The 70,031-nt window shown below is 43.6% G+C and overlaps 7 protein-coding genes across 17 annotated transcripts; 2 read left to right on the top strand and 5 right to left on the bottom strand.

The window, feature by feature from the left end:
* Nucleotides 1–11,110: 11,110 nt before the first annotated feature.
* On the bottom strand, nt 11,111–17,455 carry LOC103629610 (adagio-like protein 1). Of its 2 annotated transcripts, XM_008650694.4 has the most exons (3): nt 16,869–17,391; nt 14,463–14,586; nt 11,111–13,377 (listed from the first exon to the last, which is right to left on the bottom strand). In XM_008650694.4, the coding sequence occupies exons 2-3, from the start codon at nt 14,498–14,500 to the stop codon at nt 11,769–11,771; spliced, it is 1,647 nt and encodes a 548-aa protein (XP_008648916.1). In that variant the 5' UTR covers nt 14,501–14,586; nt 16,869–17,391; the 3' UTR covers nt 11,111–11,768. The 2 variants fall into 2 exon arrangements, with proteins under 2 accessions (XP_008648916.1, XP_008648915.1); XM_008650693.3 differs by lacking the exon at nt 14,463–14,586 and having other exon boundaries at nt 16,869–17,455.
* Nucleotides 17,456–19,637: 2,182 nt separating this feature from the next.
* Nucleotides 19,638–21,634, bottom strand: LOC100273988 (uncharacterized). Its single transcript, NM_001148374.2, has 3 exons — nt 21,197–21,634; nt 20,816–21,063; nt 19,638–20,580 (listed from the first exon to the last, which is right to left on the bottom strand). The coding sequence occupies exons 1-3, from the start codon at nt 21,213–21,215 to the stop codon at nt 20,128–20,130; spliced, it is 720 nt and encodes a 239-aa protein (NP_001141846.1). The 5' UTR covers nt 21,216–21,634; the 3' UTR covers nt 19,638–20,127.
* A 4,517-nt stretch (nt 21,635–26,151) lies between these two features.
* On the top strand, nt 26,152–28,606 carry LOC103647298 (uncharacterized). 2 transcript variants are annotated; one of them, XM_023300405.2, is made up of 9 exons: nt 26,154–26,232; nt 26,338–26,361; nt 26,452–26,565; nt 26,651–26,731; nt 27,121–27,245; nt 27,330–27,510; nt 27,599–27,724; nt 27,836–28,213; nt 28,304–28,606. In XM_023300405.2, exons 1-9 carry the CDS (start codon nt 26,185–26,187, stop codon nt 28,406–28,408), a joined length of 1,182 nt encoding a protein of 393 aa, XP_023156173.1. In that variant the 5' UTR covers nt 26,154–26,184; the 3' UTR covers nt 28,409–28,606. The 2 variants fall into 2 exon arrangements, with proteins under 2 accessions (XP_023156174.1, XP_023156173.1); XM_023300406.2 differs by lacking the exon at nt 26,338–26,361 and having other exon boundaries at nt 26,152–26,232.
* Nucleotides 28,607–28,946: 340 nt separating this feature from the next.
* On the bottom strand, nt 28,947–31,337 carry LOC103631218 (protein FAR1-RELATED SEQUENCE 5-like). Its single transcript, XM_020540008.1, has 7 exons — nt 31,299–31,337; nt 30,741–31,204; nt 30,392–30,659; nt 29,960–30,300; nt 29,819–29,884; nt 29,602–29,736; nt 28,947–29,530 (listed from the first exon to the last, which is right to left on the bottom strand). Exons 1-7 carry the CDS (start codon nt 31,330–31,332, stop codon nt 29,177–29,179), a joined length of 1,662 nt encoding a protein of 553 aa, XP_020395597.1. The 5' UTR covers nt 31,333–31,337; the 3' UTR covers nt 28,947–29,176.
* Nucleotides 31,338–39,498: 8,161 nt separating this feature from the next.
* Nucleotides 39,499–40,558, top strand: LOC100284426 (uncharacterized). Its single transcript, NM_001157321.1, is given in 4 exon segments — nt 39,499–39,604; nt 39,704–39,797; nt 39,909–40,198; nt 40,284–40,558. Coding segments are annotated over 4 exon segments (642 nt in total). The 5' UTR covers nt 39,499–39,538; the 3' UTR covers nt 40,476–40,558.
* Nucleotides 40,559–41,096: 538 nt separating this feature from the next.
* LOC100501802 (DTW domain-containing protein) lies at nt 41,097–45,863 on the bottom strand. The gene is made up of 8 exons (NM_001196458.1): nt 45,476–45,863; nt 45,207–45,347; nt 45,040–45,132; nt 44,835–44,961; nt 43,199–43,302; nt 42,884–42,964; nt 41,725–41,810; nt 41,097–41,606 (listed from the first exon to the last, which is right to left on the bottom strand). The coding sequence occupies exons 1-8, from the start codon at nt 45,821–45,823 to the stop codon at nt 41,387–41,389; spliced, it is 1,200 nt and encodes a 399-aa protein (NP_001183387.1). The 5' UTR covers nt 45,824–45,863; the 3' UTR covers nt 41,097–41,386.
* A 367-nt stretch (nt 45,864–46,230) lies between these two features.
* On the bottom strand, nt 46,231–54,440 carry LOC103629607 (uncharacterized). 9 transcript variants are annotated; one of them, XR_002262730.3, is made up of 8 exons: nt 53,611–54,440; nt 53,433–53,508; nt 49,398–49,523; nt 48,947–49,006; nt 48,645–48,723; nt 47,431–47,570; nt 46,997–47,315; nt 46,231–46,417 (listed from the first exon to the last, which is right to left on the bottom strand). XR_002262730.3 is itself a non-coding variant. In XM_020539314.3 (5 exons), exons 1-5 carry the CDS (start codon nt 53,695–53,697, stop codon nt 47,202–47,204), a joined length of 543 nt encoding a protein of 180 aa, XP_020394903.1. In that variant the 5' UTR covers nt 53,698–54,440; the 3' UTR covers nt 46,476–47,201. The 9 variants fall into 9 exon arrangements, 1 of the variants encoding a protein (XP_020394903.1); XR_002262728.3 differs by having other exon boundaries at nt 46,262–46,417; nt 48,645–48,693; XR_002262731.3 differs by lacking the exon at nt 48,947–49,006 and having other exon boundaries at nt 46,234–46,417; nt 48,645–48,693.
* Between the last annotated feature and the right edge of the window lie 15,591 nt (nt 54,441–70,031).

The following is a 70,031-nucleotide window of genomic DNA, read 5'->3' as shown; positions in this document are numbered from 1 at the left end:
AAGCAGTCATAGCATATGAAACAACTTTATTGCAATGAACATTCCTAGAATATTTCCTATCATTGTATAAGAAAGCATGGTTCTTTTGCACACTATTTGCCATAGGGGCCTTCCCTTTCTCCTTGATGGAGATGGGAGCGTTATGGCTTGTTAAGTCCTTGGCTTCCCTCTTGAAGCCAAGTCCATCCTTAATTGAGGAGTGTCTACCAATCGTGTAGGCATCCCTTGCAAATTTTAGCTTATCAAATTCATTCTTGCTAGTCTTAAGTTGGTCATTAAGACTAGCCAATTCATCATTCAATTTGGAAATTGAAACTAGGTGTTCACTACAGGCATCAATGTCAAAATCTTTACACCTATTGCAAATCATAACATGTTCTTCACAAGAGTTAGATTTACTAGCTATTTCTAGCTTAGCATTCAAATCATCATTTATGCTCCTTAAGCTAGAAATTGTCTCATGGCAAGAAGATAGTTCACAAGAAAGCATTTCATTTCTTTTAACTTCTAAAGCATGAGATTTTTGTGCCTCTACAAATTTGTCATGCTCTTCATATAAAAGGTCCTCTTGTTTCTCTAAAAGTCTATCCTTTTCATTCAAGGCATCAATCAATTCATTAATCTTATCTATTTTAGTTCTATCCAATCACTTGAACAAACTAGAGTAATCTATTTCTTCATCACTGGACTCATCATCACTAGAAGAATCATAAGTGGCATTGTTTCGAGTACATACCTTCTTCTCCTTCGCCATGAGGCATGTGTGGCGCTCGTTGGGGAAGAGGGATGACTTGTTGAAGGCGGTGGCGGCGAGTCCTTCATTGTCGGAGTCGGATGACGAACAATCTGAGTCCCACTCCTTGCCAAGGTGTGCCTCGCCCTTAGCCTTTTTGTATGCCTTCTTCTTCCCCCTCTTGTTCCCCTGTTCCTGGTCACTATCATTATTGGGGCAGTTAGCGATAAAATGACCAATCTTACCACACTTGAAGCATGAGCGCTTCCCCTTTGTCTTGGTCTTGCTTGGCTGCCCCTTGTGACCCTTTAGCGCCGTCTTGAAGCGCTTGATGATGAGAGCCATCTCTTCATCATTTAGCCCTGCCGCCTCAACTTGTGCCACCTTGCTAGGTAGCGCCTCCTTGCTTCTTGTTGCCTTAAGAGCAAAGGGTCGAGGCTCATTGATTGGACCATTCAATGCGTCGTCCACGTATCTCGCCTCCTTAATCATCATTCGCCCACTCACGAACTTCCCAAGAACTTCTTCGGGCGACATCTTGGTGTACCTAGGATTTTCACGAATATTGTTCACCAGATGTGGATCAAGTACAGTAAAGGACCTTACCATTAGGCGAACGACGTCGTGGTCCGTCCATCGCGTGCTTCTGTAGCTCCTTATTTTGTTGATGAGGGTCTTGAGCCGATTGTATGTTTGGGTTGGCTCCTCGCCCCTTATCATTGCAAATCTCCCGAGCTCGCCCTCTACCAACTCCATCTTGGTGAGCAAGGTGACGTCGTTCCCCTCATGAGAGATCTTGAGGGTGTCCTAGATCTGCTTGGCATTGTCCAAGCCGCTCACCTTATGATACTCGTCCCTGCACAAAGAGGCTAACAACACAGTAGTAGCTTGTGCATTTTTATGAATCTGTTCATTAATAAATACAGGACTATCCGAGCTATCAAATTTCATTCCATTCTCAACAATCTCCCATATACTTGGATGGAGAGAGAACAGGTGACTACGCATTTTGTGACTCCAAAATCCGTAGTCCTCTCCATCAAAGTGTGGAGGTTTGCCAAGAGGGATGGAAAGCAAATGTGCATTTGAGCTATGCGGAATACGAGAGTAATCGAAAGAAAAGTTCGAATTAACCGTCTTTCTTTTGTCGTAGTCGTTGTCGTCGTTGTCCTTTTGGGAAGAAGAGGACTCATCACTATCGTCGTAGTAGACGATCTCCTTGATGCGCCTTGTCTTCTTCTTCTTCCCATCTCTTCGTTTGTGGCCCGAGCCTGAGTCGGTAGGCTTGTCATCTTTTGGCTCGTTGACGAAGGACTCCTTCTCCTTATCATTGATCACGATCCCCTTGCCCTTAGGATCCATCTCTTCGGGCGATTAGTCCCTTACTTGAAGAGAACGGCTCTGATACCAATTGAGAGCACCTAGAGGGGGTGAATAGGTGATCCTGTGAAACTTGAAACTTAATCCACAAAAACTTGATTAGGCGTTAGCACAATAATGCCAAGTGGCTAGAGAGGAGTCTCAACAAAACACAATAACCAAAAGAGATCAATCACAGAGATGGCATAGTGGTTTATCTCGTGGTTCGGCCAAGACCAACGCTTGCCTACTCCACGTTGTGGCGTCCCAACGGACGAGGGTTGCACTCAACCCCTCTCAAGCGGTCCAAAGACCCACTTGAATACCACGGTGTTTTGCTTGCTTTACTATATCCCGTTTGCGAGGAATCTCCACACCTTGGAGCCTCTCGGCCTTACACTTGAAATTCACAAAGAAGCACGGAGTAAGGGAGGGATGAGCAACACACTCAAAACAAGAAATCACAGCAACACCACGCACACAAGTCGCAACAAGAGCTCACAACACGACTCAATGAGTTCACAACTCAACTAGAGCTCTAATTGCTATCGCAAGGAATCAAAAGCGCGGAATCGATGTCTTAGTGCTTAGGAATGCTTTTAAAATGCTTGGGATTCTCCTCCATGCGCCTAGGGGTCCCTTTTATAGCCCCAAGGCAGCTAGGAGCCGTTGAGAGCAATCCAGGAAGGCAATTCTTGCCTTCTGTCGCCTGGCGCACCGGACAGTCCGGTGCACCACCGGACACTGTCCGGTGCGGATTTCCTTCCTTATTTGGCGAAGTCGACCGTTGGCAGCCTTGGAGCCGTTGGCGCACCGGACACAGTCCGGTGCACACCGCACAGTCCGGTGCCCCCTACTAGCCGTTAGCTCGACCACGTGTCCCGCGCGGATCGCGCGGCCGACCGTTGGCTCACCGGACAGTCCGGTGCACACCGGACAGTCCGGTGAATTTTAGCCGTACGCCGTTAATTACTTCCCGAGAGCAGCAAGTTCGCCTGAGTCTGCCTGGCGCACCGGACACTGTCCGGTGCACCCAGACAGAGCTGGCTTTGGCTGAACAAGGTCATCTCTTCTCCAATTCGATTTCTCCTGTTTCCAGCACTTAGACACAATACATTAGTCTCTAAAACAATGTACTAAGTCTGAGAAACATACCTTTATACTTGATTTGTACTGTGTCCACCATTTGACACTTAGGCACTTGTGTTGGACACTAAATCACCAAAACACTTAGAAATGGCCCAAAGGCACATTTCCCTTTCAGTACATCGTTAGTCATCGGACACGTACCACCATACGCTTTTGCTTAAAAAAAAGGTAAGTGTGTGTGTTTGCAAGACTAATGGTCAAACATCATATAACCATAAAGTTAGAATACTATATTAATATATTAAATAAATTAATCCAATAGACATAGATTAACCCAATTAACATAGGATAAATAAATATCTAATTATAAAAGTATGAAACATAGTATAATCAATGTTGTTATTGCGTAGTAAATATTCATACGAGACTAACACAACTGGAACGGTTCAATTTGGAATTAAAATGGGGAAGTTACAAATTTCCAAAGTTTCTATGTATTTGATATAAGATTAATTAGGAAATCAATTTTATTGTTGTTTTCATGACAAAACAGAGGTATTATGTGATAAAAATAATATTATAGAATTATAGAAATTGGAATAAACCCATTTGGATTTAATATGAAATTTCCATGAATTAAACGGGTTTTTGCAATTATTTTTAAACTAAAAATCAATTTCTAAACTCCTTTTCCCTATTTTCTTTATTTTCTGGATTGCGTCCCAAATTCCAGAAAGATCAGGAGTCAAGCTATAAATGTTTTTCTAGACTCAGTGAGCATATAGAGTGGACGGCGGGTTAAACACAAAAGACGTCTTAGTTGAAGTTGTACACAATTCAATATGAGTCATGTTGGGTAGAGGGTGGAAGGCTAGACATTCTGCTCAATAGATCCAAGGTTCGATCCCTCAGCAGCCACGGTGAGGGCAGAACGGCAGAACGCGGGAGGGCAGAACGACAGACTACTCTTACCTTCTTAATAATTAGTGTATATATATATATATATATATATAAAGCATACATACTACCTCATATATGATAGGTAAGACATATATAATATATATTATTACTAATCTCCTTGTTCGTTTTGTACAATGAAACTTTATATTCGTTTTTGGGTACCTTAACAACAACTTATTAAAATATCATGTTTCTCTATGTGCAGGTATAATAACTTTCAACAATGTTGTTCACGCCTATTGCAGAATTGGATCCTAAAAGTACAAATGCTGCAATAAGAGTGTGTATCATTAGAAAGTGGGAATTCCGAGGCGCAACAAATGATGGGCCTTTGCGCCATGTCAACCTCATCTTAGCTGATGAACAGGTACTACATTAAGCAATGTACACTGCACCACAACTTATTCTATACAATACAATTCTTTACATGTTTAACAACATTATTGTCACCATAGAAATTATTTTCCACATGTAACAATAACACAAGCACGCAAATAACATTCATAGTTCTAAGATGGTATGTGTATCACACCATGCTCATTTGTGAACTAAAATTCATATAACAACGCTTACAAAAAAAATTAACCATCAGTCATACAATGTAATTATAAACATTGACTTCATATCGTTTCCAGGTACAAAGTTGATTACACAAACTACAGATTTATAAATAAATATATTCAATTCACATTTAGCACACTATAGACTTCATGCATTATAGTTTTTTTTGTTAGTGTAGCTGCATTACTTACTATACTGGAACATCTTACAGACTCATCCTAGCCTATTTTAATACCAGGGCACATCCATCCACGCTGAGATTCAAGCCGCCCTAGTAGATGACAAAGGCTCACTAATCCAAATTGACAAAGTCTATGAGCTCAAACGCTTTCGTGTTGCTCCATCCAGAAACTATTACAAACCTGTTGACAACAGTATGATGATACAATTCACTCTTTACACTCAAGCAAAGGTAGTCGAAGATCCACCACCCACCTTTCCAAGATACGCCTACAAACTCACATCTTTCGAAAATATAGGCAACAATGTTGACAATAAAACGTACTTGATTGGTAAGACACGATTCATAAATTTTTATGTCATTGTTCCCTATGCAAAGTTGTTTACTCTGTTAAATTCATATATTGCTTCTTTGGCAACTGAACAGATGTTCTAGGAATCTTGACAGAAATTGGCTCTCTATATCATGTTGGTTACAACAACTCAAACATCATCAGAGACATATTTCTCAAGGACATAAAGTAAGAATAGCTTCACTGTATTCTTGCATTATTATCAAATCATGCAAAAAATAATTCTTTCATAGTAACGTTTTCATCAACGTGCTTTTTTTGTTGCACAAACACTTTTTAATTTTATTGCACCAGCAATACCTCTACAAAAGTGACGCTTTGGGGACACCAAGCATCTAGCTTCTCTGTCGACAACATCTGCGATGAGAATGACAACAAACCTATTGTCGTACTATTTGTTGGATGCCTTGCTAAGCGATTCAAAGGTAGTGTACTAAACACTTCTAAATTGCAGTTACACTATCTACATTTACAGACACAATACAAGTGTGTTACTCCCAATGTAGGAGAAGCATATCTAAGTGCCACGACAGCATGTACATGGTACTTCAACCCAGACATTCCTGAAGCCCAGGTGTATTACAACAAGTAAGAGGAAAAAAATCAAACATTACCTATCTTTGTAGCTATGTTTTATTCATAAATAGTTTCCACACCGTTGCTCCTCGTAATAAAAATTATTGGTACGCCAAGACCTTGTAAGCTTTGCCCTTTTTATATTTTTTAATACACAACTGGTTGCATGCTCATTAAATACCTTTTAAATAGCATATAGTACATGCAATTATTTATTAGTGGCTTCAAAACTGAACTATAACAACTTTTTAGTCTGAAGTTGTTCAAATATTTTTGTTGCTAAAAACACATACTTCAAATTAAATTATTCAAAATATACTTATAATTTAAACAACTAAATGGATACTCATTAAATGAATATTTATCTTTACATTTAGTTTCACAAACCTTTTATAGGAAAAAATGTCAGGTGACATAGTATAAAACAAGTAATGTGTACTACAACCTAGTTAATTTTGCCAAAGCCATTCTCTTTTGTTATAAAACTCCATTATTTACTACCACAATTTTCTAGACAATTCTTCGAACTCTGTCTCTTCTCAGTACATATTTTAAAATTGGTGTACATTTCAGAATTATCTTAATTTTTCTTTGATCTTTTATAGACAATACACACTTTGCTGCTACATTATTCCAAGAAAAATAACAATGCTTCTCTAATCCATTCAATACCATTACAACAACAAATTTCTACACACTTCATAAATAAAAACATAAATGTTTACTTTCCTTCCTAATTACACAATTCTTTGATAATATCTCATCATTCTTACTATATCCTTTAAAGGTTGCTAAACACTAAGCTACAAATGATACGCCCTCAAGCAACTAAGAAAGAATTGCAGGCTTCTCAAACACTCAACATCGAAGACAAGACCATTGAAGAACTACTTCAGCTAGATCCGGATATGTTCCCTGTAATAACCACATATTTCTCTATTATTTTATTTCATCAGTATATAAAGTGCAATATAATTATTGACAGCAGACTTCTTTTCCAAAATGCAGGAACAAGGTTTCAAATGCACCGTCATTATATCACGCCTCGTACAAGATGGTAGATGGTGGTTCCCATCCTGTATCAAGTGCAACAAGTCTTCATCCCAGACATCTACTGGGTACCAATGCACATTGTGCAATGGGACAGAAACTGAGTTCAGGTAACCGTATGCACAAACACCAAACCAGTTATGATTTTGCGTGTAGACATAGTTATCTAATAACTGCTATACAACACTAACAATTCCTAGCTCACAGATATAAACTTAGCTTCATTGCCACTGATGGAACATCCGAAGCAGAATTCTTTTGCTTTGATACTATAGCTAAACGAATAGTAGGAAAATCTTGTCAAACCCTTTTTAGCACATCAGGTGTTTCTCGGGGTCCTCCTCCAGACCTAGCTGCCATTGTCTCCCTCAAATTCACATTTGCAGTTACCATCAACATGTCTGCATTCTCTGTCACAAATCGAGTCTTTTCTATCCTTTCTGTCCTAACAAATCATGGAAGACAAGCATCGATACCATGTGCCACACAAAACCTTTCCCAACAACAGATGTTAACACAAGACATCATAATTGATGTCATAACCACACAAGAATCTCCAGCAACATCGATTGCCAAACTATCCACTTCTACCAAACAAGAAAGTGTGGTAAGATATTTCTTAATATTAACTACAATTATTTTGTATCAACTTATATATACCTATATGAACTCATCAACTGTATTTTGGCAGCCACGACGCAGACTTACGTATTCTGAGACGCTACAGGACACAAATGTAAGTATGTTATTTTCATACATTTGAATTACACATGTTCCTACAAACTCTCAAATGAAACATGTTTAAGCATCAGGATTACATATGTTCTTACACTAAAACAATTGTCTATTCTTATTGCAATAAAAACACATATTACAATCCACTCTTGCTTAATACATATCTTTGAGGCTGCATATGATTCTTAATTTGAAATGAATGAATCTGTTCATAAGATTTGGATCGAAGAAATTGCCTTACCTTCTTCTCAACCTCGTCTTCAAAAGAAAGCGAGTTGTACTTTCTCTATCCATACTCTATCCATATCTGCCACTAACATAACTTTATAACATAGCTGGATCCTTGGTAAGAAAAAAAACAAACTAGAAAACAGGACTGGATCCTAATGGTCAATCACCCTGGCAGCACTTCTATTTCAGTTACCAATGCTGAATAAAGGAATATCTCCTCGGGATGGGAGGATATCCTCTTCTAAAAGTAGTTTAGTTCCATCTGCTATTTATATGCACATGCTTCCTGCTATAAATTTAGTTTCCAAGAAATACTAATTACTTTAAAAATATGCTTGTGTAATTATACATGAATTAGGACCAATTTATCTAAGTCTGCAAAACAAATCCAGTGCTTTATATCCACCGCCATTTAGTTTCAAAAGGTATAACACAACAAGAAGTATTTTAAACACAGCTTTTCTTATCTTGCTACCTGAACTTTCAAGATAGCTTTTCTTATCTTATCTTGCTACCTGGACTCAACACAATCATTCATGAATGTGGGACTACATTCTAAAAAATTATTACAAATATTTTTGATGTGACCTTCATCTCTATTTTACATTTATTAGTCTCCCCGTGTTCTATCATACTCTCCAGAATTGTTGCCAAATATTTTTGATGTGAACTTCATCTCTATTTTACATTTATTAGTCTCCTCATGTTCTATCATGCTCTCCATAATTGTTGCAGTTCAACAAATACCTTGATCTTGGCCATGTAACAAACAGGCAGACGACTGGGCCGCTGAAAGCCCCAGCCCGTCAGCCCCCTCAGCGAATGCCACGAAACGAGCTTGCAAGCGCGATAGCATGTTTTCGATCACACAAAGAACTATGCTTCCGATCACACAAAGCCAAGAATCTAGACCAACACTGTCTGACCAGAACCACAACAGCCAATGCAAAAAAAGGAACCGCCACCAGCCAATGCCAAAAAATAAAGAAATAGAGGAACAACAATCAAAGAACACGGGTAACAAAATTCCAACCGGAACGGTGTTTCGAATTAAAGCAAATTAACTCTAGTACTAGTACATTCAACTCGAATATAATCCAAAAATACTCACGGCAATATCACTGGCCACACAAAGCAGACATATAGCTATGGTGTTTTTTGTTTGATGTCATCATACGAGTGGTCACAATCAATAGGAGTCCAGTACGTTGTTTATTGGTAATTCATCTAAACTTTGTATAATACTTTGTATGATAACTCAGAGTTGCGATGCATCAGCCTTAAAGAATATTACCAAACATATGGGTGACTTTGATAGATAATCATCAAATAGACCAAAATGGACTCAGTGATCAGTTCGCTAAGTCTGTTTAGTACACTATATGATTCCAAAGCAACTGTGTGACCCACCAATATATACAAATTAATATCCTGTGTTTCTTAACCTATGGCAAACTTTTCCCTTTTTAACTATCAAATATATGTATGTTATTCCATGTCAGTTTAGTGATGTACGACTGAGATAGGTTATGACTAAATATGCCATACAATAGGAAAGACAGTTTCATGCTGACACTTATTTTTTGAAAGGTTACTTGACAGTTCTTATACACTTCTTAGCCCCGAAAATAGAAAAGGTTATTTTCCGTAATCACCTACACATGTTGTATGGCCTTTTTGGCAATGTTGTATGGCAATGCCATAAAATAAGAAAGGCAAAGTATGCCATACAATAATAGTTTGAAGAACATTGCCAAAAAGGCCCCAAAATGATTTCTTCACTTTTATTTTATACAAGCAATATTACTTGACAATTCTTATCCACTTATTTACAGGTTGATGAACAGGTTTCAGCTGAGCTCAATAAAGACAGCCTCACATCACCTCCTAAGAAGTATGTATCTATAAAAAAAATTTGAAGCCAAATCATAAACACTATTTAAATTCTGCAGGTATCAATCCTGATTCATACTAACACTAACAAACACATAGGATCAAGAGTACACAGCTAGGTTCTACATACCCTCACAACCTTAATCATTAGATCATCAACGATCTGACGATGTTCTCATGAAGGTATTACACCATCTACTCTCCTGTTGTATACATAATTTCTAATCAATATAATCAAAGTATTCTTCTCATAGCCATACAAAAAAGACACAACAGCTTAAAGACTCTTTAACAACTGACGCTGACCTTTTTTTTGCACAGGTACTATGACGAGAATCATCACTTTTGGGACGAATCATCACTTTTGGAGCATGAATGCTTTTGTGTATATATAACCAACCTGCTGAAACTTTAGCGGTGCTGTATATATTTAACAGATCTCCCGTCGTTGAACCGCTAATGATGTAATATATAAGTTTGTACAAACCTACGAACAAGTCGGTTGACTATGCAACTACCGTACCTGTTATAATTATCACCTCTGCACAATGTGCAACTCTTTTATACATTGATCCTGGTTTCCTTTGTCTTTACCCTTATATCCTAATTTACTCACTGTCAATCATATAATCATCATACATTATACAATAACGCTAAACAGTTCGCCATGCGCGCATGTGCGCGCTTCATACACTAGTGATACACAAGCCAAGGTCAGGCAACTAATCCATGAAGAAGGGCAAGGACCAGCACTCACCCAGAATGGCCGGACATCAAGACTTCACCCAACCTGACGGGTTTGAGATTTTGTTCAAACCCGTACCCATCGGGTTAACGAGTACCCATGGTTACCCGCGGGTTTCATCTCCAATATACTTGTTCTTCTCATAATCAATAAGTATCGTAATGATTAATGATATCATGATCCAAAATCTATGTAATGAACAACGAGTTCATGATTTGGTATAAAAGTTATTAGTAGAGAGAATGAAATACAAATAATTTGTATAATTAAGTGACCTTGTACTAAGTTATTCATCCACCACATATATAACGCTAGTAAAAACTATAATATCAAGCAAGCAACACTCTCACCGACTACTAATACATTCACCAATTGATAAAAATTATGAAGTAAATAAGGAATAACAAGTTTGTTATTTGTTTATAAAATAAAATGATAATATGCACTAGGTTTGGTCGGTTTTAAAAAACCCACAGGTTCACGGGTTTGGATACTATAGGAACAAACCCGTACCCATAAACCCGCTACGTATAGATTTATGCTCATTAACAAACCCATGGGTATGAAAATTGATCTAAACCCGTACCCTAATGGGGTAAAAACCTATCGGATTTCGGGTACCCATTGCATCTCTAAGAAGACAAGTAAACCGATACCGAGCCAAGCTCAGCGGGATGAAATTTCTGCATAATACAAGTTCTGCACAAAAACATGGTCGATCGGTGATCACCTTACATCACGCCATCTCAGCAGTTGTGCGCCTGTGCCGCAAGACAGCAGCATCAAGGTCTCCATGTACCGTACAACAAAAGCTTAAACTATGTACAAGGTAGTCCTTTGTTTTCCTAACATATTGCAAGTCGGAAACATCTGAGAATACATATAAAATCTGGTACTCATTCCACAATAGTAGCTTATGAACTGTAATTATCTGGTAAAAAGAAGGCCAAGCAAACGGCAATAAAAATGAACATATCGCTACCCTCTGCCTACATAAAGCGAGCAAACCAGTGAAAACCATTTCATCTCCCAAGTAAAGCCATGTAGCTGCCAGATGATACTCTGAAGGTGAAGGCAATCAAGCTTCAGGTCGCATAAGAAGCCGCAATTAGTTTGCAAGGAGCATGACTAAGAACCATTCCTGAACTCAGACTGAGTTGCTTGCCAAAGAGAGCTCATGTATTTCTGTAAGCATCCACTCTTCCCCGGTTTGGCCACCCTGAACTCAGACTGAGTTGCTTGCCAAAGAGAGCTCATGTATTTCTGTAAGCATCCACTCTTCCCCGGTTTGTCCACCATGAACTCAGACTGAGTTGTTTGCCAAAGAGAGCTCATGTATTTCTGTAAGCATCCACTCTTCCCCAGTTTGTCCACCAAGCACTATCGCTTTTGTTCCTCCAACAACACAGGTGCTGTGGCCCCAGGCGAATCGGGGAGGGTGCCCAGGAACACTCAAAATTCTCCAGGTCGGCTTTTCTTCAGTTGGATCCAACAGATAAAGCTGTGATGCTGAGTGAAGACCTGCCACTGAGCCACCAAATATCAAAATTCTTCCACCTGGCAGGCTCACACCAACATGATCGAGGCGAGGAGGTGGACCTGCGCCAGCTGGATTTCCAGCCCCAGGCATTCCACTACCAGTGAGGCATCGCCAGCAAGGTTCTTCTTCACTTAAGTCCATTGTGTACACATCACTAGACCTGAGCCGCAGAGGGCCGCTCTTAGCAAGACCACCAAACATCAGGATCTTCCTACCATCATAGACAGACATTGAGTGCCCCAGCCTAGAAGGCGGTTTCCAGGATGCAGGAACCTCTCTCCAAACTGGCCTATCCATGGTTACATCAAGAAGATATGTGTCACTGAGAAGTACACCTGAATCGGCACAGCCACCAGAAACTACTAACTTCGTCCCATCCAAAGTGCAGGAGCTGTGCCATGAACGTGGAACTGGGGGTGCAACTCCAGGTATCTCACGCCAGGTTGGTTGTTTTGCATCCAAATCCAACATGAATACATCATTAAGCAGACCCTGCCTTCCACATCCACCAAAAACAACCAACCAAGAGCCATTTAAGCATGACAGAGTATGGCCCCAGCGACCTGGAGGAGCTGCACTCACATTTATATGCCTCCACTCTGGATTGCTAGCGTTTAAATCCAATACAAACGTGTCATTCATCGGCTGCATGTTAACACCTTCCCCACCAAATAGAACAACACGGTTCCCTACGGCACAGGCACTGAAATTGCATCGAGATGGCTCCACTGCACCCCCAACTGTCAATTTCCTCCAGGCAACAGCTTCCAGGGTGGTCAGTTCTCTTGCCAGACGTCCCCAGCCCAACCTTCTTGCAGCGGGCACCGTCTCAAGAGCTCGAGTAGTTTCACTACCCCAAGCATTCTGGCAAACCATTCTCCAGAGATCTTCATTTCTTGTCAAATGATACAAGCACCTGCACACGGAGCTCACAGATGCTATATCTCTTGGTGTCAACCTTGACAGTATACTTTGGCAAAGCACTTCATCCGTTAACTGGAAGAGGCTAGAATATTCCCGGCAGAAATTGCTGTGCTCTGGCCCCGCAGAAATGGGTCGAAATGAGTTATCTGGAGCAAACCGTGTTGACCTCACTGGTTCCTTTGTCATTGGACAGGGCAATGGTCCCAAATCAACATTAGCATCAGTGAAGAACTGGATGCCCATATAATGGGTTATAGTTTCATCATCTCCATATATAGGGGTCAGATGCAACCTGTTCATCAGTGGCGATCCATCTTTTCTGAAATTTAATAAATCGCCACGGAACTCAATGCTGTTGTTTATGCATCTTTGAATCTCTGAAACCACTGCAGCATTAACTAGGGGATGTCTCCTTCGAGCAAATGGCCCTCTACACTGCAGGAATCGACTGAAAGAGATAATAAACAGCACAGTAAATTGAGTAATAAATAAATTACATAGCTTATATTGTATTATTGTGGCATAATTTAAGAAAGGGAACATATTCTATGCACATGACCCATCCGTGTATATATGCACATATTAAATCTAGACCCTTCGTCCAACAATCAATGGCTGGTATATTTACAGAAAAACCCTTTGGCACTCCACTCCCCCACACTCAGGTGCAAGTTCAGCCGCTGATTATTAGATGAAGGGTCCAGATTTAATATGTGCATATGTGCACGGATGAGTTGTGTGCATAGGATACGTTCCCTTCAGAAAAATTATGAAACAAACATAGATGATAGATGCATGCAGACAGGATCTGCCAACCACAAAAACCAAAGTACCATGCAACATACGCCATAAGCACTGTCAATAGAACTAAGGTTGTCTGGCACCCTATGTTGGCTTGCATTGCTTGTAAGGTTGGACCCAGCCATTCTGAGCCCTTTGTGCTTAGTGGCATTGGTAGGGGTTTGTATTTGGTGGTACTTCTAAAACTAAGAACTCTATTAACTTTAACTGTGGTGGAAAAAGAACTTTAGCCCATGACAATACCTACAGCAAATATCAACTGTTCCATCATTAATTACTAAATTGTTCCAGCAAACTACACAGATAAAGACTGACTAAACATATAAAAAAACTCGGCCAGGGAGGGAAAGACAACCCTCCTTGTGTTATATTAAGAAGAAACCGATACATGGTCCCGGGCTCTCGGCCGAGAAAACCCCTGAACCCTAGCCCCCCATCACTAACGGGCTGAGTCAACTGCCCACTCTGCAACGGCCCAGCCGGAGGGTGACGCGCAGAATATCGATCCCCAAGAGCGAGCGGGGCATAACGAGTGGATTTTTTTAATCAAGCCCGAAATTCGCCCCCGAGGGGGATCGAATCCGGGACCTGGAGGTGCTACTCGGAAGCATTAACTATTACGCTAGAGGCCCTTTCACCGACTGACTAAACATAAACCCTCGACTAATCAGATCCGTCATTTTCTTTTCCTAGAAATAAATCTATTGATTCACATCTGAAGTGCTAACTTACCTTAGATATTTCTCTCTCGAAACAATATTGAAGAACATGACCTCAAAACAGCAATATCATGCCAGCTAAAGCCAAGCATATGGTTTTCTTTGTAATCAGTAGTATGGTATCATGCCAAGCAATCCTAAAATAGTAGAATGAAATCGTTGTAATGGAGAAGTATCAAAGATAACTCACATGCTTGAAAAATATATGGTTATGTAATTCTACTCTAGAATAAATAGACTTGATTTTAATCTAGAGTAAAAAGAATCAGAACATGATTCTAATAATAGATCAATTAAGCAAACTCTGCAGTCTGCACAATCAGATGCCTGATTCTAAGCAAAGCCAATCCTTGCAACTAAAAAAAGGATGCCACTCCATTTTTCTGAAGGAAGAGTATTCCAACAGCTAAACTGAGAACCTCCCAGTCTAAGCTCACTTGTAATACTCAAAATCAGAACAACATGAACAGATACTTAAAACCTAGGAGTATTAGCTAACAAAGAACTATCGACTCTACGTGGCAGAGACGAGTCCTTGAAACCAATTGGTATTAGTGTGTAACAAATTGAATGGAAAGCATATGGGATAAAATAGCAGGCAACCAGTTCATGCCAAACACCTCCTGGACGCGGTAACCTGTGGCTTCCTCGAAGCTGCAGTTGACTTAGATGATGGGCCAGTCAGGCTCGAGTGCATCAACGACGACCACCTCGCACCACCTCGCACGGCCTAGGCATGCACATGCCTTCAATGCAGAAGTGGTGGGTTCAGGCTTGGGTGGAAGGATGCCTTGCTGTCTCAGGGAGTGAGACGATGCTGACAAGTGGGCAGTATTCGTCAACCTACTCCCTGTTTGCTGGAAGAATCTGATGCGGGGATCTACACCGTTGGGTACATGGACTGGCTGAGATGCGATTAAGTCTGTCTAGTTGCTTGTTGCCTGTAGTATTTACTCGTGCTCGTGCAGCATACATACCAGCTGAGCTACTTGGAGAGCTGTGATTTCATCACAAACAGGTTTTATACCATCTAAATGAACAACAGTAGAGAGGATGCCCAAAGTAGCAAAAGGATGTCACTACTTTCCATTTTGCTGAAAGTGCATGTCTTGTTACAGAAAAAACAAAACCGTATCATTCTAACAGCAATTCTAATACTCAAATGGAAAGAACAAAATTGCAAAAACAGGAACCCATGGCAAAAAAAAGGAATAGTCCGCTTTCACTGAAATGGATGCCACCTGCACCTAACAATAGAAAAATGGATCTCACTTCATATTTCAGTCTGCTCACTTCTAACACAAACAGTGCTAGCGGGGAAGGCTTTTCTACTAGCTAAAGTAACAGTAAATCCAAACAACTACCATTCTAACCACATTTCTAATAGTCAAAATCGCCAAAACAGGAACCCATGACAAAACAGGAAAAAAAAAGCAATACTATATTTTTGCTGAAATGGATGCCACTGCACCTAATAGTAACAAATGGAATCAACTAACTATTTCGCTGGAAGGAAGAGACTTATAAAAACTAAATCAAAAACCTTCCAGTATAAACTCCCTTCTAATACACAAAAAGAATTATAACATCTAAATTAAGAACATTCCAGTTACTACTTTCCAGTTCAGTAGTTCACTCAAAGTGGAGTGTTCCAATAGCAAACCAAACACCTTCCCATACTTAAAATTACGAAAACAGAAACCCATGACAAAACAAACAGAAAAGCAATACTATGTTTTGCTCGATTCTATGTGGCAGCAATCGTTGCACGTAAAAGTAGCAAAAGGATGCCACTTGCTATTTTGCTGAAAGGAAGAATACCTCAACACCTCAGCTGAGCACCTCCCATTCTAAGCTCACCTCTAACACTCAAAATCACGACAAAGGATGCTTGCAGTGTAGCTAACAAAAGAAATAACTGTAAGCTCTGCTCTAAGTGGCACATACCCACCTTGCAGCCAAATCCAATTGCTGTGTAACAAATTGAGAGCAAAGGGCACGAGATGAGGTAGCAATGCCAATTCTCCTGCTAAATACCTATTATTCTAACCACATTTCCAGTACCCGATCACCAAAACGGGAACCATGACAAAACAAACAAAAAAAAAAGTAACACTGCGTTTTGTACTATTCTGTGTGGTAGCAACCCTTGCACCTAACAATAGCAAGAGGATGCCACTTGCTATTTCACAGAAAGGAAGTGTACTCTAACAGCTAAAATTAGCACCTACCAGTCTAAGCTCGTTACTGTAAGAAACAAAATCATGACCGCGGATGCTTACAACATATAGCTAACAAAAAGAAGTAACGGTAATATTTGTACGATTCTAAGTGGCACAGAGCAGTCCTTGCAACCAGATGAAACTGGCTGCGTGACGAATGTGAAATGGAAGCATATATGGAATAAGGTGGTACAGACCAGTTCCTGCCAAGAAACTCCTCGGCGCGGTAGCCCGTAGCCTCCTCGAAGCCGCGGTTGGCGTAGATGATGGGACAGTCGGGCTCGAGCGCGTCGGTGACGACGAGCCCGCACGGACCTGACGCGCGCAGCATGCCTTCAATCGCGAGCGTGAACATCCCACCGGCGTCGCCACCTCCTCCCTCGCCTCCCCGCTCCTCCTCCTCCTCCTCCTGCTCCTGCTCCTCTTCCTGCTCGTCGACGCCGACGCTGCCGGCGCCGTCGGACTCGCTGTCCCACTCCATGGCGTTGCCGCCGAGGACGGAACCCTAGCTCTGGATCCGGGCTCCCCACCGGGACGCGGTCAGCCCATGGATACCACGAGCGCGAGGGCCTAGGGTTTGGTTGCCCTGCCCTGGCTCTGGATTGGGTTAGGCGCGGAGGCGGAGGCGGAGGCGGAGGCAACCGCGAGCGGAATGGGCGGAGGTCGTTAGTTGGGGCTTGGATTGGAATTGGGAGGAAGCCTCGCTGTTTCGGCAAAGACAAGGGAACAGTGCCCATCAACCGCCTCAGCGGTGTATCCGAAGGGTACGTGGACGGCTGGGATGGGATCAAGCTCGTCTGGTTGCTCGCTGTTGCGGATGCTGGCATGCTGCCCGTAGCATTCGGACGTCACTCGTCAGTCGTCACTCTACTGTACAAATCAACAGATCTGATTCACAATCTATATCCGAGACCGAGTAATTAAATATCAGACGACTCATATATTTAAACTTAGATACTTAACATGCCACACAACTCAATAATATTTATATATAATATAAATTTGAAAAGAAACTATAGAAACAAATATAAAACGAGTAATATACATTCGTATCTACATTCCTAAACATAGGTGAAGGTGAACTCCTGTAGATAGGGGCCAGCAGGCCCAAGCCCCAAGCTCAATTTGCGCGCGATTGACACCGGGGGCGTGCAATCGTGCATGCATGCAAACGATGGGCCTGGCCCACGTTTGCCCCGCTGTCGCCCGCCCGAAACGGCCGATGGCCTGGCCCCGACGTGCACAGCCCAGAAGTGGATTTTGCATCCCTAGCCCGCCCGCCCCGGCCCCGGCCCCGGCGCCGGCTCCCGCGACCACGACAAACCGCTCGTTTCCAAACCAACCCGCGACGCCCGTCCGCGGTCCGTCTCCATGGCGCGGGGCGGCCCTGACTCCGCGCCGCCGTCGCGTCCTCGTCCTCCCTCCCGCACATCGGCCACCTCCACGGCCTCCTCGTCCGCCTCCACCTCCCGTCGCCGTCAGCCCCGTTCCTCCTCTCCAGCCTGCTCCACCGACTCGCCGCGCTCCCGCTCCCGCCCGCCCGCGCGCACGCCGCTACGCCGTCGCCGTATTCTTCTCTCCTCGCCGCCGCGCTGCTCCGCTTCGCGCACCTCACTCAGCCGCGCCTGGAGACCGTCCGCCTCTTCACCTGCGTCCGCCACGGCCGGTGTCGCTCCTCCGATAAGCATCGGTTTGTTGAGAACTCGTTGATCGGTGCGTACGTCGCGTGCGGCGATGTTGGTGCCGCGGGTAAGGTGTTTCACGAAATGACGGTGAAGGATGTCATTTCGTGTACAAGCATTGTGGCAGCGTATTCTAGGAGCCGTGATATGGGTTCAGCTGAGGAGGTGTGTGCGCTCTGGTGAAGGATATGGTGGCGTGGACGGCAATGGTGACGGCGTATGCACAGAATGCCATGCCAGTGAAGGCACTGGAGCCATTTGAGCAGATGGAGGTGGCCGGCATGCCCATTGATGAAGCTTCACTCACCGGTGCAATCTGCTCAGCTCGGTGCGGTGAGGCGAGACGCCTGGGTTCAGGGAATTGTAGAATGGAATGGTCTTGGGAGGAATGCAGTTGTCGGGTCGGGTTCTTTGCTGGTGATAATACACACCCATGGATGCATGAAATATAGAATAAGATTATTGGAGCTACGGGCAAAATTGAATCTTGCAAGTTATGTGCCAGTCCTTAGTTCAGTTGTTTATAACGTAAGTGAGGAAGAGAAAGAAAGGTTGTCAATGGGTCATAGTGAGAAGCTTGCTCTGTCATTTGGATTTGCTCAAACTCGAGTCTAGATCCTCAATTAGGATAGTAAAGAATCTAAGGATATGTGAGGACTGCCATTTGTTTATAAGATTGGTGTCAAAAGTTGGGCCCATCGAGATTATAGACAGGGACAACTTGAGATCCCATCATTTCGAAGATGGAGAATGCTCATGCAGTGGATTCTGGTGAATGCATGATATGGATTTTGTTAAAAAAATAAACATGGGTGAATAAACCATTAAGGGCCCGTTCGTTTACTCCAGAACCGTTCCACGACAACCATTCCGGTTGGAATGATAAGTTTATTTGTACTAGTATTGATTAGTTGGAATAGTTCCTAGCCACAATCCGAGCTAACCGAACAAGGCCTAAACCTTCACCGACAACAGTTCCTTGTCCGGCTTATTTATCTGACTTGGTTTCCAATATAGGAAGGTCAACTCTGAACAGCAGAGCAAAGCTTAGAACACTGCTTATGAATTCAAAGCAATTGAGTGATGGCAATCTTTGTTTGCAATGAAGAGCTAAACATCTGGTGACAGATCTATTCGGTAATGCATGGGTAATGAGGAAGTCAGTGTTTGATTGCAAAAGTGGACACACTGATTTGAAAAAATATATATATACTTAAAAGCATGGACCATGGAGTGCCCACAGTACAAATGCAAATTGCAAAACATCAATCATGATGGGTAATTGAAAAACACTAAGTATACTGCTGAATGTGACTATATAATTATTGGTGTATGAGAACTGAAAGGGATTGTTTGGTTCTTTCAAATTCAATACTTACCTAATGTTTTTTCTTATCACTTTTGCTCTGAAACTCAAAATTATGCACAAGGCAAGCAAGACCTGAATTGTTACCAATCCTTTACTTGCCATAACATTAGTGCAGTCCTATCCTACCCATAGCAAGCATTGGGACCTTTGAGGTTCTACATTTTTGGCATACTAAAGAATTCTGATTGAAATCTGGTGGAAGCCTTTCTGGGCTTTGTTTCTGTTTTTGGCCAAGGCGCCCGCCATAGGAGCTAGAAGTGTATTTTTCTTGAGACCTGTATTTCCACAAATCCACATGCCATTTTTAATGGAGGCTTCAGCTTTCTCAGCATATGAAACTCTAGTGTGCTGTGTTTTGCTTCTCCTGCCCCCAAACTGAATGATCAGATATTTACTAGCTTGCTCTCATCGATGCTGGCCAGAAGGGTTTCTTTCCCTGCTTCCTGAGAATAGCCAGCGCGGTGTTTCTGGTGAATGTGAGCTGGGGCCGATGCTCAGTTTGAGGTCAAGATCACTCTCTACAGCGGCGCTCCAGCTTTCATCTTCAACTGATTTATGGTTCTCCCCGTGAAACCTTTCTTTGGCTGCTGAGTTTTCTTCACCGAAGAGGCTGAGGCAGTTCACCGGCTTGCATTCATGGAGACTCAAATCTTCTTGTACTTGCTGCGGAGCTGGGTATTGTGCATTACCAAGGAGAGCAGATTGGTTTGTCCCTGAGGTAGAAGGACTGCACTTGAGGTTCGACCTTGATCCCTGCACCACTTCATGAGTTCCTTCTGCTCTCGGTTGATACCTATGGCTATCGCATTCAGCCATCAATGTTTTTTGTACATGGTACAAACGATGCAGCTCATGCACCTGATGCAAAGAAGCAGTATCAGTATCAGATGCAAAAGTTCTTGTTGCATGGATGACAAGACAACTTAGGTCTGACTAACAACTGGTCGTCAACTTATCACTAGAAAGATGGAGGTATTACGCAGCTAAGTAGTAGTGTGCTACAATATATTACAGAACTGGAGCAGTCTGTTAGCTTCTCGTCGTCTATGTGTGCAAATATACCTCACAAATTATGGTGCTGCTTGCTACGTACCTGCTGCCTGAAGACCTTATCATGCTCCACGATTGTTCTCCGAATCGAGTCCTTGCTGTCCTGTTTGCACTGCTCGTCCATTGGGTCTTCCCAGGTGCGTAAAAGCTCTTGCTCACCAGCTTCCAGCAACAATTCGGTTGTTTTCTGGGTATTACCTCTACCTTCTATATATCTCGTGACGGTTATCCCCTTTGTCTCCAACAGGGTGGAGAGGATTCTGTGAACACGAAGCAAATCAACAGCCATACCTGAAACATCCAGTCTGAAAGGTCAGTAACTTGTTTACGGCTGTAGCTTGAGTCGATCACAAGCGAATGATGGGTACTGATGAGCTAACAGTGAACCAAGAACCAAACAAAGAGAAACCAGAGATCTACTCACCTGCATCCCTGGTTATCATGGTCCAGCCGCTGCTTATCTCGCATTTTCCCTCTTCTTTGGTTACAGGTCATAGCCCCCGGGCAGTGCCCATACGTCGCAGGGACGCAGAACGGGAGGAAGCTCGCGCGGCTCTATCCTCAGAACCCATTACTCATCTCAGAGCCCAGCTGTGGGAGAGTTCCGAGCAAGATACTTCGTCGCTCTATCTCTCGTCCTTCCTTGCGCTTATGAAGCCAACAGCCAACAGCAAACAAGAGACGCCGAGCAGAAGTGAAGAAAAAAAGCTAGTGATGATGCGATGGTCGGCAGGCTTGAAGGGTAAGCAGCAGGGTACAGCGAGGGCGGCAACGCAGAAGGATGAGGAGCTGTGGAGATCGTTTAGTTAGCGGGAGGCACGCTGCGCGTCGATATTTGTTTATCGAGCTCGAGGAAAGATCAGGGAAAGTGCAGCCAGCGGGCCAATCGGAGAGCCAAATCTGGTTGGGTTAATGAAACAAGAAGCCGGCCTAAAGAACATGTGAAGCAGATATGCCACGCAGGTTTTGCCGGGATTAAAGATATCAGGGGGGGTTTTTGTACTTGGTAGACATCTGATAGATAGATGAGCTAGGCCAGGCCAGTACATGCTTGTAGTTTGCAGTAGAGATCTGAAGATACCAGGGGGCCCCACAGCCACGAGTTATCTATCAATCCTAGGCTCTGTCCATCACTCCATCCTCACTACTACAGTCCCCAACTGTGGGATCAGCATCAGAAAAGTAAGTTGCCGTTTAGGCTTCCATGTGCGTTGCAGATCGCTTACTTTGTGTGCGTGTTTAGCCTGGGGGGCACTTGGACATGTTGCTCTGCTGCATGCTCTCCGTCACTGCCCCTTGCCTTCCCAGTATTCTTGGACGGCTGGATCTCAAAACCATGATCTTGTTTAATTCGTCCATACCCACCGACACAGGTACTAAACTAAAAAACAACCCCCTCTTTCTGATTCAAATCACGCTTGAGTTGCTTAGTTGACTTAGTGCTGCACACCAGGCTCAGGCTGCACACCATGAAACGGCTCTGTTCTACTTGACTCCTCAACCAAACACTACCCTAAACGTTCACCGGGTTTGACTGCGTTCGAGTTCCTGGGCGCCCTTGATCAAATACTTCCCCCTGCCTAGTACCCCATCCCATCCCAGTCTCGCCACCCACACCCACACGTAGGGTCCAAAATGGAACCTTAAAATATCGTCTCGGCCCGTGTTACACATTAGATCTGATCCGTTTTTGAATTTACTGAAAAATCCGAAAATAGAGTGGGAATAGAAGAGGGTATATCCCTTCCGTTTTTGCGGGATCTTGTTTTTTTTTCCTCCAAGTTGAACCTGTATTTATTCTGTAATTTAGAAATCCAAGATCGGACCAATATGCATTAGTGTGTTAGCTAAAGCCTCGTATCATCCGTAGACGATAAATTACAGCGCAAGAGATTATTCTAACCACCGGCCCTCTTAATGACAAGTGGTCTAAAGGCTCAAACAACATCGGTTATATATATATATATATAGTATTTAGAGCCCTGGGCTCTCTCTAACTACAGGAAGCCCCGACCAGACACCGACCAGGTGCTCTGACCGGCGCGCACGCTTTACTGGTTTACTGTAATACACTGTTACGTCAATTATAAATACGAGTTATGCTCCTTTTTGTTACCGTTTACACTCTTTTGGTGTGCGCACGTCTCGCGGCATCCGGGCCCACGAAAAGATCGTGTTCCCGCAATCTAGGCAGTTTACGTAATCCGGGCCCACGAATCAAGGAACTGAGCCGTCGTTTTCTCAGCACAGCTCTCCCGTAACTATCGCTCCCGCCGAACCCTAGCCAAATCCGCCGCCGTATGCTGCTTCTCCTCGGCGCCCGGCGAACCCTAGACTAACCGCCGCCGTCGCATTAAGATTCTCCCCCGCATTTCCCCCGCCGTCGCATTCTCCTTCACCCCCGCAGAGACCCGCCCTCGCCTTCTCCGCCGCACGCCCTCGCCTTCTCCGCCGCACACAGGCCGTGGCCTTGTTTTTCGTCTCCGGCAAGGGCCCCGGAATCGAGGAGGCGGTTGTGCCGCCCCTGCGTTCTCCTACTCGTCAGAGACCGAGACCTCGATCTTCTCCACCGCGGCGGCCGAACGCCGACTCCCCTACCCCGTCGCGAGGTCCGTCCCCAACGTCGAGTCCCCGACGCATTTGGCACAGCCCCGCGTCGCGTTGGGTTGTCCCCTGCACAGCTGTATCGGATTCAGCCGCCCTCCAGGCCCATCCACATTCCGGTAAGCCATCAACCTTTAACTCTTCCAATCTTAATCGTAGATAGAGTTCACATTATTATTTTGCCAATTGCTTGATTTATCAAATACCAATTCATTATAAATTTATAGTTAATTGGAGACACAAATGTATACTATGCAATCTATCACACCTTTATGCAGTTTACAATATTTTGTTTATGCTGATTTGTTGACAGAAGTATGATCCATACATCAATACATTATGCCATAAAACCTATTGCTGTTCAAATTGGGCTAGCTCACACGAAATAACCAGGTTATACATTAATTAGATGTCGCATATGAGCAGAATTTTTTTGATCAAGTTAGTCTCACAAGTTTATGCAATTTACAATATTGTGTTATGCTGATTTGTTGACAGAAGTATGATCCATACATCAATACATTATGCCATAAAACCTAATGCTGTTCAAATTGGGCCAGCTCAAACGAAATAACCAGGTTATACATTAATTGGATGTCGCATATGAGCAGATTTTTTTTATCAAGTTAGTCTCATAAGTTTATGCAATTTACAATATTGTGTTATGCTGCTTTGTTGATACATTTATGCAATGTATGGTCATGAACTGATCTGAATTGACTTTGTGCTTATCTTTTTTTTGATCCTTTACGTATTTTATGTATATGTGTTGTTTCATTTTGGTAGGAACATCAGTGATGAAGAACGTAGACCGACCACCTTCCAATCCAAAACGGATCATAATCCAGTCTACTCAGGAGTGCTTCAGCGTTGACATACCCCGTGCTCCGGCGGGGACTGTTAGACCTGAGACAAGGCGTGCTGCTGATGAGGATGATGACTTTATGCCATCATCCAAGAAGCGTAACTTGGACGACAGCCCTGGGAAAGTTTTGAAGAAGGTAGTCACTAAGCGGAGGAAAGCAGTGCCCCCACCCCGACAGGTTAGATATTTATGTCTATGGCAATATATCCTTTTTATGCGTGAAATCATGTTGTCTTGATGTCTGAGTTAAACATTGTGTTGCGATTATGCACATGTAAATGTTTACAATATTCATTTTATATATTTTCCCAGCAGAAGCTGAACGTCAGATGCAACCCCCAAGATGTGTTAGTAAGCATACAGATATTAAATGACAGACAGCAACAAGCAATTGCACGTAGGGGATTTTCTAGTATTCTTGATATGAGACTGGACGCACTCGGCAACAGATCACACTTAGCTTGGCTGATGGAAAAGCTCGACCCCAATGACATGACAATTCGAGCTGGCCCTGGAAAGGAGCTGAAAATAACAAAGGATACGGTGCACCTAATTTTGGGTTTACCGAATGCTGGGGGAGGAACTGCATTGGGCATCGATGAAGCTGTTGTTGCCAACAATTTGAGAGCTGAACTTGGGCTATCGAAAGAAGATTTTGGGGGTTACAGCTCTACAAGATCGTTTGAGGAAAGGTTCTGACGATGATTTAAGCATCAGATGCTTTTTCTTGATATTGTTCAATAGGTTGTTGTTCCCTACTGCCAGCTGGGGAATAACGAACCATGAGGTTCTTTTAACCGAGCAGATGGATCGTTTCCACCAGATTGACTGGTGCCAGCTTATTTTCAATGATTTATGCCAAGCTGCCAAGAAGTGGCATAACAGGAGCGTTACGAACGTTTCTACAACCATCTATGGATGTTCCATCGTTGTTCTTGTAAGCATATCCTTTTTTTGTCTGTTACATGTACCCATAATCTTGTATGCAAAATCCATATACACGTAGTTTATGCTTTTGTTATGTCTTATAATGACTCATGTTATGCCTTTTGCAGTTGTATTATTTGGATCATTTGCATGACTCAGCGGCACCCCTGAACAAACGTGGAACACCACGAATCAAATACTTTGATAGGAATATTATTCAAGCCCTGACAAGAGCTGACAAGGGCAAGATACGCAAAGGAGAAGAAGCATTTGGACATTGCTCGGTATTTTTTCTTATGTGTCAATCATTTTTTTTAGTTTTACTCCATATCTCACACATTTTTTTTAGTTCCGAAGCTCCTCAGAGACCTGCTACACAGATGTACCACCCGTTCATGCACAATTCAAGGCATGATTCTATTTATATATTTGTTTGTCATAGAATTTCAACATAATATCCAGTTATATGTTATACATTTACTTAATAATTTTCAATTTACAACAGCATAAGACCAGGACCAACGCTTTTGATGTTCCTCGTCCTGACCCATCTGGACAGCACTCAATTCACATCGAACTCCCGCTCATCAGGGATTTGATATCAAGCAAGCTTAATCAGCTTCCATCCCGCCACCGCATGGGTTTCATAGAGAAGCTGTCACATTTTGATGCGGAGGTTGGTAAGGCGTGTTCAGTTATTAAACAGACTCTTCAGCAGATTGTTGAGAAACAATTCAATCTATCTGATGTTTTTGGCGAGTTAATTGATGAGGTCCTCCGTGCCGAGGTGGGTGACAACGAAGATGCTTATGATGTGCAGAAAACCACATCAAAATCAGATGATATTCTTCCCCAGACAGCTGGTTAGTCTGTTTAATGTATTTACGTCAATATAAAAAAGTTATGCAATCATTTATCGATATGGTTTTGATGCCATTATTTTTAACAATGTTTTATTTGTTTACATGACACGTACAGAAGGATGTACGTGTCCGGCCCCCCCAACTGTACCCGATATGTCTACTCCAGTTTCTCAGCTGGATACGCAGTTTACAGACACACAGGTACATGAATTACTGTTAAGGCAACAGCATATTCGTGTACTATTAGAAAGTTGTCCCGATGAAGCTGATATTGATCTACTGGTTCATACAAATATAATGAAACAGAACAAAACACCTACAACCTCAGTGGTAATGTTTTTACAATCATTGTATTTTTTCATTCTAGGGTTGTATTAATCGTTTTATGTAAATAGCATATAACCATTACAATTCTTTCAGGGTAAACATGGTGACGGTGGCAAGAACATGCCGACCAATACAAACGTCACTCCTAAAGCAACACCACACATGGATCCTGACGCGCCGATATTTGATGCGACTCCGCAAATCAAGGTATGTCTAAACCCCCTCGTGTTTTTTCTATATTCTCATTAGCAGTTTACTAAATTTGTAATCCATTTATACCATCATTTGTTAGTCTACTGGCGGCGTACAACAAGTGGCAGAAACAGACTTGCCTGACAGTGGTCCATGCTTTGATCAGACTCCATCTGAACATGTCAGCTCAGTAATTTACATTTTCTTTGTAGTGTTCAACTTATCACAGATTTTGTACAGCCATGCTTCACAGTCTAAATAGGTTATGCATCTTACAAATCAGTGTTATGCCCATTTACATATACATATATGCTGAGTACATGTGCATGCAGTTTTTACATAACTGCTAGCTGCCTATGATAAATTACACATTCATTTATGCAGTTTGCAAGAATATTTCTTTCTCTTGATATGTATCAGTAATGGCAGCTCATTAATTTTATGCCAGTTTATGACACTTCATTCCACATACGTATATTCCACTTTATGTCAGCTCAGTTATTTTCATTTTCTTTATAGTTGTCAAAATTGTTCACAGAGTTTTATGTATATTTTCATATATATTTTTAGGTTTATGTTGAAACCGATCCAGCTACAAACACTCCACAGGTTGGCCAGGCTTCTCTTGATTCGGAGATGCAAACTGTGTTAGCTCTACGCGAATATTTGTGTGGTCTGCAATCTGACACCGGCAGGTACGAAATTCATACTTAATCTAAATTTGTTTATATGCTTGTAGATTTACGCCACCTTTCTAATTGATTTAAAAAATTCACCAGGACCATAATAGATTATGGTGAATATTCAGCGACATGTTCTGACATATATGAATCTTTTGCCGATGGGAAGTGTCTCGACAATGGATTCATGCAGTGTTTCATCCAATGTGTTATTCATGATGCAAAAAATCAGCAGACTTCCATGAGTTCGAACAGTTTGGTTCTTGATGTTAATGTTGGGGTAAACTATTGTAACTTACATACACCATTTTCATATACAAATTAGATCAACCCAAGTACACTCACTCCATTTATATTGTTTATTGCAGTCAATACTCAACTTTGAGGAACAGGAACGACACAGTCGCAATCCTCAACCTTTTGATGAATCTGTACTCCACACACTTCTAGACAATTCATTGCCTGAGACAGATGAGTTGGACCAATGCAAAGCGGTAACAATCGTATTTCATAATCCAAACACAATTCCTTTTAAATGTAACATATCACATTGTTATGCTTTTGTAAGTTACCCTATTAATTTTATGCTTTTTTTACACGGCCAGATCATGGTCCCCATGGTAAGCAGGGGGCATTGGACATTGTATGTTGTCAACAAGGTCAAGAAGTGCATTCATATTTTAGATTCCAACCCATATGGACCAACACTTGGTGGAACTACATGGAAGGACTATCATTTTGCACATTTGGGCTCAGGTGGCAGAAAGTTACCCTGGGCTAAGGTTATTATGAGCAGATTAAACAAAGCAATACAACATGTGCGGCCCAGTTCATGCTTTCCCAAGTTTGGTAACTTCACAATTGACTTGTGCCAAAATTGTCCTAACATGGTAGCTGGATCAAATGACTGTGGGTTTTATGTCATGGGTTACATTCTATTTTATCAATGCGACGAAGGATCTTTGCGGTCAGACATAGAAGCAGTACGTACAAATTTACCATTTAATTCTACAGTTGGCCCATGGCAACACATGGAACAGAGGTATAACTAACTCAGTGTTTTTGTATTGCAGGGCAACACCAGTGAGATACGGTCTCTTGCGCTGCATTACATCACATTCCACCCGAAGAACAAAGCATTATCGCTGCTCCAAGACATCCAAAGATTCAAGGTCTAAAGGATGTAGTTTAGTTTGGTCATGTAATATATTTTGTATACAATCGTTCCCTAAACTTCAGATCAGTCATGTGTGTATATTATGGCCAAAGTCCGTAGACGTTTCTTAGTTATGTCATTGACAACTTTGGGATCAGCTTTTTTCTAAACTGGCATGTTGTTCCAAACTGTGTTTGAAATGTAATGTCTGTTTCTTGCATTTGATTCTTCCAGGTTTCTGTACAATATTGTTATGTCAATAACCCCGAAGTATGCATGTTTCTTGACCGGATTTTACGATATAATTATTGAAAGGCTTATGCATGTTTGTACAGTCAGATTGCTGCATATGTACAGTCAGATTGCTGCATAAATGTACAGTCAGATTGCTGCATAACTGCATTACCTATCTGGACGTATGCATGTTCACGATATAATTATTGACCGTAGTATATGTACAGTCAGTTTGCTGCATAACTGTTAAAGCTTATGACAAATTACACAGACATTTATGCCAGTTTGCATTACACAACGCAGAGTCATTTTTTGTACAGTCATGGTTCACAGGCTTACCCTCTTATGCATTACACAACGCATAGTTACGCAGGTTTTCACATACATTTATGCTAAGTACATGTACAGTCAGACTGCTGCATTACTGTTAAAGCTTATGACAAACTACACATCCATTTATGCCAGTTTGCAAGTATATTTATGATTCTTTCTGGAAGTAGTCAAACGAACACAGGAATCACATTTACACAAGGAAATATTTGTATCTTATGGTCTTTTACTCTCTACCAGATGAATCATCATCTCCGACATCCACCGTTCGTTTTTTCGACGTTGATGTCTCATTCCATTGCGGGGCTGCAGCTATGAGTTTGTTCCTTGAACCAGGAGGCCGTCCTCGCTTACGTCCAGATAGGTTAGCCAATCGAACCCTATTATCCTCGACAGTTAAACACGTACGGCTGTTGTGACCATCAGCTATGCCACATTTCTGGCATTTCCTGCTCATCTTCTTAGCTCCTTTCGCACCCAATTTTAAAACTTGTTGCTCACTACTTTTGATTGTTCTTCCCTTAGGCTTGGCCTTATCTGGTCTTGTTAAGTTTACACCTTCCATATGAAATTCCAGTTTCTACAAAACAAAGATATCAAGTCAGATTTTACTTTCTCGTATGTCATCATATATTGTAGCAATGTTTTCACCTTTCTAGCTTCCACATCCATAGAACTATTCTCAACCAGCCGACTGTCAGTGTTATGTTCCAATGTTAATATCTGCATATTACATTGATCATCCTTAGTATTGCATTCATTTGTATTAGAGCCCATTAAAATTTCCTGTGAAATAAAACAAAGTCCAGTGAGGACACAAATTTTATAGTGCAGTATATGTAATACATTATAAAGATCTGTTCCATACCTCGTTCCCATCATCTAATCTGCGTAAGTTGTCTATAGCCATTTCCTCTGTTTCATACGCTTCGACCTATATCATCATTACAATCATGGATCATATTCGACAAGTAATTATGCAAAATTCATAACATCACGAGGTGTGTACCTGGATGTCATCGCAAACACTTGTGCCACAACTCTCACCAGTACCTATATCAGGCTCCACACGCATCAATAACCCTAATAATTCGTCCATCATCTCTAGGGCTTTATCATTCCCAGCTTTAGACATACTCGCATGGTGTACTACTTTCATTGCTTTTTTAAGCAACATCTTCTGTCTATATGATCCAGTTTCTCCATCTTTTCCTTTCAAATTCCTATCGTCTCTTGAAAAAGCCACATCTTGATGCGCGGAGTATGTGTATCGTTGCAAAATATACTCACTTGGGATCCTTTCAATTTGTAGATGCATGAAAGCGCGTACAAGATGAACACAAAATAGACCTATAATTGATTAAACATACATTATGTCATATATTAATCGTAAACAACTATGCTTTCGTAATAATTTATAATTTTTTATAGTATAACATACCTGTATGCTCCCAATGCTTGCACTCACATGAATACTTTCCGGCATCCACATCAGCCCTTATCTTGAATTGGTGTTGACCCCAAACAATTTTATTTGATCTTGTAGTATGTTTCACCACCCAATCATGTTCCTCACCCTCTGTATCACGGTCTATTTGGTATGCAGTTGCATATTTTACTGTCTCCTGAAACCTTGTCATCACAGCTCTAGTGTATGCCCTTGCTACTCTTATTTCAAACATATACAATGTAGTTGTATCCTTTTGACCCTGCAAATTACAAAATATAGTATTAATACTGTTTTGGTTTTAATAGCATAAAACATATGTTTATTAATTTTTTTCACTTACCATGCATCCTAGTGCCTCTTTGGCCTCTTTCATCTTCCTACTATGCAGTAGCTTCATCATTTGCTTTGCAAATTGATGAAGCGGTGTGTTTGCATCCACGTGGGCACTCTTCACCAACTTGTTCATGCTCTCGCTTCGTTGTGTAGAGACCATAAGACCACAATAATCTCCTTTGAAAAATGCAGGTACCCAATCTTTGCGTATGTCATATAATCTGGCAAGGGTGTTGTTCTCGTGTAGGTGGAAATCATCAAGCATCATTTGCCAGGCAGCCTCGAACTCCATTTCATTCAATGGATGATGTATTATAGATTGGAACCTTGTTTTGAAATCCATGTCCTCAAATCTTGCATATAATTCATTCAAGTGGGGCATATACCTGTTTTGCACATGCCACAAACACAATCGATGTATTGTGTTTGGGAATACTCTGCCAAGTGCAATTGGCATGGCAGGGTCTTGATCTGAAATTTATAAATTTACATAACATCATGCAAGACAATATGATATCATATAGTACATGACATAATAATTACGAGCCATTTTATTACAACATACCTGTCAGCATCACTCGTGGTCCGTCACATCCCATGCATGTTTTGAACGTATTGAATACCCACTCGAATGTATCAACTGTCTCGTCTCCTAGTAAAGCAAACCCAAATATTGTGCATTGTAGGTGGTGGTTCGAACCAACAAACATGCCTAATGGCTTATCATACATATTAGTCTTATGTGTAGTATCAAAAGTAACTGCATCACCAAAATCAATGTACTCGGCTTGCTGACTAGCATGGGACCAAAATATGCTTAAAATTTTCCCTTCTTTGTCCAGTTGAAAGTCTGAAAAAAACTGTGGATTATCTTTCTTGCATAATGAAAAAAAAGATAACAGTTTTGACACATCATTTGCATTTCTCTCCCTTTGCCATGCTTTTTTCCTGTCAAAAAATGTAATGATTATGCACTATATCTAACTCAACACATTACGATTGTTTATGTAATATAAAATACAATTATTGTCAATGCATAATACACTTACAGGTTACTCATGTCCTGCACGGTTATTGGAACGTTTTCTGGGCCACCATGCATTTCAGTAACAAAATCCATAATGCAATGTGGTGGAATCCTGCTTTCTTGCATTGCACTAAGGAACTCCATATATTCACGATCATGTGTTTTGTTGCATTGCAATTGCCCTTTTTCTGTATCTTTCTTCAAAAATTCATGATTATGCTCATAGTTTACCAGATCAATCCGAACAGAAATAACATTCTCTTTAGCATCATCGTAGATTTTTTTGAGTTTCATCCCAGCCTTGCACTGTGTTCGTTTCGAACATGTGTTACGTATCCTTGGATTTCCAGCTACCCTTTCAGCATTCTTTCCTTCCATTGAACAGTTCAACCATTTACTATTCTTCCGCTCCCTATATTTCTTCAACGGAAATCCTACCTCGTATGCATATTGACTATAAAAATTATACGCCTCATCCACGTTACTAAATGTCATACCGACTTTAGGTATCAATCTTATATCAATATTGTCCGGCTGCGCACAGAAATTTAACATTTACGATTCAATATCGAATAAATTTAACGTAATACGGGAGAACTTACGTGGCTTTGAAGAATATGAGGTGTGTCCTGTTCATGTGGCCCAATATGTCTCATGGGGATGTGCTTCTCTGCGCCGACCACGTCTGCTGTTTTTGTGTGCTCTTCGATATGTCCAGGTGCCCTCAATGCCACCGGAGGAGTCACAGATACACCCTCTGTGTATGGGGCGATTGCAGACAAAACAGGTTGCATGTCCATTGAAACAGACGTACCTACTTCCTCATGCGCAGATGTTACAGGGAGGATGTCATCGCCAGCGCCGGTGGTGGACATCTTCTTCGCCGGCCGGACCTCTCACTTCCGCCGCCGCTAACCGCCGCCAATAATTTAGATGGACGAGCGAACGTGGACGCGGCTGTAAAGTTGTTTTAGTTTCCTGCCGTATCTGCGCCTTTATTTTCGCGCACGAAAATCACGTCTTGCCTTATTCCAAAACCTGCCGTGAACGTCTTGCATGGTTTACGCTATTCTGTCTCATAACGTTATGCAGTCGTAAACGTCTAGCACATGCAGATATTCGTGCGCGCGATTCCTGGCATGCAAAGATTCCATTTATGCATGAGTTATACACATTTGTACACAAATTTATGCTTGCGTAATTGCATGTCGCGTGTAAGGCGGGATACGTGGTTATCCTTTGCATAAATGGCGCAGGCTGGCGTCCAGTGGGCCTAAAAGCGACCCGTTCGGTCTCCCTGGCTGGGGCTTCGCCCACTAATGGAAGCCCAGGGCTTCCATTACCTCTATATATATATATATATATATATATATATATATATATATATATATATATATATATATATATATATATATATATATAGTTTATGTATTAGGAGCCCTGGGCTCTCTACAATGGAGGAAGCCCTAGACATTTCAGTCTAGAGGTTAGGCTGCACCGTCTTTTCAACTGAACATAACATGCAGAGGTCCGAGCCCCCCGAGGCCCAACTAAAAGAGCCCAAACGTTAGCCCCATTCACCCCACGGGGTCACACCAGATCATCAATCGCCCTCATCCCCTCTCCTCACGCCAATCTAAACCCTAGCCGTCGTCGAGTACCAGGCCACCGGGAACACCTCGTCGGCCTGCGTGTCGATCCACACTGCCCTGCTCCGTGCGCACCCTCCCCACGAAGGCGCCCCTCTGTTTCCTCCCCCAGTGGAATCGCACCGCCATAATCCCTACCCCTTTCGTGGCGCCCTCACTTCCGCCGTCTCCCCAAACCGCTGGCGATTCGTACGGCGACTTCCAAGCGTCGTCTCCCTAAATCCCTCTGCTCGGCCATGGCCAGCGACTAGGCCACCCTCGCCGCCTGCCCAGCCAGCGCCAACGCCCCCACCCAGCGACCCCGCCGTCGCCGGTGACCAGCCTCAACCCCATCACAAGGCCGACGACAAGGAAGCGAATGTCTCCACCGCCGAAACTGATGGGTACAAGGCGGGGTCGTCCTCATCGCACCTGTCTCAACTGCTCCGGGAGGTAGGCATCCATGACTCCTGGCTGCTTGTGCTGCTGCTACTTGCAGGCAGGCTCTGACAGTCTGGCAACTACTTGTGATTGCAAACATAGCCAAACTTGTCAGCATTGCGATCCTTGGTGGATGAATGAGGTCTGCAATAGGTGAATGTTCTTGTTTTTCATCTTCAGATGATGCGCTTTATGTTCCATTGGACGTATCAGTATAGTTGCAACCAAGGATTTGTTCATTTTCTTTTCCCCTTTTGATTGCGTCAGAGAAATTGGAATTAAGGGCTTCAGACATTTTTTAAGTGCATTGTACTTTTTTCATCCAACTCAAGGCCTGCTCTTTGTGAATTATCAGGTCATTCATGGGCATTGGTATTTACTTGCCCGTCAGGTGGCGTTAACACATTGTGTTGATGAACCTGAAGACGTACGGAGTGCTCGAAAGGGTGTTGTAAACATGTTCTGAGATGTGGCTATGATAATCTAAAGGTGTGGATCTAACTTGTACTTTCCACTACATATTAACACATCCTATTTCTAAATTAAGAAAAATGCATATATTTAGACTTCATGATAAAAAAATGCTTGTGCTAGTTTCAGTTCTTCACTGTTTTTATGATTATATATATATTATTTAATTATGAACAACTTGTATCTGAATCTGAATGTAACAAATTACTAAATTTTTTATTTACATTGTGATACATGTTGGTTGACTTACATCCCATATTCCCGTTGCAGTTATCTCTTATATTGCAGTTATCCAGAACCGCGTCGCCCCTCCATTCATCCTTGACAACGCCGCCTGTGTTGCTTTACGTGTTCAGGGCTTCAGGTTTGAGCATTTTTTTTCTTAATCTTACACTCCAATCTAATGTTCAATTGGAAAACGGTCCATTGTAGTGATAGAGATTCAACGTTGTAATCTCTTTACGGATTGTATGCTTCATTGGAACCTCGCCAAGATTTTGCAATAGGAGCCATATGCACTTAGCTGTAGTCTTTAAAAGTGGTCTTTAAGCAAAGTTATTTTTTATGCACTTCACTGCAAATTACCCTTACAGGTGACATATTTTTAAAAGTGGTCTTTAAGCAAGGTTATCTTATGTACTAAATTGTTGAGTCTACTTCTCAAGGTTTAAGTAAACAATAATGCAGCCTTTTGTTTTTCCTTCACCCAACGATTGACCCATCGCCAGATCCCCTTTCGTTTTTCCTTCACCCAAGGTATGGATCCGGTCTATTATCATGTAAATCTAATCCGCACTTGATTAAGTTTAATCTTATCCATGAATCCAGAGAACCACAAATTTTGTGTTTATATCTGTTAGGTTTAGATTAATATATATGTGTTGATTAGTTTCTGCTTCAGCTGTTATACTGTGTAGGTCATTGGTGTGTTCGATTTGGCACTAGTTAATTTTTATCTCATGGAAAATTTATCTCATGGAAAATTTCTTGTTATTCATTTCATAAAAACAGGTAGTTTTGATGTATTTGGTCATAACTAACAATTATCTGTCTTTCTGAACTAAACTGGTATCACAGGGTCAAATGTACAGAACTGTTAATATAATAGTATTCTCTTATTTACTGTATGTGACATTTTGAAAAGTATTAATATTTCTATGATAGCTTCAGTTAGTTTCTATACATGTATAATTAATGATTTATACATTGAGTCATTGCATCTGTCCTGGTTGTCCATTACATAGCATATATGACAAAATTCATTTAGGTTTATGCCACGACAGGGTATTTTATGCTGATTTCTATGTGTATCTATGTTCCAATAGTAGCATGTTGAAAAATTAATATCCCATCAATTGCTACAAATAAACGATTGAAGATGATGTTTTCTGATTCCATATATTGCCACATACACATGTAGATCTCGACAACATTGCAGTATTTATGTTATTTTTTATCTATATATGTAATTTGTCCACAACTACTAGATGTATATGCTTTTATAGACATGTATTTATGACTATTGCACAATTTATGATCTATTTATTTGTATAGAATCAATCCGCAATTAATAGATGTACTACACATAGTTCATGAATTTATTTTTGTATAAATGATTTGGTAGTATGATCTCAGATTGTTCAAGAATGTAAGGTTCAAATTTAACCATAAGTAACAAAGGAATAAGAATAAATGATGGAAGATACAAGAATCTGAAAATGGATAAATGATGTGATAGGTTGTAGGAGAGCAGAATGAGCTAAGTGAATGCATAACTCTACTATTATATTATATCATTTCTCTCAATCCATGTCTTTTAACTGGTGAATCATTTAGGTTTCTGTTTGATTTACTTATGCTTGTTCTGACGTGTCTTTATGCTTTATACAGGCTTACACGGACCTGTTTTAACAAGAGCCGGACAACGATGCTTCCATTTCGGACCACGACCTAGCTAAAGGCTAATGGTTCCAAGTGTCTGAAGTACCGAAACAGGGCTAGTTCCTCGTTTTTTGTCATGTCAAAAAAATCGTGTATGATTGCAACAATATTGGCAAAATATCGTTGTACTTCATATTTTGATATACTGTGAACAAAACAAGTGTCCTCTGAGACCATCGTGATTTATACATTTTCAAACTAAATTTTACGACACTTCTTGTTGTGTTTTATGCTTCCATTAAAAACAGTCTTACTGCGTTTTATGCCAAATTTATAACACTTTTTTATGTGTTTTACAGCAATCTCTTGCGAAGTGAGATTGTGTGCGTGTTTTACACTAAATTCCGTATTCATTTACGCTGTTTTAGCTCACGTTTTACGCTGAAATCATTCGAGCCAGAACCCCCGCACGATCGACTGCACGCGATTTTCACGCCGTAATTTTAGGTCTCGTTTGTTGTTACAAAACAGATTTAAGATTTATGCTAAATTTCATACTCATTTACGCTGTTTTAGTTTACGTTTTACGCTGGAATCCGTCCGATCCAGAACCCGCGCACGATCGGGTGCATGCGATTTTTATGCCGTAATTTTAGGCCCCGTTTGCTGTTACAAAACAGATATAAGATTTATGCTAAATTTCGTACTCATTTACGCTGTTTTAGCTTACGTTTTACGCTGCAATCCGCCTGAGCCAGAACCCGCGCACGATCGGCTGCATGCGATTGTTATGCCGTAATTTTAGGCCCCGTTTGCTGTTACAAAACAGATATAATATTTACGCTAAATTTCGTACTCATTTACGCTGTTTTAGCTTACATTTTACGCTGCAATCCGCCCGAGCCAGAACCAGAACCAGATCGAGCGCGCGTAGATATACCTGACTGGGGCTTCCCATACTAATAGAAGCCCAGGGCTCCCATTACCATCACCCTATATATATATATATATATATATATATATATATATATATATATATATATATATATATATATATATATATATATATATATATATATATATATATATATATATATATATATATATATATATATATATATATATATACCACTAACAAGTAACAAGCAAACAACAACGAAGCATTACCTCTCTATATCTATTTATTTCATGTTGTTGTCCTGTCATCAATATTATATATGTTTGTATTAAATTACGAGTTTCCGTTTAATATTACTGTCCCCGTTTATTTTCGTACACCCATGATCCATGATAAAATGCAAAAAAAAAGGGAGATGGGTTTTATCGTCTGTTTTCGTCTCTACAAATGCTATCTAGATCGAGCAGCCCTGGCCGGAGAGCACAACACGGTTTTTCTTGTGCTGTGGTACACAGATAGGACAGTAGGAGTACAACATAGGATAAGATCGTGCTGCCCCATCACCCCCCGCCTTTCCGAGATTCCTTCGTCAACAACTGGAGATTTAGTGCCGGGGACCAATGATAGGCCCTATCTACATATGGTGCTTGCTAGCTATCTAATTCCAGCTCCAACACAGCGCGCATTCACTTGGTATCTATAGCTTCTCCGCGAAAGAAAAAAAAAGGATTCTGAAATCGCCGTCGCTGCTCCCTGAAAAGGATACACATCTCGTTGGTTGGTTCGAGCTAGAGGAATATATCCTGTGTGAAAAACAAAATATCTTGTTTTTTTTTCGAAAGAGCTGGAAAGGAACAACACCATGCACTGCAGCGCCATACCATTACCATGGCCGCCCGTCCACGTGCCACGCGCGCCAAAAGCAAGAGGCCAGTAGTAGCAGCATATCGGCGGCTCGGATAAGCGGAGCCTGACTGACAGCGAGCGGCCACACCCAGATGCGATAGCTGTTGTTGGTAGAGAAAAAAAGGTTAGAGACAGAGACCGATCGATGGTGTTTAATTTTTTTTCCCCCTTCTTCTTCCCTTGGCGATGTGTTGGAAATCCTGCTGCACATGGCGAAGATTTGCAGCTCGGATCTCACGTGGAAATGAGCATGTGCAGTGCAGTGCAGAACGCCAGTTCGCAGACTCAGTCTGATGCTCTACCGCTCGATCTGAGATGGAACCAAACGCAGGCAGGCAGGCAGGCGAGGCAGAGATCATCCCGGACGGACGGATGAGGAGCCAGGCAGGATGAGCCAAATAATGTGAGCAACTCTACCTGTCGCAGCAGCGCTCCCCTCCAAAAGGCCAGGCCGACACAGGCTACCTACTTGCCGTTAATCCTTTTTCACTGGCGTCGCGTCGTGATTGATCCGCACAGCACAGGCGACGCATGTATGTGCGTCTGCGATTGGGTAGAGCAAGGGCGGCATCAAACTGGCTGACATTCACATGGACGGACCACCACGCCCACGCTGCCTGCAGGCAACGGACACTCGCTGTCGCTGCGCTGCAAACTCCCCGCTCCGGTTCCGGCCAGATCCATCCTTGTCCACTGCAGATGCAGATCAGGTTTGCCAGTGGACTGCAGTTTCCGAGCTGCTTTCTCTGTTCCAGCGGGTCTTTTATCTTCTCTCTCTCTCTCTCTCTCTCTCTCTCTCTCTCTCTCTCTCTCTCAACTCTCAAGTGGGTTACAAGTAAGCGATTCCATTGCAGTGCGTCGGTTCGGGTGGCGTCTCTGTGGCTGGAATCACTGGGGGAGATGTCCGCGACCGCATCGGCATCGCTGGTTTGGACAGGCACGGACTCTGATCTGACGGGCTCAAAACTGAAATGGGCTCGCATTCTTTTGTCACCCGCCGAGAGGTTCTATTCTAACACCCACGTTGGTAGCGTGTATGCGTGTGTATGTATTCCGCGGCAGCACAAGACTGGAGCTGTATTTCTTTTTTCTTATTCTTCATATGGTACCTGTGCCATTTTTGTTAGCTTTCTTATTATTATTTTAGAATTTTACCATAGTCAAGGTAGGTAAGATAGAATTTTTGTTTCAATAAATAAATAATCGAAATTTCCACAGAGCATAAGCATAACACAACCATGGCAATTTTTCGGCGAGATCAGCTGTGGCTTCGAAGCCCAGAAAAGACCAGTTGAATCGTTAATGGGCTGGGCTCGCAGTAGTGGTGGGGCTGTGGTTGCTACAAAAGCAAGGTTTTTACCTTCGTAAGAAAAAAAAAGTACTAATAGTGAGGCATGGGGCCCAAAAGTTTCGGCCCAACGAGGCCTCGGCCTCGGCCTCGGCGACGGCGAACCACATCCATCCAGGAAACGAATGAATCAGAGCAACGGACAACCAACTCCCCCCCTCCACCATCTACGAACGGGGGCCGGGAAAAGATCGGCTACAGACAGATGAGGCTCTGTCTCCGGCAAGCGGCGGCCACCAGCTCACCCCTCGCAGCTACCCTCCGCGGCAAGGTAACCTCACACCTCGATCGCCGCCAGCCTCCTCTCTCCCATCCGTTCTTCCTCTTGCCGGCCTCCGCCACTGACCTGCCTGCCTGCTTGCCCGCGAAGACTTCTACGAGCACCCTCGCCCCCCATGGCCGGCTCAGCTTCAGCCACACCACGTCGCTGCAGACGGCGCCCGGGCACCGCGGGCTCCGAGCAGGTTAGTTTTGCCTTCTGCTAAATCATAGTCACCACTCACAGCATGCAACAAGTGGGAAGTGTGAACGATGACTGCTGTAAGCGTGTGTGCGTGTAACCTGGTGCTGTGCAGGGTGGGCGGTGCGCGTGCTCCCGCTGACGGAGGAGAACGTGGAGAAGGTGCTGGACGAGGTGCGGCCGAGCCTGATGGCGGACGGCGGCAACGTGGCGCTGCACGAGATCGACGGCCTCGTCGTCGTGCTCAAGCTGCAGGGCGCGTGCGGCTCCTGCCCCAGCTCCACCATGACGCTCAAGATGGGCATCGAGACGCGCCTCCGCGACAAGATCCCCGACATCCTCGAGGTCGAGCAGATCGTCGACACCGAGACCGGCCTCGACCTCACCGCCGACAACGTCGACAAGGTCGTCAGCAGCTCCCCCCCTTCTCGCTCGGATGCAAGCTCTTCTGCGGACCGTCATTCTGAGGACTGTTTGTTGGTGCATGCAGGTGCTTGATGAGATCAGACCGTACCTCTCCGGCACTGGAGGTGGAAGCCTCGAGCTTCTCCAGATTGACGGATACGTCGTCAAGATCCGGATCGGCGGACCTGCAGCCGGTGTAATGACAGTACGAGTAGCCGTGACACAGAAACTGAGGGAGAAAATACCTTCCATCTTGGCTGTTCAGCTCACAGAATAGAAATGCGAGAGCTCACTTGTGCATCATCACGACGAAACTCTGGCTTTCAGGCGAATGTGCAGTGTTCATCAGTCTTATATTTCTGTCCTTACAGTACGTACAGTGAGTTGCAGAACTGATTAATACAATTTTCATGCAAGAATTCTGCCTTGACAAAACAAAAAATCTTAGCTCTGAAAGATAATCAAATTAGCTTCTAAGTTACATCTGTTGATAATTCAGTGTATAATCATTACATTTTGCACTGGATCATACCAGTTTTATATTTCAAGCGCCTCTTCTTGGCAAATGCCAAGCTCTTTTCACAGAACTTCGCTGGAGCTGAACATTGGGCTTTAAACCTTCCTCAATCATTAGCTTGCTGTTTTTGGATCGGGCGGATGGACGAGAGGTGGAGCATTAGGGCATGTTCGGTTATTTTCAATCCATATGGATTGGAGGGGATTGATACGGATTGGGAGGGATTTTGACTTACTAGGGATTGAAACCCCCTCAATCCCCCTCAATCCATATGGATTGGGGTAAAACCGAATAAGCCCTTACTGGGCACGATACCATACAATACGCGACTGGAAAAGAGAGGATGGGAGGGATTGTTTGTCAGCTGTAACCTATTGGCATGAGAAAACAACTTGATTTCATGGTATGGCAAAATCTGTCAGAATACAACCCAAGTTTTAGCACCCTAATATTTGGTAACCCTCCTCTTCGACAGTAGCAGCGGTAACAGCTCATGTCAATGACCATTAAAAGTAATCTACAGCACTGAACTGAAGATCTAGTAACCTATATAGAAAGGGGAGAAAACTTGTTGACAATGATCAGCTCCTGAGTTCTACAAAAAAGAATGAAATCAGCCTTCCACTTGATGGCACACCATGCTCCTCTGTTACTGTGAGTTTCTTCTTTCCCTATATGCAGTTCCTACTATGTCTCTGTTTCCGAGTTATCGATCGGCCCAGACGAAGCCGCCTGGCAGTGAGAGCATCCAGCAAGTTGTCTAACGAGCACTCCACCGCCTCGGCTTGCTTTTCCAACCCAAATGAGATGAGCTCAGGCCGCGAGCTCAACTCCCAGAGGAGGCCAGCTGCAGCTGCTGCAGTGCAGGTACGATCCCAGGCAGGCTGCGGTCTGTTCAGTTTTACCAAGGAACATAATGCCCAAAAAATAAGCATTTTAAAAGAAGGGGAGAGGAGGTTACGATAAATGCAGGAGTCGGTAAGAATAAACAAATCTTTTTTCCGCTCACCGTAGTTTATGCATCACTGAGGCACTAAGTGTAGATAGTGCAATACAAGGTAGAGCTTCATCTCCCCATACTGCAGTCCATCTCTCCTGTACAAGATATCACGTGTGAACATACCTACTTGGTAATATGGGCTCCAAATCTTACCGACTCCTGATTGGGTAGTGGCAAGCGCCCGTGCAACCCAACCCTATTCTACATCAACCCAACTGTGGTCTGCTTTTGGATTGTTCTGAATGGTTTTTAGTTAAAGGTTTGCAACTACAGATTTGTATGAACTAATCAAGAATCATCTAGTGGAATTATACCAACTAAACACCACACTACTGTGCATTTAGTTCCATCAGACAGCATTTACCACTAAACCTCTATTTGGACTGAGCCAGTGTCAAGAACTAAACCTTTGGAAATTGAAATTCATTAAGCTATAATCCTTCATCCCAAAATAGATGACCCTTTAGCTATGAATCTGTACAAGCATTTTTCCTGATTTGGGGCGGAGGGGTATAGCTCAAGGTATTAAGTTGCATGCACCAACCAGTTCAACACAAAAACTTAAGCTGATAGAAAGATGTGGACAATTTACTTATATTATATTCCAACACCCCCTCTCACGTCGAGCCTCTCTTGGGTCTCAGACATGGAATAGGAAAGAGCAACAATTATTTTATTTTAATTGCGCTAACCAGGATTCGAACTCGTGACCTCTGACTCTGATACCATTCCAACACTCCCTCTCACGTCGAGCCTCTCTTGGGTCTCAGACGTGGAATAGAAAAGAGCAACAATTATTTTATTTTAATTGCGCTAACCAGGATTCGAACTCGTGACCTCTGACTCTGATACCATATTAAGTTGCATGCACCATCCAATTCAACCCAAAAACTTAAGCTGATAGGAAGAGGTGGACAATTCACTTATATTATATTCCAACACAAGGGTCAAATACTTAATAATGTACACATTCATTGATTTAGTTGAATGTATATGAATTCAACACGTGGGACCAGCATGTCTGTGTGACTGTGTAAATGTAATCGACATGTCAGACCCAGCAGCCAGCTGAAGAAATTTGCGCAGTTCTGTGTTTGCTGGTAGTCTAGACTCTAGACAGCCTAATAAAGGCATGCATGGGTCAAATGCGAAATGCATTGAACTGTACCTTCAACCTTCTGTACAGTGCAGCAGAATTGCTCCAGGTGCCATCAAGCAAAACAAAATTGAAAGGTCCGTCCTGCAAATTCTGCATTGCAAAAGCTAAAATCATTACCATTTGCACAAACGTTGAAAGTTGACAGAGGTGTTAGTCCAAAAACCACTACACACTAAACGAATTGAATCACTATGGATATTTGCCATTATGGATGAAAGGTGCTCATGAAAAAAAAATTCCACATGGAAGACATGTATCAAAGAAGGGAGCACTACACTTTGCTGCAGTGAAAATCATGGAATGCCATCGAAAAATAAACACCACCTCACGAAGGTCAGTAGTCAAGGAGAAACCATCAAATTCAAGGTCTTTAACTGACTTGGGGGTGGTAGTCTTGTTTGGATATAGAACTGAGATCTTCCCCTTTCCTGAAGGAACACCACATCAGAATGGAGATGACATTTAAAAATGAAGAGAAGGAAAAGGCACAAGTGGCATGTCCTAGCTAAAGATAGAAATATGACTAATGCTAAATGATTGATTAGTGCAGAAATCTTCTGCGGGTCACATAAAAGCAAATGTAGTCCACTCTGCATTGATTTGTAGAGATACATATAGATATAGATGCATTATGTATTTGTTTATATGAATTATGAAATATCAATTTGTACCATAGACAATCAATGCATCGAAGGATGCAGTTCCATGCTGATAGGAACAGGTCAAGCACACAATGCATCAGTAGAACAGCCCACAGTGATCAAAATAGAAAGAAGCACATGCAAACATAAAAGAAAAAATTAACAATACACAGAATTTCAATGTGGAAACTAAATTAACAACCATAGAATCCTGGATGTCAGTAAATATGACAGTTAAAAGTCCCAATCTCCATTTCTCATAAACATTACAACCCACTGTAAAAGAGGTAATACAAAGGACACATTGATTTAAAATATGTTGAATATTCCAAATTAGTCCATACATTATGATATATCATGCCATAAACCATCAAGTGCACCTGCCTATAGTGGTAAGCAGACTGGAAAGCTGTTTAACATAAAATATAAGTATTTGCACATACCATTCGAGCTAGACGAAAGTAAACGACTGGGTCGTTTGACACGTCATATATTGCCTTTACTCTGAATGAGAACATGGTGCTTGTCACTACTAATGCGATTTCAGAAAAGTGAACAGAATTTAAGTGCAATGTGACCAAAGCAGCATAGCAGACACTTCAGTATTGCAACCCTTGGGCATTTTGGATCTGTCACCGTCTCAGCTCGCCTCACCCATCTCACGCTGGACAAGGACAAGCAAAGTAAGGGGAAGCAACCTGTTGGTTTGCTCATCTAGCTAGCTCTTTCTTTCACTTCCTCTTCTCAAATGGAACAGGGCGAGAGCACCCACCCTTCTCACAATGTACAGTCCTTATATGTTGGTCTAACCCACACTCAACAACCAAGGTGGGACTAAACCCCCACAATCTGACATCAACACATACAAATGGGCCCATATGAGCCAAATTCCAAAATGGTGGTCAGATGTCACATAGACCTACTCACCTACCACCAATGATAATGAATACTACCGAAGTTAACAACATGCCTAACGTTGGTAATGAAATTATTAGTATGACTATTATTTGTATTGTTTCCATATCCTTTTAAGGCATTAAGCAATGACAGCATAAAACAGCAAAATCACAAATCTAAAAGCATGGCTATGTGACTGTTTCCTAAGTAGGATTCAGCATATTAGGCGAGTTTAGTTGACAAAGGATGCTTTTGCTCACCTAACAAGAAATTTTCAGCTCTTGAAAGGGTCAATTGAAGCAAGTGAAAGCTAACCTAAACTACCACACAGAAAAATGAGTAAATCAAAGATCTAGCAAGCTCAAAGCAATACCATTCAACAATCTATATGTCTGAGAAACCAGGGATGGTTCTAAGATCACCTGAACTCTGAAATGCATCCCACATGATATCCTCATGTTCTTGGATACCAAAGAGGCATAGCTGTGCAGCTTGGATGCCAAATACTTGCCAGAGTAACTTCCCTGTGTTATTCTGGCGCAAAAAATCCTGCAGAAAGAGATATGGCTATACATGATGATAGGAGGAAACATAAAGACAGTACTACACCACCCTCTATGGACAGACCTTTGGGTGCATATATAGCCAGAATTTCACCCCCTTCCAAAGGTTGCACGGAACAATGTTTGTGCACATACAGTCTTCGGTTGGTAGCCAGCACTGCAGTTTCAGAGACAGACGGATAACTTAACCACACTCAACCGCTTGCATTGCTGAGTTGGACACCACAGTACCTTCTGGCACAGGTACCCTCTGCACCCTAGCAAACGGCAGCCAATCTGCCGCGCGGAGAAATACTGCAGCTTCTGGTCGGAGTCGGCAAGCCTCTCGTAGACGGCCCTGTGCTTCTTGTCCTCCACGTCCTTGAAACTGCCCTGCAGAATCCAGAAGAAACGAGACCAAGACGCATCGGTTGGACTCCTGTTGTAGCTCGCACAGAAGCCTCCCAAATCTAGGGGTTGGTAGATGGCGATAAAACAACAAGGGAGGAGGATGACGTCACCTTTAGCTTGGAGCCGACGCCCCCGAAGCGCATTCTCTCGCTGGCCGCGGCCTCCATCTCGAGAAGGTCGCGGATTACACCGGCCACCGCGCCCGGGAGCGGCGAGGAGGTGCCCCAGCGCCGCCACTCCTCGTGGCTCACATCGCCCCGATCCCCGGCGCCGGCGACGGCCGCGGGGAGGGCTTCGTCCTCCGCTTCCACCTTCTCTTCGACCGCTGCCGGATCGGTGGGGAAGGCCATGAGGGAGCGCACGATGGGAGGCGCCCGCCGCAGTGGGAGGGGCAGTGGGAGACTGCGGTGGAGGGCGAGGGCACCGATGGAGGCGACGGGACGAATAAGAGCAAGCATTTTATTTTATTTGCTTCGCTATAGTTTGATTTGATGACTGCTTTTTGCTCGTGCGCAAATGAGAAACAGCGGGCATTTGCTGTGGAACGTGTTGTTTAGCCTGTCCACACGAGATAGCGTAAAATCGAGAATTTATACGGCAAGCTATCTTGACAACCGTATTTTTGTAAGAGATTTATATTTTCTAAAGAAAAATTAGTTCAATTTTCTTTAAGAAAATAGAAATCACTTAAAAATAGAATCCCAAACTAGGAACTTTTTTTTCAAAGAATTTTTATTTTTTAAGAAAAATTAAACTAATTTTCTTTAAGAAAATAGAAATTCTTTCTAAAAATGGGGTTCCCAAACTAGCTTTAAATGACACTAGATCAGGAGGCGCACTTCGTGCGCCTTGCAGTAATCATGGCTATTATGAGGCAAGTGGTTTGTGGATCAATTCTTTTTATTATAACCAGAACCAGCAGACTCTGAATGATATATTCTTTTTTTCTCTCGGCACACATTTTATTAATCTAAGAAATTACTAACCTGCTTGATGAGATCTGTCTCGACCATTTCTCTAGTCAACATCCGGAGTGAGATTAAATTCTGTATCTGTGTTGCCATATGCAACATCAGCAGGACGACAAAAAACGCCATGAACAAGTACCAGCACCGTTATGTGTAATAAGTATAAAAAAAGCATACTGATCTAAATCAATGGCATAAAAAAATCCCGAAGATGCAATAAAAAAGAAATCACACTCATCTTTCCCCTTATATGTTATTGACTCGGTTATACATTGACTATCCTACAGCACAGTTATAATACATACATGGGCTATCCTACATAAGTCAACATCACAGGATTTGACTGCAGTTATGTACTTGGTTATACATTGTCTATCCTACAGCTCGGTTATGATACATACATGGGCTATCCTACATAAATCAACATCACAGGATTTGACTGCAGTGGCATCTCATCGATTGGCAGAAGTAGCAGAGGAGTTTTTTACCCAAGCATATGGGTGGAACTGAAGTTTAGTGTACGGATTGACTCTGTGTCATGGTTATATAGAAGCCAGGAGTGGTACAAGGTTTTTATATCGTTTCAAGGTAACAATCTTGAAAATAATAAAGCTTCCCTTATGAAAAAAAGAAAGAAAGAAAGAAATCCATGTGGTCTCTCACCTTCCTGTTTGCCATTGTCGGTGCCGTCAGTGGCATCGTGAATGGTATAATTCGAAATAGTTGGGAGGGTCAACTTGTGCTGGTGGTGCTCTTTGTGTCCCTCTTGCTGGCTTTTCCTTCCCCGGTCGTCTTCCCCAGCTACAAAGATGCCACCAGCAAAGATTCAGAGGTAAAGCACACCAGTTTCACTAAAAGAGCCTGAACCCTAGCGATGTGCCGATGTGAGAGGGAGAAGCTGAGTCTCGGTACCACCACCCAAAATGACAGCAGTGACTTCGTTAGGATCAGCATAATTCCTCCGAAAGGATGTTCGGACGACCTGTAAGTTTTTGCATTCAGAATTCGATAATTATAGCAGCTAACATCAAGTCAAATAAAAAATAGAAAGGGCTGTGATGAAACACCAACACTATTATCGACAGGATGAGACTTACAAGAGTGTCTGGGCCAGCATCTGATGTGAGCACACACTGGGTGCTGCTCACAGCACCCCTTTCACTGAAACACATCCTCCTCAGTGCCTTGTTGCGCCAGATGCTGCAGCAGTTGATCCTCATCTTCTCACTCCCAGAACCTCCATTTCAACATATGGAACACCAAATTGAAATCCACGCTCACCAAAAGTAAATAGCAATGGATATTGCAGTGGCATATAAACTGGACATATGGAACAAATACGTTTAAGGTCTTTGTTGTGTTTTTGAATGATAATGTCCCTTTTAAATGTACCAAAAGATAAGTCTCCACGGACCATATGCTACAGACAACCAGCAGAAACCCAATCCAAAAGCATGCTACAGATGTTAGCTGAACGGACAATTCGCCAAGTTGGAAGATGACGCACATTGTTATGTAAATTAGGGAATGACGGATGCATAACGCCCATTGGTGATCAGTAAATGGAGGCGTCAAGATCCAGGAGGCTAAAGTAAACTGCAACTACTGGCTGTTCCTAAGCTCCTTGCTGATATGACCTGAGACTATGGTTGCTTCAGGCACCATTATCCTTCAGCAACCCCACCCATAGAGGTGGAGCTGCGGCTTATAGAGCTCGAATATACTCCGTAGAAGACCAAAATAAGAAAGGTGCGCAAGAACTGTTCCTTTAACTGGAACTGAGCTTCTTGAGTCAACAATAGAGGTAGAATAAATATTTTTGATATTAGTTGATACATAGCAGGGCACCAATTCATTGATGGTATAAAGGAAAACGTATTTAAATCATAGATGGCAAATCATAAGCATACGGTCCATGGTTTAACATAAAGAAATTTGTATGAACAATATTTTTAGTAGTATTATTAAAGTAGATAAATAGTGTCTGTAATTTGAAACTACCGTTGGTTCACATACCTTTAAGCGCAGCCACATATTCACTTAGCATGGGTGTTTTGATGATATGCATAGGTCATGTGTAACAATTAATCAAATCCAATGTTCTGTTTGGGATAGTTTTAGCTCCAAAAAATTTGGTGGGGTTTGTGAAGTAAGTCATTAGATGATCCAGAAAATCGTAGAGCTGGAGTTGTAACCCTTTAGAAGTCATTTACACTTGAAAGAAGAAATATATGATAATACAGGAAACTTTAGAAACTAAAAACATTACACATTGTTGGAAAGGCATAAAGGAAGACGTAATCAAAGGTACCTTAATGAAGCACTGAAATCCTCAGCAGACTGATAGAAGTTTATGAAGCCTGAGTTGGCCAACGGAAGTTTAGAGTTTACTGCACTAAAATATTCATATGCGAAAAAGATTGTATTGGGGAAAACGATAAATGGGGCCAACACAAATTAAGAAGCGCAACAGATTGTATGAAAGCTTTAGGGAGAAAAGAGGATGCATATGTAGGTACAACAAACACAATAAAGGACAGATCACACCTAGCAAGTTAAAAGCATAGATACGAAAGTCGGGAAAAATAGAGCTAAAACAAATTTATGCGTCACCTTGACAAAGTAGCGGCCTTCTCAGATTGGAAAAGACTTGTGTTCAAATTGGCAGATTTCCTAATAAAATGGAATGCAAGCTGTTTAAAACTAAAGCCTCACACGCTGTAGAAAACGGTAAAATAATAACAATAACGGAACGGCAACAAAACAGACACACTAAATACAGAGCATTTGGGCACAAACTTTCCCAAAATAACAATATTACATTCTATGTAAGATACTGTGGACAAATAGCAGAAGTTAGGGTTTCAGCCACTACATTGACCAATTATTTGGCATAAACACATTATAATGATAAACAACTTAATTAGAAAAAGAATAACACGTCATGCACATCATAACTTGAAGGAAAATCGATAGTGAAGAGAATAAACTGGGGGGAGGGGCAATCGTTGTGGCTGATCGATTATATCGAAGTTAGAAAAAAGATGAAGAAAATAAACAGTACCTTGAGAAGTAGGATGTCGAACAGGTACCAGTTCAAGTCGAAGGAAGAAATAGTCGGAAATGATTGTGCCTAGGGCGATCGTTGTAGTCGTCCGGAGTTTCCCTCTAGGGGAAGCACGCTGCTGAACTGCATAGGTGAAGCACACCTGCACGATCACAACCATTAACCACCAGGCAGTCCTGGAAATCTATTTCACTATGTACTGAATCAAAATGCAGGGCAAGACTATATAAAAAAACTGACTTTCTTGCCTAGTTCCTGACAAATCCCCGCATCAATCAAGGGAAAAAGGAGCCATACTTTTGCATAATCCTTACTGCCGTAAGCAGGGAGCATCAACGTACTCACGGAATAACGAACTGGATAATAAAGGATTAAAGGTCAACGTACTGCCGTAAGGAGGTAGCAGAGAGATTGGAGCTAGGCTAGGTGCGAAAACGGTCTGAAACCGATAAACACTAAGACGATTTTTGTTTTTTATATTTTTTCCCCGGAAACGAAATCGAAAACGATAACTCTAAAAACGAAAATGACATCAGTAATTTAGAAAAACTGGAAACTAAAGTTTAGTACTAAAAATACATTGGTTACGGTCGAAATCTAAAATGCATTGAAAGCGACCCTCTTCATGGTATGATCTATATTTTCTATAAAAAATGTAAAATAAATTCCTGGAGCATTATTCAGGATGAGTTCATTACGTACCATGGTAAGTGTGACTATCATGATGCAATAGTACAATTAGAGGCTAGCTCAGTTGGACAACCGCGCAACTCTATTGGTAAATTTATCCACCATGACAATATAGCCAACCTACAGCACATGAATAAAGGTAATCTAGAATTCAAGGATGGGTTACATGATATACCTTAGTATCTTTCTCACTCATCATCCAGAATTGGATTGTCTTCGTTCTTCAACGGGACATAGGAGCTGCTCCGACGTTTATTTCCTGTACTATAAGATAAAGAGATGGCTGGTAGTAGCACATAATAGATGGATGGCAGTAGCACAGAACAACACATAGACTATATAGGCATGCTTTACATATTAACGACAAATACATGGCTGGTAGTAGCACAGAACGACAAAGAGAAATAGTAGAAGCACCAAAGGAAGCAACGTTTCTTATTTGGTCAGGCCTAGACTATATAGGCATGCTTTACACATCGCGAGTATGGTCCTCGCAGGATTGCATGCATAGCATAGCTATGACCAAGCAACAAAAGGCATATCTTGCAGTCAAGCACACAGCATAGCGCTGTCCATATCTTACAAGCATAAAACCATACGCCCTACACAGTAGGGGGGAAGTTCTAACAGCAACCTAGATGAACTGGGATAGTTCCCAAAAGCGATCCTCAGTTTCCAAAAGCGGGCCTCCATAGCTGGTGGTGCTCGTGTCCAAAAGCACTGCAACTAAAAAAAAGGTAGCAATCAATTAACAAGTTTTGGCAAGCATTGCAATCTCAAATATAACATGAGGCAACAACTAATTGACGCGTTGAAATCCAGTGGTACTTGTTTGTGTCAATCGCTCTTTTTCTACAAAATATGATTAAATGTTGTTTGCAAAGTAACTTAATCTCTTCTCCATTACCATTTCTTTCATGGTATTGTATTGCAACTCTTGGTGCAAATGTTTTTCTTTTGTCCTGGAATGATGTAGCTGCTTAAGGCAAGCTACGTAGCGTTGAAATCCAGAGGTACTTGTTTTTGTCAATCGCTCTTTTTCTACAAAATATGATTAAATGTTGTTTGCAAAGTAACATAATCTTTTCTCCATTACCATTTCTTTCATGGTCTTGTATTGCAACTCTTGGTGCAAATGTTTTTCTTTTGTCCTGGAACAATGTAGCTGCTTAAGGCAAGCTATGTAGCTACTGCTGCATCCAAGATCTCTTGGAGTCTTGGGTTATGAGCAACTATTGTACAAAATAAGAGAACTCTCTTTTTACCTTCTCAGTTGATTTATCAAGAAATTGCATCTGACCTTAAAATAGTTATCAATCTGTGTGACTTCTTTGGGGGAGCACTATTAATCTGTGCTTGGAATGTTTCTGTTGTTTATCTGAATTGAAAGGCTGTAATGTTACATTCTTTTTGCACCAGAAAAGAAATTATGATTATCGAATCTCAATGTATTGTTCCTTTCTTTTTTGTCTTTCGTTTTGGGTTTTGGGTTATAGCACGATGGCACTCAGTCTCCTTAATAAAGTGCAGGAACCCTTGGAGATTGGAGGCATATCATTAAGCAAATTGGGGTTTAGGGTTGCCTAGTACCCACTGCCTTATACTACATGCAATTGGAACACTTGGAAGCATATATCTCATGAAGTTGTAGGGGAGAATTGGACATACCGTTACTCAGCATCAACGTCTGCGGAACCAGCAACATCGTCATCTCCTGTGCCATATATCTGATGAGTACTACACGTATTTGTTGGCTGTGTGGGTTCAGGACTTGAGGGCGAAGTATTCACGTGTACTGTACTGTTAAACTTGGCTTGTCTAATAGTTGCTTCCACTGTCTAAAAAAGAAAGATAGTCTTGTTTTTTCAGTTGTCAATCAATCATAAGTTTTATAAACAAGTTTACTATTAAAATTTATTACGTGATTAATCAAATGACTTATTACTTGTCAAACATGAGTTCATCCAAGGCTATAGAAATAATCTTTTTCGACTGAAGGGGTATACTAAAGTAAATCGTATGACGAGATCCACAGAAGAGGCACATGCTGTGATAAGCAAGGTTGCTTTACCTTGGAATGCATTACATATTGCTATTCAAGTGTTCAATGAAGGACCTGCTTTAGTTCTAATACTAAAAAACTGTTCTATGCTTTCAAGTGTTGACTAATACATGTTTTTATGTTATCAGGATGAATGGAGAACTGGCTTGAAAGCTCTTCGAGCTGACAGTATTAGTAAACTGAAGAAAGCATTTCCAGAACTGGTCCAGGAGGTGATTCTGTCTCCCCAAATATTATCTTATGTTCAAGTGAGCCATGCATATCAGAGATTTAATTTATGGAGTGAAGAACTTCCATCTAACAGATATATCATGATATATTGTCACCTTGTGACTGTAATAGACAATGAGCTACCATTAATTGTTGATATTTCTTTGTTGAAGTGTAACCTTGCTGACCACTTTCATATGTTTATAAATCCAGGTTTCAAGGCCATCCAATTTCCAGGATTTCTACATATATGCATTTCGTTATTGCCTCACAGGTATGGTTGGTTTCTATTGTAAATTATAATGCTCCAAAGCAAAGTGATCAAGATGACTGCTATTTCTGTGATTTTTCACAATGATTATCTTTCCTCAGAGGAAGTAGAAATGTATAGAAATACCAGCTGCTTTCGTTATTGCCTCACAGGTATGGTTGGTTTCTATTGTAAATTATAACGCTCCAAAGCAAATTGATTAACATGACTGCTATTTCTGTGATTTTTCACAATGATTATCTTTCCTTAGAGGAAGTAGAAATGTATAGAAATACCAGCTGCTTGTGAGTTGCTGAATCTAGTATTAGGCTTGCAGTTCCACCCTCAGGTTGACAAGCTTAATAATTACCTCATGGTAATGGATTATACTTTTCTTCCGTGGTTTTGTTCATGCTTTCTTCATTGAGGCTCGGTGCTTAATTGACATGCTATATTTGAAATGTGTTTCAGTACCAAAATGACTACAAGGCGATAACAATGGACCAGTGGATGGGATTTATTCGTTTGTGTAATGAGGTCACGTTTTGAACACTACCTATTTTGCAACATTTCATTTGTCCAAAATTTTAAAGAACAACTCAACCTTGGAAACCACTTTCCAATGTTAGTATTCTTTTTATGCTGTCGCTGACATCTGGCATTTGCCTTTTCTAATGTAGATAGACTTCTCAGCGAAATGGGAAACAACCATCTATGCATGCAAACAGAATAGAAAGCAGGGCTAAAGCGTGTAGGACCAAATGAATCACGACACCAAATCAAGATAACAAAGAGAGGAATGGTGGAAGGACTGGCTCACCTGGAACAGCTGCAGAAGAGGCCGACAGGACAGCCAGAGGATCTGCGCGTGCCTGCCCTTCTGCTACGTAGCAGATCTACAAGAACAACATACACTATGAGCCAATGCACCCGGATCCAACGAAGAGATGAGCAGGAATCGACGCAAGAGAAATTAGGATCCGAAGAAAGGAACGGACCACGGCGACGGAGTCGAGGAGGAGAAAGGCACTTGCGCCGAGTACCAGGCGGAGGGAAAGAGGAAGAGACGAGTGAAGGTGCTCCATATATGTAGTAAAATGAAAAGCAGCGGCATGGGCGCTATGGCGAAGGACAGAAGCACAGCGAGCCGGCGCTGTTGCAAAAGCAGTGGCGACGGGACGGATGCGGAGCACGCATCGAGGCAAGGCAGGGCGCGGATTTGTGGGATTTTAGAATCCGGTGACTAACCCTCACCTAACCCTATGGGCACGGGCACCGCGGAGCACGGCTGCGTACTTCGAGATCCACAGAAGAGGCACAGAAGAGGAGAGCACTGACCTGGCTAACGGCGAAGCGCCGGCCGCAACCCACGCGACGTCCTTGGCCGGCGTCACTCCGTCGCAGTCTCACAGACCCGGTCGCCCGCGCCGTTCGTCGCAGATCACGGCACCACGCACGCCCGACAGCCGACGACCGTCCTCGCGCGCGGACGCCGGCGCGCTGCCGTTGGCAGCCGCGTCGCAGCCGAGATCTGCATCGCGGTCTGGGGCTGTGTCGCAATCGAGCTCCACGCGAAGCGCCGGGCGGGCGCAACCCACGCGCCGTCACGCGATGTCGCTGGCTGTCGTGGCTCCGTCGTGAGCTGAGAGGAGACGGACGCGTCGTGCTGTCGTCCCCACTGCGGGCCCACACCCACGCAAGGAGACGGGCGCGTCGTGCTGTCGTCCCACTGCGGGCCCACTGTACCGCACGCACGCGTCGCAGCCTAAAAGATGGAGTCGCGTGAAACGCTCTGCGCGCAGCGTTTCGGTGTAACTTTTAACTAGAAGTAATTGTTTATCTAGTTAAGTTTGAAATAAAAAATAGATAAGAATAGATAAGGGATAGGATAGCTGCCGAAAACAGCCTAATAAGGTGAAATTTGGAATAAGAGATGTGTTACCTGTTCACTTGCCTTTAATTCGTGCAGTGTTTTTGTCTCTATGGGTTATAGCTGCAGCAGTCCAAACAACTGTCTTTAATCCGAAGAACAGACTCGTGAATGAGTAAGGGTATCCACACTTCTGTAGTGAGGAGCTACGAGGAATACGCTATAAATATATCGTTAGGCCATGTTTGGTTCCTTTAGTCACTAAACTAAACTCGTTAAAGTATCCTATTTGGTTTCAATGACTAAATCGGACTAAAGAGCATTAATTGTTGCGAATAATGATTGTAGTACCCCTATTAATTAGTAGATGTTTGTGAAATGGAAATGTGCCCTTGGGCTATTTCTATATTGTTTTGGTGATTAGAAGCACAACACATTATATTTGAACTAACATGATGTTGAGCAAAAGTGTTTGAGTCAAAATAAGCTCTGAAGAGGAATTAGTGCAAAGCTATATGGATCAAGCTAAAAGGTATGCTCTAGACACTGAGTCAATTGATTTGAGTACTAATCATATTTATTTAAGTGTTAGGGACTCAGCTAAGTAAAGTCCAAAAGGAACAAAAGAAGACAAAGGGAGAAACAGAGAAAAGTTGTTGGACTGCGTAGCACCGAACGGTCTGGTGCCACCCACCGGACAGTCTGGTGCACGGTCCGGCTGAACTCGCTGCTCTCGGTTTTTTCTAGCTACGTCGGCTATAATTCACTGGACGATCCGCGCGAGGCGCTGGACAGTCCGGTGTACCAGCCACGCAACGGCTAGTGGCCACGTCAGCGCTGGCCAAGGGTCGACAGGCGCACCGGACAGTCCGATACCCCCAGAAGCGGAAAACCAGCCAATTAAGGGATTCTTTGCCGCGTCCGGGGCGCGTACTATTCACTGTCCGGTGTGCACCAGACAGTCCGATACACCGACAGACAGAAGGCAACAATGGCCTTCCAAATGAAGCTCTAACGGCTCCTAGCTGCCTTGGGGCTATAAAAGGGACCACTAGGCGCATGGAGCAGAACAACAAGCCTCCATTGAACATCCTAATACGCCTAGACTCCGCAAGCACGCATTCAATTCATCGCATTTGAGATTTGAGCACTTTTCTGAGTTGTGACTCTGTTGCGATGTGTTGTGTGCTCGGTTCTGGACTAGTGTGTGTGTCGTTGCTGCGACTCTAGCTCTTGCGCGTGTTTCTTCCCTCCCTTACTCTTGTGATTTAATTGTGATCAATTTTGTAAGGGTGAGAGGCTCCAACTTGTGGAGATTCCCCACAAAGGGAACACTTGATAAAAGGAAGAAAATTGTGGTACTCAAGGTTGATCATTGGAACACTTGAGAGGGATTGAGTGCAATCCTTGACCGAAGGAGGTCGCCACAACATGGATTAGGCTTTGGCCGAACCACAGGATAAAATCACCGTGTCACTTGCGCATCTTTCTTTGTGATTGTTTTTCTTCCCTAGAGTTCTCATATAATCACTTGTGATATTGTTCCTAAGTTCAATACACATTCTAAAGGAACAATCAAGTGAATAGTTTTCTACTCCTTATTCACATCACCTTGGTTTTGATCTCACTAACATTTATTATAAACCAAGTTTGTATTGTTTAGACTTGAATTTTACAAGATCACCTATTCACCCCCCCTCTAGGTGCTCTTAGTTTGCTGCAAGAAGAAAGTGGAGAGGGCAAATAAGGTAAAAATCCTACTTTAGTCCCTTTTAGTCACCCCTTGGTGACTAAAGAACTAAAGTTTAGTCACTCCACTTTAGTCACCATGTTTGCTTCTTTAGGGACTAAAAGTGACTAAACTTTAGTCAACCCAAACCAAAGGAGGCCTTAGATTTGCAGAAAAATGATATTGTGGAGTACATTACCGGTCTATGTGAACTTTGGCTATCTCTAGTAGGCCATGTAAACTATTGTGTAAAGTATTGTTTTGCACTGTTTGCAAAGTAGAGTTTGAAATGTTGAGTGAGATAGGGAGTGGAATAAAAAGTGTCCTGGAGATAGCCTTATAGAGGGCTAGGGAATGCCAATTATAGAGTCATACTCTCTCATATTCAAAATCTTTCTCGTGTGCGCCTTGGGAGGTGGGGAAAGAGAGGAAAGCGACAATGATGAGAGGAGAGACGAAAAGAAATAACATATCATGTGGTAGTTGGTATAGGATTGAGATATAGAGTAAACATGAGTATGGAGAATTTTGGTATAGGATAGAGAATCTTGTTAATAAGGATAAAATGTTCCTTTTAAAATATTATGAGTGCGGATAGCCTTACACCGTGTGATAGAGAATCTTTGTCTAATTGGTTACCCACACCGTGTGATAACCTTTTATGTCAACTATCGGATAGTCTTACTCACACCGTGTGATCTTAAGCCATCATATGATAGAGAATCTTGCCTAATCTTTGTCTAATTGGTTACCTACACCGTGTGATCTTAAGCCATCGTATACGTTGACTTTATATGATCAAATGTTTGGTTGTCAGCGCATGGTAGACGTGGGATGTACGAGCGGATGCAAAATAAACCATTTTATGATTTTTTTTCTTGCATACGCCCATACGACCGAACCGTGCGTACGCGGTTGGCCAGACTCCTGTCTATCCGGCTTGGTGTTGCCAGCCATCACTACCGGAATCACGTTCTTTGCCGAGTGTATAAGACACTCGGCAAAGGCTATTTTACACTCAGCAAAGCCTTTGCCGAGTGTAACACTCGGCAATTTTTTTATCGGCAAAGGGTTCTTTGTCGAGTACTTTTTTTCGGACACTCGAAAAAGACTCAATCCTACTTGTTACCTTACCCATCGCCCTATTATTTTGAATCAAATTTACATGTTTCGTGAATGGTGAGATTCGAACTCGCAACCTCTCTCTCGCGTATACCCTCCTATACCACTACACCACTACACCAATTATGTCTATGTTACATTTTCATTCCTCATGTACTATAACAAACCGAAAGTAATTTGATTATTTAAGGCACTAAATGAATTTATTTAAAAATGTGACCAACTATAAAGCTGCATAACTTTTTGAGATTTATAAGTTCTATTCTAATAGTTTCTACATCTGAGGCCGTTTACAAAATTTGAATTTTAAATTTGAAAACTTTACGAATTTTTGAATGATAAGATGATTTTAAATCAAAAGGTTGTCAATTACAAAGTTTCATTATATTTCAAAACCTACAACTTTTATTTTGGTGGTTTTTTCATATGAGGTAGTTTGAAAATTTTAAATTTCAAAATTCAAACATAATTTTGTATGACAAGATGATTTCAAACCAAAACAATGTCAACTACAAAGTTTCATAACTCTTCAATACCTACAACTTTCATGTTGGTGGTTTTTTATTTCGAGGTCGTTTTCAAAATTCAAATTTTAATTTTTTTAAATTCAGACATAGTTTTCGTTGACAATATGACTTCAAATGAAAAAATTGTCGACTACAAACTTCTATAACTTCTCAAGATCTACAAACTTCTATAACTTCAATTTGTTCATCTCACATGATGGTTCTAACAATATGCACAAATTCTATATATCTCTCGTAGTTTCATAAACTATGAGAGAGATAGATTTTATGAACAAATTTATTTGTATTTTGTCATATGAAGAAATGTTTAAAATATAAATTGTACATCATGATGAGTTATACAAATTTGTAGTTGAAAACTTTTTCATTTTAATTAATTTACTGCTTTAAATGTGATTTTTAAATTATCTTTGCCTGGTGTTGGAAAAAAACACTCGGCAAAGAGCTCTTTGCCGAGTGTCAAAAATATAACACTCGGCAAAGAAACTCTTCGTCGAGTGTTTTCTTTTACCGAGGGTTTTTTGCGTGGCACTCGACAAAGAGCTTCTTTGCCGAGTGCCCGAAAAAAAACACTCGGCAAAGAATTTGGCACTCGGCAAAGAGCCAAATTCCGGTAGTGCATCCTGTCGGGTACCCAAGAACTAGGTGTCCAAAACTGGTATATCAGTTGTGCTCACAGTCAAGAGTGTCTCGAACCCTCACATGAGTAACTTATGGAATTAAATTTAACTTGTCATACATTTCATTGTAGGATATTACATCTATGATCTCTTATTAAACTAGGATAGTATTTACTTATACTTGATAATTGCTAATAAAATTTTAATCAACAAAATTAAAAGTAATGCTCAGCATTAATCATTATCCTTGAAAGCCTTAAACTACACTTTTTCCCACACTTGCTGAGCGATGACCGTATGGGAACTCTCCCTTGCTATAATCACACCAATTGAAGAACATGTATCGTCATAGCAGAAAGATGAAGATGAAGATGAGTTCGGAGAGGTCTAGGTTGTCGTCTCCCAGTCAACTATGGTTGTGGAAGATCGTCATCGTCATATGCTGTATTTTATCTAGCCATTTTTGTATGGAAATTTTATTAAGTAATAAAGATGCGACATTGTTTTCTGTACTCTAAATCGTCATATGTGTGAAACTTGATCCCGGCACACTTTGAGATGCATCTGGATTTATCCTTAAATCCGGGCGTGACAACTACATCTGATTCTAGCGCTAGATGGAGTCACGCTCAGCGTGTGAAGACCATCATAGGAAGGATCCATCCCTAAACTACACATGAAAATAGAATAAACCCCTAAAGAATCCACATGGATTACTCGGGGTTGGGAGGCTACATGTAGCAGATGTGCTTATGCGCACAGCGCACACGAGAATTCAGTCTTCAACAAGATCCAGTGATCATAGATTCACGCTCAGTGCGTGACAACCATCGCAGGAAGGGTCCATCCCTAAACTGCACATGAAAACCGAATAAACCATCAAGCAATCCACAAGGACTACTCGGGGCTACATCTAACAGATGCGCTTGCACGCACCTAGAAATGTAAATTCTCAAACAACAGCCTCCGCACAACTCTAAGGAGTTACACAAAAGGCTCGGGGGCTGTTGTCGAGTACATAGGAACCGAGTGCCCAAAATAGGACCAAAGCCTCTTAACGGCCTATTTGCCAACCAACCCTCCGCCGAGCAACCCTACGAGACGGAGCGGTCGACCAACCCTCTGCGAGCAACTCTGTGAGACGGAGCGACCGACCAGCCCTCTGTCGAGCAACTCTGCGAGGCAGAGCGGCCGAACAAGTCCCCACCAAACAACTCGATGAGGCAGAGCGACCGACCAAACCCCCGCTGAGCAATCCAGCGAGGCAGAGCGATCGACCAACCCTCTGTCGAGCAACCCTGCGAGGCGGAGGGGCCGACCAGCTTCCTGCCGAGCAAGCCTGCGAGGTTGAGTGTACGATCGAGTCTGCATCAAGCATCTTAGTGAGGTGGAGTTCCCTGTACATTACTATTGACCCATGTCACCACCAAATTATGTCCGGACCACAAGCGCGAGATACCAAAGGCACACCGAGAGGTCTCTATCGACACAACTGTACGACACCATGTACGGTCTCGAGCGCTTCCCTGCTGCCCAGTGTGGACAATCAATCCTAGTCATGGGGACCTCAGCACCGGAGTCTCTACAGTGACCCACGTACCGGAAATGACGGGACGATACACCATACCGGGTGTATGCCTACGCTCGCAGGAAGTTGACGCAAGCCTCGTGATGGAAGATGAAGCTGCACAACACATGACCCTGAACCATGCCACAAGTCTACCCTATGGGACCTGTCAATTACCACTACGTCGGCGTCGGGCTCGCTGCCGGAACCCACATACTGGAGAGGTGAAGTGATACGCCATACCAGGAATACGACTACACACGGCCCTACCAGAGACATCAGAAGACTACACCACCCAATGGCATAGGCCGAGCCCCATCAGTAGAACGCAAGTCCCCACTGTAAGGTCCTACCCTTGAGCTATAAAATGGCAGAGCCCCTCCTTTTTCCATAGGCACACCTGTTGTAACACGGTCCTCAAGCGATACAACGATTAGAACTACACTGGACTAGGGCGCAAGCCTGAACTAGTATAACTCTCCGTCTCAAACTGTAACGCCCTGAATTTGGGGGTAGATTTTTTTTTCTTCTTTTCCCTCACCAAATTCGGGCGTTACCCTTTCTTTTTCCTTTCCCCTCGCTAAACCTTGATCTTTTTCAAAGTTATAGCGGGATTCGGCTTGAGATCCCATGTAAAGCAAAACCCTAAAATACTTTATTCTGTTTGATGCACCATGCCGAACCATGCATCCTTTTTGATTGTTTGAAAATGTGAATGCATTCATCTAGAGAAAAATAGATTTTAGAAAAAGGAAAACCTTTTTCTTCTCTCTTTCCCCTCTCCTCCCATTTTGTCCCAGCCGCCCCTCCCCCTCGCGCCCGACCCAGCCGCGCCCCCCCGCTTTGGGTCCAAAGCGGCCCAGCCGCGCCCCCTCCCCCCCAAAATTTCTCTCCCCTCCCCTGCGGGGCCCCGGACGTCACGACGCGAGCAGGGCACGCCGGGACGGGGCCCCGGCCGCCCTCGCCCCGGTCGCCCCCGCCCCGGCTCCGGCCGCCCCCGCCCCGCCCGCCCCCGCGCCCGCCCCGCCCCGGCCGCCCTCGTCCTGGCCCCGGCCATGGAGCCCGCCCCGGTCGCGCCCGCCCCGCCCGTGCCTCGCCCCGTCCATGCTCCGTGCTTGCCCGCCCGCCCCGGCGTGCCCTGCTCGCGTCGTGACGGCCGCGACGCGGCCTCGAGTTCGGCCCAGCGTGCCTATGGCGCGCGGCCTTGAGCTCGGCCAGCGCGTAGCCCCGACGTGCGCGCAGCTAGTTCACGGCGTGTGCGTGCGGCCTCGCGCGTGTGCTCGCGTAGTGCGCAGTGCCTTGGCACGGCTCGCCGTGCCTTCGTCTATCCCTGGACGAGTCCGTCTACCCCCCTATATTTTATGCGCTCTAATCACGTTATTCATGTTAATGAAATAGGAAATTCAATTTAGAAATTGGTTACGTTAGTTAATTGATATAGTTAACCGTCTATCTCATTTAATGTTGATCTCCTAAAAGTGGTCACGTTTCTATTAGTGCATGTAGCTAATCCTTAGTATTGTAGCTAAGTAGAACTAGAGCATGTAACGTTTAGTTATTATTCTTCTACCCGTAATGCGCCTCAAGCATAAGCTTTAACCCCTGCGAGACCTTTCCCCGTTTCTTTCTAACCATGGTAAAGGTAATATCGTATGTCATATTCTATGCATGTTTAATCTACTTGTTCTCTTGTATGGTGTACTGTTTGTTTCCTAATTTGAATGGATGAATGTATGTATGTTTGCACTCGCATAGAGAACGATCTGGTTGAGGAGCCCGAAGAACTCGCAGGAGAAGCCCCTGAGCAGCAATCGGTTGGTGGAGGCAAGTGTCCCTTGACCTACCCCTGTCCTATTCATTCTTTAATTCACCTCCCGCATTACACATATATGCCTAAGGTTTGACTAGCTTTTGTTATCCATGTCCTTGTTTACCTATTTGGGTTGGATTATTATTGTTTAGCTTTATGCTATTGCACAACTTTAATCAATGAACATGATGAGATTATCTATGATACGCTGTTTTCCCTTTCGATTATGATGATGGTACTTGTGTCCTTCAAGGGGGCTCGAGCGGTTTCTCGAGTGCCTCTCCGTAAGGACCTGTTTTTGGATGACCGCCCGGGAAAAACAGTGCAACTATGAGGGTGGAATGGGGTGCCCTTAGCTGAATAGTTAGAGGATCCGGGTCGTAGTTCGCTTAGCCATCATGCCGTCAAGGGGGCTCGATGTATGCGGCTCGCTCTGCCAAGCTTGGGTTTGCCCCTTGGGGAGGAGTGCGGTACATTTAGGAAACCTAACGGGTGGCTACAGCCTCAGGGAATCTTTGTAAAGGCTACGTAGTGATGCCCTGCTGGGTCACCTTGGTAGTGATCAATGGAGAGTCATGATCTCCGGGCAGAAAGGGAATCACGACTTGTGGGTAAAGTGCACAACCTCTGCAGAGTGTTTGAAAACTGATATATCGGCCGTGCTCGCGGTTATGAGCGGCCAAGGGAGCTCCAGTGATTAGTGGTACTTGATCAGAGACATTTTGGTTTACAGGTGGCAATGAGACTGATGGTTTTGGTTATGACTATGGTGCTGGTAAGTGGTATTCTTTTCGTTTGGAAAGGGTACATTGGGCTAATAACTCGGGTTAATGCTAAAACCTGGCTTTCTACTAGTAAGTAATAATCTGACCAACTAAAAGCAACTGCTTGACTTATCCCCACATAAAGCTAGTCCACTACAGCCAAACGGGATACTTGCTGAGTATGTTGATGTGTACTCACCCTTGCTCTACACACCAACCCCCCATCCCCAGGTTGTCAGCATTGCAACCACTGCTCAGGAGAAGATGAAGCCGTGGAAGGAGACTTCCAGGAGTTCCAAGATTACGATGAGTTCTAGGCGTGGGTTAGCGACAACCCCCAGTCGGCTGCCTGTGAAGGCCGCGTTTATCTACGTTTCTTTTTCGCACTTTGATTTATTGTAAGGACTATGTGGATGTCTTAGACATATGATGTAATCGACTATTTCCCTTTTTAATACTATTTGAGCACTGTGTGATGATGTCCATGTTATGTAACTGCTGTGTACGTGAATTGTTGATCCTGGCACGTACATGGTTCGCATTCGGTTTGCCTTCTAAAACCGGGTGTGACATAGGTGGTATCAAAGCCGTGCTGACTGTAGGACCGCTAACCTAGAGTAGAATGGTCGTTCTAAGGACTATAGACCTCTGTCCTTGCCTTGACTTTGGTATCCCTTCAAAAGTTGGTCGTACCGACCAAACCTATGTTCTACTATATATTATACCTTGCTAAAAATTATGTTTTATTCTAATCCTTCATTTATTTATGGTGCATTACTTGCTGGTCATATTAATTATGTTCTCACTCTTTTGCTTGCGGTGTCTTTTGTAGTCGCTCGTCTTAGACACACTGCACGAAAGTCTGTCATCCCCTTCTTACCCTCCCGCCTTACTGAGCGTCCGCTTCGCCGTCCTGTGACCGGACAGTCCAGCCAGTTGGAGAGGCTGCACCACCGCCTGCATGAGGAGCAGGAACGTCGACGACAGGAGCAGCAGGGCTCCTCTTTCTCGCTCCAGCAGGAGATAGAGTCTGTGAGGAGCTGCTCCCCCGTGCTTCCTCTGGAGGCGCCCCCTGCACCACCACTAGGCGCCCCAGCCTCTGGAGTAGCTGCTGGAGGAGACCCAGACGACGGAGGTGGCGACGACAGCTCGAGCCACGACACCGACTTCTCTGCTGACCAGGAGGCGGAAGGATGGGTTGCTCGACCCATCACTCGCGACGCTGCTCGCGGGTGTCACTTCCATGATGCGCTCGACACCCTGCTACGTCGGGCACTTGACCGACGTACTTGGCCTATCGAGTATCGCTGTGTGGTCTACCAGCATAGTCGCGGGGTCTACCCGGACCGCTGGGAAGCGACCTGCTTGGTGCACCGTCCGGAGGACAGTCTCCAGGGTGCGGAGGCCTGCTCAGAGCACTACTCTATCTCTGAGCGGGACTCAGCTGAGGCAGCCATGCAAGATGTTGCACGGCGTGCGCTTTCGCACTACTGCTCGGTTCTCGGTGGGGTAGCTGACGGTCTCAACCTGAAGTATTACCCCCACCATCCATCTGGCAGCACATGAGGCGTGATTGTTTCACCTGTCGGTGAGGACAATCCTAGGTTGAGCAGCACAATCAACCTAGCCGCCGTGCTAAACACGGAGCTGGACCATGCATTAGACGAGCTGAGTAGGGCTCGTGCTAAGATCGCCCTGCTGCGGACTGAGCGCGCGGAACGTCGTCACCTGGATGATGGTTCCCCCGCTCCCGTCGGGACTCAGCACCCGTATCGCTCACCTCGGCGTGGACACCAGCCTTATGGCAATCCCGACTGGAAGCCCAAGATAAATCTAGAACCATAGATCGTTAGAATCGGATCTTGTAATTAATACAAAATATATACATAGAAGCTATAGTCTTAGCGTTAGTCTCGCTTTTAGTTAGTCTTAGTTAGACAGGGTAGTTTTCTATATCCTGTGCATTTATGTTTGTCATGATGAACTATGTTTGCTTTGGATCTTTGTAATGACTGTCACCAGAGTGTGGGTATCCCCTGCATTTTGGTTTACCTGTTATATGTTAAGGGAGTTAGTTATCTAGTTGGGAAACCGTTTATTCCACTTTCCTCTTTATCTGAGAAGTTGTGTTGGTCTGGGTTGGAGATCAGCGAAGATGCCCATCTGTTCAGTGTTGTTGAAGAATTCTATACCCTTTTCTTATGCTGCAAGATTTGCAAGATCAGTTCTGATGTGTGGTTGCATTCTGCAGATGTCAGAGAACAGGCGCAGAGGAGGAAGGCGTGCTCAGCAGGAGCAAGCTGCTCAGCAAGATGAGGTGCCCCAGCAACAGCATTTGCCGGCCCCGCCCCTGATGTCCATCGAGCAGATGTTCCTGATGCAGACTCAGGCAGTTCAAGCCATCGGTCAGACTCTGGCCGCCATTCAGCAGCAGCAGCAGCAGGTCCCACCTCAGCCTCAGATGCCTCAGATGCCCAGGGACAAGCGTGCTGAATTCATGAGAGGTCATCCACCAACGTTCGCTCACTCTTCTGACCCCATGGATGCTGAAGACTGGCTGCGCACTATGGAGTGGGAGTTGCATACCGCTCAGTGTGATGACAGGGAGAAAGTCATGTATGGTCCTCGTCTGTTGAGAGGAGCAGCTCAGTTATGGTGGGAGTCTTATCTTGTAACCCATGCCAACCCCGACACCATCACCTGGGAAGAGTTCAGAGGTAGCTTTCGTCAGTACCATGTTCCTGCAGGTCTGATGACAGTGAAGAAGGAGGAGTTCCTGGCCCTCAAGCAAGGGTCATCGTCTGTCAGTGAGTACCGAGACAGGTTTCTGCAATTGTCTCGCTATGCTCCTGAAGATGTCAACACCGATGCCAAGCGACAGTACCGTTTCCTTAGAGGCTTGGTTGACCCTCTTCAGTATCAGCTGATGAATCATAACTTCCCGACATTCCAGCACTTGATTGACAGGGCAATCATGACAGAAAGGAAGCGTAAGGAGATGGAGGATCGTAAGCGCAAGATCAGTGGACCCCAGCCTGGAAGCAGCAATCGTCCTCGTTTCCCAGGCAATCAACCTCAGCAGTTCAGGCAGAACCAGCGTCCACCTCAGCAGCATCAGCAGTTCCAAAGGCAGTATCCTCAGCACCAGTATCAGAATCGTCAGAACAATCAGTCAGGAGGAGGTCAGTTTCAGAGGCAGAATCAGCAGACACCTCGTCTTCCTGCCCCAGCAGCCCAGCAGAACCGTCAGGCAGCACCAGCTCAGGTTGGAAACAGAGCATGTTTCCACTGTGGAGAGCAGGGCCATTGGGTGATGCAATGTCCGAAGAAGGCAGCCCAACAGCAGTCAGGCCCCAATGCCCCAGCAAAGCAGAATGTGTCTCAGCCTGGAGCAGGCAACCGCTCTAAGCCGCGCTATAATCATGGGAGACTGAACCACTTGGAGGCTGAAGCAGTTCAGGAGACCCCCGACATGATAGTAGGTATGTTCCCAGTTGACTCCCATATTGCAGAAGTATTATTTGATACTGGAGCAACGCATTCTTTCATTACTGCATCATGGGTAGAAGCACATAATCTTCCAATTACTACTATGTCAACCCCCATTCAAATTGACTCAGCCGATGGTAGAATTCGAGCCGATAGCATTTGTTTGAATATAAGTGTGGAAATAAGGGGGATAGAGTTTCCCGCTAACCTCATAGTAATGGGTACTCAGGGAATAGATGTCATCCTAGGGATGAATTGGCTGGATAAGTATCAGGCAGTTATCAGTTGTGATAGGAGAACAATCAAGTTGGTGTCCCCACTAGGAGAGGAAGTGGTGACCGAGTTAGTCCCGCCTGAACCAAAGAAAAGAAGTTGTTACTAGATGGCTATTAGCAGTGAAGCAGACCCAATTGAGAGTATCAAGATTGTGTCTGAGTTTCTAGATGTGTTTCCAAAGGATTTACCAGGTATGCCACCAGAGCGGAAAGTTGAATTTGCCATAGAGCTTCTTCCTGGAACCGCCCCTATCTTTAAGAGGGCTTACAGAATATCTGGACCAGAATTGGTTGAGCTTAAGAAGCAGATTGATGAGCTGTCAGAGAAAGGTTACATCCGGCCAAGCACCTCGCCTTGGGCCGCCTCTGTCCTATTTGTGGAGAAGTGGCCTATCAGCTCAGTCTGCCAGAAAATTTGTCTGCTGTGCATGATGTCTTTCATGTGTCTCAGTTGAAGAAGTGCTTGCGTGTGCCAGAAGAGCAGTTGCCAGTGGAAGGTCTTGCAGTCCAGGAGGACTTTACCTACACAGAGAAACCAGCGCAAATCCTTGAGATTGCAGACAGAGTCACCCGAAGGAAGACCATCAGAATGTGCAAGGTCAGATGGAATCACCACTCTGAGGAAGAAGCAACCTGGGAGCGTGAAGATGATCTGATGGCCAAATACCCTCAGCTCTTTGCTAGCCAACCCTGAATCTCGAGGGCAAGATTCTTTTAAGGGGGATAGGTTTGTAACGCCCTGAATTTGGGGGGTAGATTTTTTTCTTCTTTTCCCTCACCAAATTCGGGCGTTACCCTTTCTTTTTCCTTTCCCCTCGCTAAACCTTGATCTTTTTCAAAGTTATAGCGGGATTCGGCTTGAGATCTCATGTAAAGCAAAACCCTAAAATACTTTATTTTGTTTGATGCACCATGCCGAACCATGCATCCTTTTTGATTGTTTGAAAATGTGAATGCATTCATCTAGAGAAAAATAGATTTTAGAAAAAGGAAAACCTTTTTCTTCTCTCTTTCCCCCTCTCCTCCCATTTTGGCCCAGCAGCCCCTCCCCCTCGCGCCCAGCCCAGCCGGCCGGCCCAACCGCGCCCCCGCTTTGGGCCCAAAGCGGCCCAGCCGCGCCCCCCTCCACCCCAAAATTTCTCTCCCCTCCCCTGCGGGCCCCGCCCGTCATTCTCTCCCTCTCCCCTGCCCTAACCGCCGCCGCCGCCGCCCTCCCCCTGCGCCCCCCCCCGCGCGGTAACCCCCCTCCCTCCCTCTCCTCTCCCCCTCCCTCCCTCTCCCCGGCCATGGCGTCCCCGCCCCGGCCCGACCGACCTCGCCCCGACCGCCCCCGGCCCCAGCCGCGCCACCTCGCCCCCGTCCCGGCCCGGCCACCCCCGGCCCCGGCCGCGTCGCCCCCGCGCCCGCCCCGTCCTGGCCGCGCCGCCCGGCCCTGTCCTGGCCGCGCCCGGTCGCGCCGCCCCGGACCCGGCCGCCCTCGTCCCGGCCCCGGCCATGGAGCCCGCCCCGGCCGCGCCCGCCCCGCCCGTGCCTCGCCCCGTCCGTGCTCCGTGCTCGCCCACCCGCCCCGGCGTGCCCTGCTCGCGTCGTGACGGCCCCGACGCGGTCTCGAGTTCGGCCCAGCATGCCTATGGCGCGCAGCCTTGAGCTCGGCCAGCGCGTGGCCCCGACGTGCGCGCAGCTAGTTCACGGCGTGTGCGTGCGGCCTCGCGCGTGTGCTCGCGTAGTGCGCAGTGCCTTGGCACGGCTCGCCGTGCCTTCGTCTATCCCTGGACGAGTCCGTCTACCCCCCTATATTTTATGCGCTCTAATCACGTTATTCATGTTAATGAAATAGGAAACTCAATTTAGAAATTGGTTACGTTAGTTAATTGATATAGTTAACCGTCTATCTCATTTAATGTTGATCTACTAAAAGTGGTCACGTTTCTATTAGTGCATGTAGATAATCCTTAGTATTGTAGCTAAGTAGAACTAGAGCACGTAACGTTTAGTTATTCTTCTACTCGTAATGCGCCTCGAGCATAAGCTTTAACCCCTGCGAGACCTTTCCCCGTTTCTTTCTAACCATGGTAAAGGTAATATCGTATGTCATATTCTATGCATGTTTAATCTACTTGTTCTCTTGTATGGTGTACTGTTTGTTTCCTAATTTGAATGGATGGATGTATGTATGTTTGCACTCGCATAGAGAACGATCTGGTTGAGGAGCCCGAAGAACTCGCAGGAGAAGCCCCTGAGCAGCAGTCGGTTGGTGGAGGCAAGTGTCCCTTGACCTACCCCTGTCCTATTCATTCTTTAGTTCACCTCCCGCATTACACATATATGGCTAAGGTTTGACTGGCTTTTGTTATGCATGTCCTTGTTTACCTATTTGGGTTGGATTATTATTGTTTAGCTTTATGCTATTGCACAACTTTAATCAATGAACATGATGAGATTATCTATTATACGTTGTTTTCCCTTTCGATTATGATGATGGTACTTATCTCCTTCAAGGGGGCTCGAGCGGTTTCTCGAGTGCCTCTCCGTAAGGACCTGTTCTTTGGATGACCGCCCGGGAAAAATAGTGCAACCATAAGGGTGGAATGGGGTGCCCTTAGCTGAATAATTAGAGGATCCGGGGCGTAGTTCGCTTAGCCGTCGTGCCGTCAAGGGGGCTCGATGTATGCGGCTCGCTCTGCCAAGCTTGGGTTCGCCCCTTGGGGAGGAGTGCGGTACATTTAGGAAACCTAACGGGTGGCTACAGCCTCGGGGAATCTTTGTAAAGGCTACGTAGTGATGCCCTGCTGGGTCACCTTGGTAGTGATCAATGGAGAGTCATGATCTCCGGGCAGAAAGGGAATCACGGCTTATGGGTAAAGTGCACAACCTCTGCAGAGTGTTTGAAAACTGATATATCAGCCGTGCTCGCGGTTATGAGCGGCCAAGGGAGCTCCAGTGATTAGTGGTACTTGATCAGAGACATTTTGGTTTACAGGTGGCAATGAGACTGATGGTTTTGGTTATGACTATGGTGCTGGTAAGTGGTATTCTTTCCGTTTGGAAAGGGTACATTGGGCTAATAACTCGGGTTAATGCTAAAACCTGGCTTTCTACTAGTAAGTAATAATCTGACCAACTAAAAGCAACTGCTTGACTTATCCCCACATAAAGCTAGTCCACTACAGCCAAACATGATACTTGCTGAGTATGTTGATGTGTACTCACCCTTGCTCTACACACCAAACCCCCCCATCCCCAGGTTGTCAGCATTGCAACCACTGCTCAGGAGAAGATGAAGCCGTGGAAGGAGACTTCCAGGACTTCCAAGATTACGATGAGTTCTAGGCGTGGGTTAGCGGCAACCCCCAGTCGGCTGCTTGTGAAGGCCGCGTTTATCTACGTTTCTTTTCCGCACTTTGATTTATTGTAAGGACTATGTGGATGTCTCAGACATATGATGTAATCGACTATTTCCCTTTTTAATACTATTTGAGCACTGTGTGATGATGTCCATGTTATGTAACTGCTGTGTACGTGAATTGCTGATCCTGGCACGTACATGGTTCGCATTCGGTTTGCCTTCTAAAACCGGGTGTGACACAAACCCCCTGCTCGAGTCGATGCGATTCACCATTCGAAGTGAGTTCACGCTAGCATCCCC

Source organism: Zea mays, chromosome 6, assembly GCF_902167145.1.
Source record: "Zea mays cultivar B73 chromosome 6, Zm-B73-REFERENCE-NAM-5.0, whole genome shotgun sequence".
NCBI lineage: Eukaryota > Viridiplantae > Streptophyta > Magnoliopsida > Poales > Poaceae > Zea > Zea mays.
The sequence above is the reverse complement of the archived record's forward strand: the minus strand, read 5'-3'. Positions and strand labels throughout refer to the sequence as shown.

What these genes read in the sequence shown, in the direction of transcription:
- LOC103629610 (XM_008650693.3), bottom strand. Translation starts at nt 17,152, where the DNA reads ATGGAGTGGGACAGCGAGTCCGACGGCGCCGGCAGCGTCGGCGTCGAC. An exon ending in GAGTTTCTTGGCAGGAACTG is followed by an intron (nt 13,378 to 16,868) that starts GTCTGTACCACC and finishes TATCTCTTTCAG; the next exon opens with TCGATTCCTGCAGTGTAGAG.
- LOC100273988 (NM_001148374.2), bottom strand. An exon ending in ATAAGGTCTTCAGGCAGCAG is followed by an intron (nt 20,581 to 20,815) that starts GTACGTAGCAAG and finishes TCTTTGCATCAG; the next exon opens with GTGCATGAGCTGCATCGTTT.
- LOC103647298 (XM_023300405.2), top strand. Translation starts at nt 26,185, where the DNA reads ATGTCTACTCCAGTTTCTCAGCTGGATACGCAGTTTACAGACACACAG. An exon ending in ATCAGACTCCATCTGAACAT is followed by an intron (nt 26,732 to 27,120) that starts GTCAGCTCAGTA and finishes ATATATTTTTAG; the next exon opens with GTTTATGTTGAAACCGATCC. An exon ending in CTGCAATCTGACACCGGCAG is followed by an intron (nt 27,246 to 27,329) that starts GTACGAAATTCA and finishes AAAATTCACCAG; the next exon opens with GACCATAATAGATTATGGTG.
- LOC103631218 (XM_020540008.1), bottom strand. Translation starts at nt 31,332, where the DNA reads ATGGGATGTGACGGACCACGAGTGATGCTGACAG. An exon ending in AAGAGGCACTAGGATGCATG is followed by an intron (nt 30,660 to 30,740) that starts GTAAGTGAAAAA and finishes TGTAATTTGCAG; the next exon opens with GGTCAAAAGGATACAACTAC. An exon ending in GATTAGATGATGGGAACGAG is followed by an intron (nt 29,737 to 29,818) that starts GTATGGAACAGA and finishes TTTATTTCACAG; the next exon opens with GAAATTTTAATGGGCTCTAA.
- LOC100501802 (NM_001196458.1), bottom strand. Translation starts at nt 45,823, where the DNA reads ATGCTTGCTCTTATTCGTCCCGTCGCCTCCATCGGTGCCCTCGCCCTC. An exon ending in GGCTATATATGCACCCAAAG is followed by an intron (nt 44,962 to 45,039) that starts GTCTGTCCATAG and finishes CTCTTTCTGCAG; the next exon opens with GATTTTTTGCGCCAGAATAA. An exon ending in GGATGCATTTCAGAGTTCAG is followed by an intron (nt 43,303 to 44,834) that starts GTGATCTTAGAA and finishes GTGTTCCTTCAG; the next exon opens with GAAAGGGGAAGATCTCAGTT.
- LOC103629607 (XM_020539314.3), bottom strand. Translation starts at nt 53,697, where the DNA reads ATGGAGCACCTTCACTCGTCTCTTCCTCTTTCCCTCCGCCTGGTACTC. An exon ending in TCGACATCCTACTTCTCAAG is followed by an intron (nt 47,571 to 49,397) that starts GTACTGTTTATT and finishes GTTGAAATGGAG; the next exon opens with GTTCTGGGAGTGAGAAGATG. An exon ending in ATGCTGGCCCAGACACTCTT is followed by an intron (nt 47,316 to 47,430) that starts GTAAGTCTCATC and finishes AAAAACTTACAG; the next exon opens with GTCGTCCGAACATCCTTTCG.